Genomic DNA, 72089 nt, shown 5'->3' with positions numbered 1-72089 from the left:
GCACTAAGGAAAAAGGGGCAATTACATCAGGTATTTATTTGTCTGGAGAAAAAGAGGAAAAAAATGAACAGCACAATGTTAGCGTTACAAATCAAAGATCAGAAGAGGATCAAGAACGTGAAGTAGAAAAATACAATGGAGGAGAAAGAAAAGGAAATGCAAGAACATCGTCCCCATTTTTAAATGTTGAAAAAAGAATACCAGGAAATAAAGTTGGATGTGGCATAGGAAGCAGCTGCATTAACAGAACTGAGGATGAAAATCCTTTTCATCCAAACGAAGGAATTCAATATGATGAGACGAATGAGGCAAAGGATATAGAAAGAATCATAGAAGGTGAATTAAAATTTTATGATTTCTTTAACAGATTAAACAAATTTAATGAAAACATGGTGGCCCCAAATATTTATTATGATAATAATAGGGATGAAAAATTAAAATATATTGAATATTTAAAAAAATCTTTAGATAAGGAAAAATTAAACACAGAAAAGAGATATAAAGAGGATTTACTCATCCCAATAAAAGATTTGTTGATAGAAAAGAAAAAAGAAACAGAAAAAAAGTTAAGTACAGAATTGAAAAAAAAAGTTTTTTTTTTAAATAATGAATTGTGTGAATGGATTGAATTAAGTCATTTGCTAAATGTAGACATTGATTATAACGATATAAGAGGATTAAATAAAAATAAAATTCTAAACAATTATAGTAAAATTCCAATTACAAAACTTATTTTGTACTTTTATGAAATTATTACGAGAAAGTTTTTATTTCTCAACAATTCAGATTCTTTGATTGAAAATTGTGTATTATCACTCCTAGGATTGTCATTTGTTCCATCCAAACAAAACGAAAAAAAAAATCTCCTCATGTTGATAGATGAAGGAATGGAATTAGAACAACAGTGCTTTTTGAATACCATGATAAATTGTGTCATTGTAGACTTTTCCACGTTCGACAGCATACGGGATTTGATACATGTGGATTACGACCCTATGGAAAATTTCACGAACGAAGAGGAGGAAGAACATGTCAATCACAACCGTGTCGATTACAGACGTGCTGAGTACACAAATACTAGTGGCATTACCCATGTTACTCGTGCGTTAGGGCCAAATTTTCACACACATGAACATAACAAACACGTGAAATTTTTCTCTATGAAGGAAAAAAGCAAAGATTACTACAGAAATAATATCCATTTGAATCGGCTAAACAATTGGAAGCAATACAACATATTCGAAAAAAATTCTTATTTTGCAAAAAGTTTGAACATTATATATATGATTTCAAAGAACAAGAAAATGAAAGATTACATAATCAGCCTAATAAACAATATGTGGGTCAACAAATTTAACGTGTTTTATTATATAACACAATATATAAACGTAGAAAAATTAAAAGATACAGAAAAAATTCTTTTTTTAAAAATCTCGTTTCATATTTTAAATATATTTGTTCCCATCATTGATAATATATTAAATAATATAGATAAACACGTCGACTGTTTTATGAACATTAATTTTATTATGAATGACCAGGATGATGATGATGATCTAGATGAAAAAAGAAAGGGGAAAAAAACATTTTCTCAGAATCCTGCACTAGAAAAAACAGAAACACAAATAAATACTTCAATAAATGATGTGTCAGAAAAAAAGGGTATCAAAAGGGAGACTCAAAATTATAGCTATTTTAAAAATGTGAATCCATTTGACAATATTATCAATAAAGAAAATTTTAATGAAAAGAAAAATCTTTTTGAATTCTTAAATCCAATTTTTAATCATGATAATTTAAAAAATTTCATAAATCATTATATACATATTATAAAAAATTACAATGACAGTTATTTAAAACATTACATTTATCACTATTATCTGTTCAATTATGATTTCCATTTTCAAAACATGTATAACTTTACAAACACAGAATTTGTGCATTATATAAAAAATGATAATCTTATTCGTCAAGATGGAATTAATACAAGTTCTCACTTCACAAGTGATAAAAGTGTTAATATTTTGTATACTAGCATAATAAACACCTATGTGAACTTTTGCAAAATACTGAATAATACAAGTACTAGGAAGAGGAGAGATTGGCAAGAAGAATTTAGTGCAATGAACAATCAACTCTCATCTAAAGACATTTTCGAAGAATCTGCTAGAACACAAGAAGAAGGAATCATATCTGAAACTGCAGAAAATGGTACCAACCACCCCGTTGAACCTTTGAAAAATACCCACCTGAACAGTTCAGGTAAAAATTTCAACTTTGAGCACTTGAATGATATTATTGGAAATAAAACATACCTGCGAAGATTTTTCAACAAGTACTACCTCAACAGGGGTTGTTGCTTGCAGGGGTCAAGGAATGAAGAAGAAGATGAAGAGGAAGCCATTACACGAGTTCGAAACCGAAGTGCTGGAAGAGGTAGAAGTGGTAGAAGATTAACAAAGAGAATGATGTGCATCACAGCACGTGCGAAGGAACAGCAGTACCTAGAAAAGAACGTCTACATTTTCAACAGTTTGAATTACCTGAACATTAACTACAAAAATTGGCTTGTCGTGTATAAAACATATATTGAAAAAATTACTTACCTGGTAGACGTAGTTTTGAAAATTAAAAATAACACAATAAACAAAAAAATTCACTATTTGAAGAATTACTTTTACATAATTAATAATATTCAGAGGCATCTAAAAGGAATAACATACATAATAAAATCATCTCATTATATCAACTTTAATATACAGATTACTCCAATCCTGTTTATAGTATATCTATTTATTACAATTTTCTTCTTTTCTCATAATAATAAATTTGCACTTAGATATTTGACTCGAACAAATAGAGGATTCAACAATTTGTTTAGAAGCAATAAGAAGAAGAAGAAATCTGCTCTCATGGATGATTCTCAAGACACTGGAGAAGCTTGTGACATGGAGTATGATTCTGAGAATAATAACATCCATTTTGGAGGAACTTCACGTGAAATGAACAGACGAAGCATCTTAATGGATGACAACATGAGTTCTGAAAGGAGTAGAACTCATTCCATTCATGATGAAATAGAATCCATGAAAAGAAATAAATTAAGTTCAGGAATCAATTTGCACTCAGATAAATACAATCAATATACATATAATTTAAGTAACTATGAGGGAAATGATAAGAATGTTCAACGAGATGAAAAATTCAAAATAGATCATTTGAAATATCACAAGAAATTAAAAATGTGTAATAACTTTTCTAAACAAATTTTAAATAAAGAGTTTAAAAATAATGTGTTGAAATTTCCAAAAAATTTTGCTAATACAGATGAATATAATGGTGATATTGTTTCTTCCACTCGTTCATTTAGTTCGAATACAAGGAAGAAGAACCCTCTTTTCAGATTAAAAGAAAATCATAAGAATGGTTACAACAGTGATGCTCGTGTGTGCAATTACACGAGCCAGCACTTGTTTGGAGTAGGAAATACAGAAGATGATGAAGATGAAGAAGGTGAAGAAGGTGAAGAAGGTGAAGAAGGTGAAGAAGAAGATGAAGGAAGAAAAAGAAGGGACGGTTTAAACATCAAAATTGGGAAGAAGGAAATTTACTACAATGTGCATAACGAATATGCAAAATTGATTCTAAAGAGTAACGAATTTTTTGATGATTTATTAGAATTACTTATAATATTAATTACAAAAAAGCACCCCATATTGAATAAGTACACAATCATATACATTTACGAGTGTCTGTATACTCTTTTAAATATTTATCATTACAATTATGTGTATAGTGAAGAACATAAGCTGGGCCAAAGTAAAAATATGTTTCTATCCCTTATGAAAAGAATCGATCAAGATATACTTAACGATTTTATCAGCAATTTGTTTATAGATTCATATAAGAATTTCTTTATTAATAAAAATTCTGTTATTCCAATTTATTTTTACAACAACATTTACAAGTTTATTGATTACAACACGGAAGTATTTTTATACACAAACCAGAAGTGTGTCTCCAGGGACTACGAACTTATGGACGTGCACCCTGTGTATGCAGAAGGGAATACAAGCAGAAGCAAGGGTGATGAAGGAGAAAGACAAAAAAGTTATGGGGATAACGCAGCAATGATGGGAACCTCTTCTACAAGCTTGCGTGGAGGAAGGGGAGGTACATCGATGATGCACGAATTTTTTGAAGATACGGATGATTATGAAAATAAGAAACTAGTAAGTTTCCACTTCAAAGATCACTTTAAAAATAAAATACATTTAAATAATAAAAGTTTGAACTTTTATGAAGAAGTATATTGTTGTAATTTTTTGTATAATCGAAACGATCTAAATGTTCTGAGCATCAATTTGTTAATATTTCTACTTAACAAAATAGGTATATACGAAATAGATATAAAGATTGATGAGAATAATATCAAGAATTTAATTAAAGGAAATTTATTTTTATTTCATAAAAATGTGGAAGAAAAACAAAATGAAAATAAAATGTTACACACATGTTTTTTATTGAGTTCTTTATGTGACACAACGTATGTGAACGAATTTGTACAAAAGGAAAATTTATTTAATCTTTTTCTAAAGAGTAACATATTTGATAATATGTATGAATATAAATTTAATTATCTCTCTAGTAGTATACCCTTTTTAACATTTCCCACCAATTTCTTGAATAATAAAAATATCTATCTTCCACTTCCTATGCTTATTATTTCCTACATCACAGTTATATTAAAAACGGTTGATAAGAAGGGTTTACATTTGTTCAGATGGATTGGGAATTGGATTGTTAAAAATATTCATATTTTTGTTAACCATTTAATTGTAAATAATTACTTGATGAAATCCAATGAAATTACTCATGAGGTTAATAATTTTACTACATATAACCACGAGTTGATATACAAGTGCTTGTGCTATGCATCTACTTGCAATTTTTCCAAACAGAAAGGATCAGCAGGAGCAGGAGGAACGATTCAAGAAAATGCACAATTTGGTAGCTTTTCCAATGACAGAAATGAAGTACCTACATCTACAGATGCAGTTGGAAGCAATCCACTAAACCATTTGGATCATAGCAAAAAACAGATTCAAGGGGATTGGTTTGACAGTCGTCGTTCATATCTGAACAACAATAAGAAAGGGAACTCAGAAGAATGCATAAATCACGCTAACATTAGCTTAGTTAATTTGGACATCATATATTGTAGCACATATTACTTGCTTAGGTTGTACAAAAATTATCTCTTGTATATACACCAAAATTACTTGAGTTTAAAAAAACTGAAGATAATGAAAAAAACGTCCAGAAGCAAGAAACTGTTGGGTTCTAGAAGAAGTGCGAGAGCGAAACAGAAGAGAAGTAAAAATGTTGTTATGGCACATGGGTTCATGGAATCGGATGATGAAGATGTTGTTGGAGCTAATCACGAAAGCAAGGATGTCACCACTGCCCATGCTGCTGCTAATGAGGAGGAGGAGGAGGAGGAGGACTACAGTGATAGTAGTGATAGTAACAATAGTGTTGATACTAGCGATACTAGCGATAGTAACAATAGTAACGATAGTAGCGGAGATGGAAGAAGTGGAAACAATGGTTGGGGTGATAATATGAAAGGAGAATTACATGAACATATGAAAAGAAAAAGAAAAAAACAATCTGGTACAAATTTGACATATGGAGAAGATTATTTTGTACATGGGGACTACTACTACTACAATCATGGTGATCAAGAGGGTACGAGATTTACGCAAGGGGGAAAGAATAGCACAAGAATTGGTGATTTATTGAGTGAAAAGAAAATGCAGAATATGGCCGCAGCGTATGATTATTCACAAGGACAAGAATACATGCAACAAGCTTCCAATGATGAGGATTTTTTTGTGGATACATCCCTAAATTTCGAATTTAATGAAATATCTCTAAACATTTGTAACATAATTAAGGAACATAATTACATCCTTCAGTATATTAAAGACTTACTTAATATTTTATCCATTTTTGTAATTTATGACATAAGTTTGAAAGATGAAAATGATTTATTGAATAAGAATTTAAATAATAGCACTCTTGAAAAAAGAAGAAAAAATATTAGAACTCATAGGATTTTACAAAATATTATTCCAAAATATTCCATAAAATTTCATTGCATTAATTTATGTCTTGACATAATTGAATATGATATTGGACTATATGATGAATATGTGCAACAATCAAAAACAAAGTATTATGAATATATAAAAATTATTTTAAAAGTTTTTATGAATACTTGTTTTTATTTTATTAACATTATAAAGTTTGAAAATTATCACATGTTAAAAAGTGTTTCCTTAGCCTTGAAAAAATTGACAAATATTATTTACTTCCTATTGAATAATTTGACAATTAAAGAAAAATCATCTGAACAAAATTTTACTCTTCTAAATAAATTTATTTACGACACAAGTGCGATGGCCAAAAATCCACATGAAATAACCACAGAATTGTTTAACTCGGATGACAATATCTTTAGTGATATAAAAAAGGGAAATGTATCTTCAGTACCAGGAACGTACGAAGCATCATCATGTGGTGTATATAGTGGACAATATGCATCTGGATTCACCACAAGCACAGCAGTTGGAGAAGGAGCAAGAGGAGGAACAACAACAAGTGCAGGAGGAGGTGCATCAGACAATATTAAAAAATTCTTTGAAAATATTGAAATTGATATTCATGTATTGAAGAAAATACTCACATGTGTCATCTACTTTACCTATGCTATGTTAAGCAATCAGAAAGTCAACAAAATTAACATTGAAAATATTAATCTAAATCACATTAACAAAATAAACTTGAAGAAAATTGCGAATGCTTACCTTGAGAAAAACAACATCCTCAACGTATTTACTTTCATCCTACAAAGGTCTACGCAGATTTATTACCTCCTCTACAATTATGCGGTGGAAGCCATTTCTATGCGAAGATAGTTTTTTTTACCTCTGTTATATGCAAAATTGGAATGGTCGTAGATGAAAAAAAAAAAAAAGGGAGGGCATGTGTTTGTGTGGTTGGGTGTGTGTGTGTGGGGAGGATATGAGAGGAGATAAGTCTTTCTGTACAAATCCAAAATTTACTGTGAGACAGACACATTATGACCATACATCCTTGTCAATGCAATCCATGCTACGCACACAGACCAACAGGCAGATATTTTTTCTGATACAGCACTCAATGAGTATACTTTTTTTTTTTTTTTTTTATTTTCTATAACATATTTTTACACGTCCATGTTTTATGCATAAATATATTATGTCTCAAAAAAAGTGGGCATATATAATTAAAAAAAAAAAAAAAAAGAACGAAAACAAATGCTTAAAAATTGTTGAAAACGTGAAAGCGCGAAAGCGCGAAAATGTTGAACTTAATAAACTTGTATGAATTTTAAAAATTTTTAAAAAAATTAAAAAAAAAAAAAAAAAAAAAAAAAAAAAAAAATCACACCAAGTAGCATGTATATATATAAAACAGGTGGTGTGTGTTGTATACGCGAAGGCCTAAAGTATAATTATACAATCCTCCACCATTTTCTATTTTTATGAGCGTAAATGTTATTTTTTCTATTTTTTTTTTTTTTTTTTTAAACTATTTTAAAACAATTGCTAAAAAAACATCTTCATGCATACATGGGGCAAGGGAGGGAGGGAAGAGGGGGTCTTGCTTGCTTGGTAAAACTTCTAGACCTTAATCCATATGGACTCAGATGATCAGAGTGCTACAGTTCTTCAGACTTAATGTGCGTGATCATGATGATGATCGTGGATTTGTGCATGTTCATGTCCGTGGGTATGCGGAGCCAAACGTTGAGTTACCATAATTAGGATAAATGCAATTATGCAAGAAGAACAAAAGCTCATCCATTTTGCAAACCGAATTTTTCTGCTGAACTTTTGCTTTATTTCGTTCAGTAAAATCTGAAAGTGGGGTAGGGGGCCGATAGGGGTGTAATAAATCTGGAAACTAATAACAGGCAATGACAGGCAACAATGTCAAGCAACAATGGCAGCGATCAATTTTTTTTTTTTTTTTTTTTTTTTTTTTTTTGCGCACATGTTCAATGTGCAAAAGGACAAGCAGATATATGGATAGATGGGGAGGAAGATGATATAGATATGCAAATAGGAATACGGGAATTGATGGATAGATAAATAAAAAAAAAAAAAAAAAAAAATGGCACATTTGTTAATCACATGCTTTTTAATCATGTTCTTGTTTGTTTGTTTGCTTGTTTATTTTCTTTCTAATTTGTCTCGTTCTGTGTGTAACCTCGCATCCGATGAAAAGTAGAGTTCCAATAGATATTGCATTGATTATGCAAGTCACCTTTTCACCTACATTGGGGAAGCAAAAGGGTGTGCGTGAATGAGCATAAGTAAGAAAGTACCTGCATGTACATAATTTTATGCACATTTATTTACACATTTTTATGAACACTTATTTACACATTTTTATGAACACTTATTTACACATTTTTATGAACACTTATTTACACATTTTTATGAACACTTATTTACACATTTTTATGAACACTTATTTACACATTTTTATGAACACTTTTGTACACATTTTTATGCACACTTTTGTACACATTTTTATGCACACTTTTGTACACATTTTTATGCACACTTTTGTACACATTTTTATGCACAATGATTCACTTGGGCAATTCACGCACCTGACGATTTTATAAGGTGACCAATAATTATTCCCAATGGTGATGAAAAAATAAAAATTATTAACAAGATCATCTTGAGGTTTTTGCTCTGAGAATAGGTGCATGGGAAAAAAGTGGTAGACGACATCGTTCAGAAATATTATATAAGACAATGAAAGAAATTCACGTATACATAACATGTGCATATAACATTATAACACACTAAAATAAGGCATTACTATGTTGTTCTGATTTAGAGAAAGGGCTACGGTTACTCCTGCTATCCATTTGTGCGACAAAATACAAAAGGTGTTTATAAAAACGAAATTAACATCATCTGATGTTCCTACGATCATTCCTGGGGAAGTAGGAGAAAAAAAAAAAAAAAAAAAAAAATTGAAATGAAGTGGAATGTATGGAAGTGGAAAGAAATGAAGTGGAATAAAATGAGCATGGGGCATAATGTACACACCTAGGTATAAGCGTAAATACAAAACATAAGCACATGAATAAACATATGTTTATATGTATTCTTAAAGCCAAATAGAAAACGAAAGAGCACACATTGAAGAGAGGGTGTTCAGGGGAGAGAACCCTGTGTTGGAGACATGCAAAATGATTTCCCCCTCGCCCCACGTCCCCTCCATAGATCTTTCGTGCATTCACACATGGATAATATTTGCTATTCAAGTGTGTCTATTAGAGAGGCGTATAATCATGCAGAAAAGAAAGTCACTGCTCCGAGGGATATACACACACACACATGTATGTATGTATGGTTGGGTGGATGAATGGATATATAGCGCACAAACGCTTTATTCTGTGCCATTCTACCTTCAATGCACGAATGCACGGCAAGGGATATTGTTAAAAAAAAGGATTGCAAAGTTAAGACATGTAAAAACTTCACAATGTTCTGCTGCTTCTTGAAATCCTTGCTATCACATGCGTGGTGGTACTGATGTTCGTTCACGGTCTTTCAAGAAAACGAAAAAAAAAAAAAAAATGGGGAAAAAAGGAAGAAAAGTGGAGGGAAAATATGTGTGTCGATCCATGCAGTGTTATGCACAACTAGGAAAAATTAATTCACGACACAGTTAAGTTATATCTACGCTACAGTTACTTAAGCCCTACCACACTGTGCATCTCGATATTAACAGAATCTTCTTTTTCTCCTTTAGCCTTGTTTCTGAAATGGAAAAATGTGTACGGTTATGTGATGCAGTGTGATGCGATGTGATGCGGTGTAATGGAGCGTAGTTCGTCATAATGTGATGTGGCATTTTCTTCACTCTTGTTGCAAATTTGTTGCAGATTTTTTTTGTGCCACAGTATGCGTGCACAGGGCCCCCCTAATAAATAGGTACATCTGTGAGTGTATGGAAGGTCGATGGGAAAGGGGGTCCGAATATTGTTTTTCTTTTCTTGTTGTTTTTCTTTTCTTGTTGTTTTTCTTTTCTTGTTGTTTTTCTTTTCTTGTTGTTTTTCTTTTCTTGTTGTTTTTCCTTTCTTGTTGTTTTTCCTTTCTTGTTGTTTTTCTTTCCTTGTTGTTTTTCCTTTCTTGTTGTTTTTCTTTCCTTGTTGTTTTTCTTTCCTTGTTGGTTCTCAAGTTTTAATTCATCTTTACTTGGAAAAATTATCGTCGAGCATCGATTTGACATTGTCATTTACAACGCAGCACATGTTAGTGTCCACGGGTAGCACATATTCTAATGCCAGTTGCATGCAGAATCCAACAAAAACGAAAAAAAATATATACAGAGTTTTTATTTCAGGATCAGAGGAGTTAAATATTACTATATGTCTATGCGAACTGACAATTGTAATGGTTTCTGGTAGCAGGTGAAACATAACAATTGAAAATATAAACCCTGAACCGAAACAGTTCAAATTCGACAGTATGCCTTTTATTTTTTTCTCATGTTCTGCATTTTTTTTATTTCCTAGTAGGCCTATTAAGTATGGTATTGAACATCCAAACGTCGCCACGCACAGAAATGTGAATATGCAAATTGCCTTGGCCAAAAGTAGGTCCATTTTTGTCACAGCAAGGGGGAGGGGATCGGGAACGAGGCAGACGATGAGGACTAATCAAAAGGGGTGAAACAAACAGGAGTGGTCAAAAAACAACAAAAAAGGAAGCAGCAGAAGCAGCAGCAACAACAACAAAAACAAAAACAAGAACAAAAAAAAACAACGACAAAAACGGCAAAAAAAAAAAAAAAAATGTGAAGGATTCCTCTTGAGTCAGGTTTAAGAACGTGTTGAGGCGTACTTAGACATACTTCGAACTGAGTATGCTTCTTTTGATCGGGTTTATATATTTACACATTCGTCTGAACGTTTCGACTTGTGCATTTGTGTTATTCCTGCTGCATATTATATATATATATATATCCCCAGCCCTTTTTTTAACCTAGCTAGCCCCGAAACAGTTTTTTTTTTTTTTTTTTTTTTTTTTTTTCCCCCCCTACGGTACTATTTAGCTGCAAAAATCTGAACTGGTCATACAATTTATGAACTATAAAAAGGGGAAATAATGGAACAAAGTGTGCATAATATGTGCGAAAATGCAACATAAAACGGTATATCAATCGTGTCAATCGTGCCAATCGTGTCAATCGTGCCAATCGTGTCAATCGTGTCAATCACGTCAATCACGTCTGTCACGTGGGTAAAAAATTAAAACATACGGATGCACTATGGAAAACACTGAAGTAGAAGATGTTGGAGAGAACATCAAAGTATAGGTAAACGCACGTACAACATGCAATTCAGGGTGTCCTGCTTGTGCATATTTACATATACACAATGTGTATGTAAATATGTATTAATATATATATATATATATATATATATATATATATATATATATATATATATACACATGTATAGATATGTATATAAATATGCACAACATGAACATGCAGAAAAAGCATCATTACATTCACTTTGAAAATGCAAAGAAGCTTTATCTTCCTAACACACCAATTAAAATGGAATTTAATAATTGTGTATGGCTTTGTTATGCACTAAATTAAAAAATGTATATACACATGCTATACATATATATACACATGCTATACATATATATACACATGCTATACATATATATACATATGCATACTATATACATTCCTATTTGTCGCATTGCTAAAGTTTTTATAGTAATTATGATACTACTACCAACACTGGACTGTTGCCATTGCAGTGCAGTTTAAAAAAAAAAAAAAAAAAAAAAAAAAGGCGTAAAGGATTTTCTCTTTTACTACATTTTCTTTTAAAAATAGAAAATTATCAATATTATAAAATTACAAAAAAAAAAAAGGAAGAAAGAAAAAAAAATATATTAAAACTAAAACAAAAGGGTTAAAAAATAGGTGAACACATTTTCAGAGAGGGGGGAAAGGTGGGAACCGGGGAAAAAAAAAAAAAAAAAAAAAAAAAAAAAAAAAAAATTATCGTCCACCCAAGGGAGATGTTCTTTTTAATTAATCAAATTTATTTTTTCGAATATATATATATATATATATATATTCTACTTTGCATATGCATTCGTTGGTCCCCTTTTTTTTTTTTTTTTTAAAATATTTGTTTTCACATCCTAAAAACATTATATTGAGAATTGTTTAATCTTACTACCACTACAAATGACAAAAGTGGTATTATTATATATATGTAGTAGAGAGGAAAGTAATTTAGTCGACACAACCCATCTAAGTCGCGTTCCATTTAATTAAGAAGGGGTAGGAGAATATCACAGCTAAAATAGTTAAAGGTGAGAGTGAATTCAAATAAAAACAGTTATTGTGCTAATGTATGCATAAAAATATATGTGCATATATGAACATGCGAATGCATGCATGTAGATGTGCTCTCACCCCTCGCTGTGTATCCACCAGTTGGGTAGTTAAAATTTCTTCTTAATGCAGTAGCTTGGGAGATGAACGTAAATTATGTGTATATTTTATTACATACACTATACACGTACACTATACCATACATTATATTTGTGCGTTATGTCTGCAGCATGCGTAGGGTTAAAAATTTCTTATCTCTAAAGTTAGGCAACAGGGTTAGAAAAATATCTTAAATCAGATAGATATGCATTTTTAAGCGTTCCATACAAATACTTAAATAGCGGGTCATTCACTTTATGATAATTTTTTTTTTTTTTTTTTTTTTTTTTGTTCATCGTTGGAAGAGGTTTTAATTTCTACACCAAAAATAGGAGATGAAAAATAACATTTTGTAGTAAGCAATACATGAAATGTTATTTCCAATAGAAGGTGTCCTTTAAAAAAAAAAAAATAAAATAAAATAAATAATAAAATAAAAAATTCGATTAGAAAACAACAGTTTTTGCTGCATAACGAAGGATGTGCATCAAGCATAAATAACAGACCCCCCCCCCCCCCCGTACATTAGCCATAATGCAACAAATTTAAGATTAGAACTTTTGCACAGCGTGAAAAAAAGGAGAAAAAAAAAAAAATTTGGAACAGTGTTTTATATGTATATATGTTCACGTGTGCATATATTCGTGTGTGGATGTGTGGATGTGTGTATATGTGCACATGTTCTAGTATATATATGTACATATCACAGCGCACCATTGTGCTAGTTGAAAAGAAAGGGGAGCTTGTCAATCTTCTCGAACCACGCTCCCCAAACGTGCTTAATGATAACGCGTTAAGTGAACATGATAAACGAGAAATATATGAAGCAATGTAGAAATGAAGAGACAATTATTCTGTTTTTGGCATATTCATTAGTGTGTTCTTCCATGCATGTGTAAAAGATGATACATTTTTTTTCTAGTACGCCTTATTCTGGCAGAATGCACAAATCAGAAGTAGTTATTATGCATTGATCAGACTTTCCTTTCCACTGTGAAATCAAAAAAAAAAAAAAAAAAAAAAGTTTGCTATATGATTGTCACCACAAGGAGAAAATAATGAATCTCTACATCTTATAAGCCAAACGCCGTTGTACATTTTTTTTGTATGAAACGAGTCATATTTTTTTTTTTTTTTTTTTTTTTTTTTTTTTTTTTTTTGGGGTGGGGAGGGTACATCAAGATGCATATCCTTAAAAGAGCACATTCAACCGTAAAGGTTAATAATTTATTTTTTAAAAAATTTTGTTTTCTAGTTAAAAGGTATTTTGCTTATGTCGATAAAAAAGGAATAGATATGAAGGGGTACTCGGGCTATTCGCTTCCTCATATTATGTTAGAGTCTGAAATTTTCCTGGAATTCAAGGGTGAGTCTAAGGAGGGATTCATGGCGCATCACGAGATGAGCAATGAACTTCGAGATGCATTTTTTTAAGAAGTTTCGCAATGGATTATAAGTGCGTAGGGGTACCACGAGAAGGATGCCCTCCCCCACAGCTACGGCCATGCACACACCAACACATCCCTACATCCACACATGAAAACATTCGTGTATATATGTATGCATGAAAACATTCGTGTGTATATGTATGCATGAAAACATTCGTGTGTATATGTATGCATGAAAACATTCGTGTGTATATGTATGCATGAAAACATTCGTGTGTATATGTATGCATGAAAACATTCGTATATATATGTATGCATGAAAACATTCGTGTGTATATGTATGCATGAAAACATTCGTGTGTATATGTATGCATGAAAACATTCGTATATATATGTACACATGCACGGCAGATACCACTTGTTCATGATCCCAAAACCTTGGCTAGAGCACTTTTATAGAGGAGCGAACGTTCGGGATCTATGCAAAGATGTGACATTCGATCATGTCATTTTACTTCTATTACAGAAAGGGTTACCTAGCGCAAAGGAATTGATTCAAAAAAATCTTTACATTCAAAATGAATTAAAAACATTTAATGAAAAGAATATTTTACAAATGAGCAGAATTTTGCAAATTTCTCATCCATTAGAACTGATTCGCATATCTTTACTTCAATTTGCACAACATGAAAAGGATAACAATGATTCCATTTCGAGCTATCTTAAAATATTAGCTGCATCTATAAAAATGCTTCCTTATTTTCATGGTTCACAATGCTTTTCTCCACACACACCCCAGAAGGAGTACACAGATTTAAGTTCTTTTATAATAGAAAATTACACCATCAAAGGATTCCAGACTGAATTCTCAGGTAAAACATATGAACCTAACGAGATAATCCAAAAAGAAGAAGATGGAAAAGAAAGAGAAAAAAGGACAATTTTATGGAAAAAGGAAAAAATCAAATTACTGAATACATTTTTAATATTAATGTGTGAACATGGCATCAATGAAAACACGTTTTTTGTACGAATGTTAAGTACTGTGCATGGCTACAATTATTTTAATATATGCCTCTCAGCTGTCACATTCTATATAGATATATTCAGGAATATTGATTTATACCATTCCATGAGGGGGTTCCTTCAGTTCAATGTTGAACACACCCCGTCTGATACCAGTTGTAGTAGTTATGAAAAAACAAAGAAATCAATGGAGATGATACCAAGTGTGAATTTTTTCTTTCACAAAAGCAACTGTTATAGAAAAAAAAATACTATTTTTAAAGAATACCTTACTGATTATTGCAAAAATACTTGTCAAGAAAATGTAGACTTACTAACTCATTTCAAACAAATAGAAACATTTTTTTTAAAAAATAAAAATAAATATCCCTCCTGCTATTATTATACCCTTTTAACATTTCACCTCATAAATTTACCATTGCAAATTCTACCTCCTCTATATTTTTTGATAAGATTACTCTCCTTCACAGCCCACATAAATGAACAAGTTGGAAATAACAAATTTGTGAAATATTCTGGTGTATACATAGGAAATCCACCTAAATTAGCATAACTATATGCATATGCATATATATATCAAAAATTTTAATATTTTCTAATACACACATAAAGGAAAGTAAGGTCAGATGGATATAGAATTTGGGATAAGGTATTTTTTCAATTGATTGCTATTTGCAGTGCTGTCTTTTCTTTCCTTTTCATGATTCTTTTTATTGTGTATTTCTATTTATTTTTCTTTCTAGTTACCCTTTTTTTTTTTTTTTTTTTTTTTTTTTTTTTTTTTTTTTAATCATCTTCCAATATTGTTTTGTCATTTTTTTTTTTTCTTTTTCACATAAAAAGTACAAAAATTGCAACTCAGTAATGGCTCTCATCTGATTTGTCTCTTTAACTAAAGGGGTAATAAAATAATTTCCTCCCCCCCACCTCAGAATAAATTACATCTTAAACATCCATCCTATGTGAGTCTAAAAAAAATTATCACTGTGTTTCATACATATGAAATAATATAAGTCTTCCCGTCTTTATATGTGTTGCTAAGTTTATGTATATTTTATACACCTTTATGTAGATATTTTTTTTTTGGTTTTTTTTTTTTTTCTTTTTTTTTACCCTAACGCGCGTGAAAATGAAATGAATGAATCAAACATGTTGGCAAGGAAAAAAGGCACGCTGAAAAATCTGGGCTGCACAAAATTACGTGATGCTAAGGTTTTTTTAAAATCTCTCTCTCTTTCTATATATATATATATATATATATATATACATATCTACACGCACGCAAGCTTCAATTAGAAGTGAAATAGACCAAGAGAAAAAAAAAACAATGTGCATATTTTGAGATTTTTTTTTTATTACCCTTAAAGTCTCAGTTCTGTTTACTCACTGAACTGACGTTTATCATCCAAAAATATAAGGACTATTTTTATTTGAACCTATTTCATCCTTAATGGTAAAAGGTGGAAAGGAAATACCTTATAGCATGAATGTAAAGGATGTGTAAATCCATGTGAAATGCACACATACAAAAAAAAATAAATTATGACATAAGATCTCCCAATCCTACCAACACACGAGAAAGCAGGCACAGGTGCACATTGCAAATGGTTTCCTCTCTCAAACACAACGTTTTTTTTTGCGTGTGCATATATTTTTCTGTATGCTTTATTGTTGTTAAAGCTAAAATCCGGAAGGTATTTTTCTTTCTCCCTCCTCTCCTACCCTTATACCAGTTCATTCAAAATGGTTAGAAAAATAGGGCTGAAATTGCTCCAACAGGGTCGCGAATGCCACAGCATTTTCTTCCCTTCACAGTTTAGAATTTAAAAACAGGTGCGTGTTGTCGGACGCACGCAAATGTACATATATACATGTGTTAAATTTTATGTTTTATTTTATTTTTTTTTACTTTTTAATTTTTATTATTATTATTTTATTTTATTTTCCTATGCGGTGTACTCCTGTTTAGGATATTCTGATGCAGGCTCTTCGCCTAATTACTTGCGAATTTGCATGAGATGATAAAATTTCATCCAGCTCCCCAAGCTTACCATTATGTATGCACATTTGCACAAACGTGTAAAAATATGAAAAAACATGAACAAACATGTAAAAATATGAAAAAACATGAACAAACGCGCAAAAATATGAAAAAACATGAACAAACGTGCAAATTTTTGAACATACATGAAAAAAATATGTGCATGTGTGCAAATATTTACGTGTACATTTTTGACTTGAGAGGGCTGGTAGCTATTTTGTCCCACTTACAAAGACTGATCACATGAACAGTCAGCTAACACCTTAGTTAAGGCACCAGCGCCATATAATAATTAAGTGTACAACACCTTGCCGTGCAGGTGAAACGTGTCTTCAAGTGCGCATACGCGTGCATGTGCATGCGAATGTTCATACGTATGTGCATATTAGTATATATTCATATATGTAAGTATACATATATTCATATATGTAAGTGTATATATATACATATATGTAAGTGTATATATATACATATATATATGTTAATGCATATATATTTACCCTATGTACACCTTTTTGCGTTGCTCCATGTATGAGCACGTGCAGCAGCACCACCCATTCCCTACAACCACAATCATCACTTCTAGCAAGAGCTGTGCAGAATATAACATGCTTAAATTCCTGCAGGATATAGATGTAGCCAAGAAGAAAATCCTGAATACTATTAATAACAAATTTACATTATCGAGTAAAAACCATGATTCTCTGTTTCCAGATGAACAGGAAGAAAATATGAACCACATATTTGAACCGGATGTATGTTTGTCTCATGTGAAAGATTCAGTTCAAAATGATACTGATGCATGTCGCAAGATTTCCAGCAAAAAGAGTGAAGGAACACATCGAAAATTTCTCATCCAGTGCAACGATAGAAAGTGCAGTGGTGACCAATCCATTCAATGTAATGATGAATCAAGAACAAGTTTGATTCATTGCAATGAATCTAACCATTCATGTGGTAAAAATGAAAAAAGGGAAGATGAATCTGCGAATGCACATCTAAAATGGAGAATATGGAGGAGAGAATTTGCACCTGCATGCCAAACTCAATATGGGCAAAGCGACGAGGAGGGAAAGGATTATAAAGATGATAAGAATTTAGATGAAGAGGTGGATGATGACGTGGGTGAGCGGACCCATCACTGTAGCGTCGAACCGAACGGTCAGATCGAGGAGAAGTATAAAATAAGAATCCGTGGGAAAAGAGGATCAAATTTGAAAAACAATCCAAATGTTGGAGGAAAGAGAAGAAGCGGTGGAATGGAAAGCAGAAAAGAAAGAGAGGAAGAAGAGAAAGTAGAGGAAGAAGAGAAAGAAGAGAAAGTAGAGGAAGAAGAGAAAGAAGAGAACGAAGAGGAAGAAGAGAAAGAAGAGTACAAAGAGAAAGTAGAGGAAGAAGAGAAAGAAGAGAACGAAGAGGAAGAAGAGAAAGAAGAGAACAAAGAGAACGAAGAGGAAGAAGAGAAAGAAGAGAACAAAGAGAACGAAGAGGAAAAAGAGGAAGAAGAGAAAGAAGAGAACAAAGAGAACGAAGAGGAAAAAGAGGAAGAAGAGAACAAAGAGAACGAAGAGAAAGAAGAGAAAGAAGAGAAAGTAGAGAACGAAGATGAACTCAGGAATGACCACAGAAGCCACACGCCCACGAAGATGGATAGACATATTCGAGATGAAAGTGAGAATAGATGCAACCAAGTCAAAATGATTCCACAGGGGCTGTGTAATAAGTCTTCTTCAAATGTAAGTTGTGTAAAAGCTTGTAGTGAATCTGAAAGAGAATTTTCTGTGGAAAGCAGAATAATGCTTACCAGTACAAAGGGATTTCATAAAGAGATGGAAAGAGCTCCGACTGATAAATTTGAAATGGAAGGGAGAAAAGATAACGGAATCGAGACAAAGACAGAAATACAGGAGAGAAGAAACAAAAAAGACATTGCAGTTGCTACGAATATTTTTGTAGAATCAACATTTTATAATAATTTCAAGAAAGAAATTGCCAATAACCTGATTTATAATTTTTACCATGAAGAGTATGAAGCTATAATGAATCAACTGCCCTTGGAGAAGAAGCAACCATGTGAATTTCAAATTCTATTGAAATGTGGTGAGAAAGGTGAAATCACAGATGGGAGTCAGAAGCGTGAATTACAATTGCAATTGCAAAGAGAAAAAAAGATGAACGTTCAAGATTGGGCTAGCAAAGTGTGCGAGCTTGTTGTTCGAGACACAAAGGGCTTATTTGATAGTCTCATCCTCTGTAATGAAGATATAGAACATTTAAGAAACATGAGTAGGGACAAAAAAATATATTTAGATGAAATTTCCGAGCTGAAAAAGAAAAATAAAATGCTTAATGATATAAATGAAAGGCAAACGAACCAGTTGTTACAATTATCTTGCCAGATATCATCAAACATAAAGAATGATTTTGAAGTGAATGAACAAAATTTTTTACATGAGAAAATTGATTATATGGAAAAGGAAATCAAACAACTACAAGGAGAAAAAGTTACTTTAGAATCTTTAGCAAATGATAAACTTGCATGCATTAAAAAAAATTATGAATTAAAATGTTTTTTAAAAACTTTAGAAAATGTTGTTCATAAAAAATCACAAGCTTGTATTTCTCTAAAGCGAGAAAAACAAGAATTGCAAGAAAAGTTAAAACTTTATTTTGAAAATTTGCAACTCGCAAAGGAGGATTTAAATATGTATAAATTGGCTTTCTTGGAAAACCAGCGAGCGCAGAAACATCTTGCTTATCAATTTAAGAACCTCCTTAGAACCCATTCCAAAACGGCTAGGTGTGCACACATTGGAAGTGGCACATCGATAGCTCACTCGAAGATGCAGAAGATAAAGGGGTTGAAGAAGACAAAGAAATTGAAGAAGATGAATCACCTAAAGATACTACGCCAATATGTGCTTGGAGAAGAACACCCAATTGTGCACAGCATGAAGATCTGTAATGTTAGATGTAATGTTAGATGTAATTTTGGCTGTAATGTTAGATGTAATTTTGGCTGCAATTTTGACTGCAATTTTGGTTGCAATTTTGGCTGTAGCTGTAGTGGCCGCTGTAGTCGTGACCCACGTGGAACCCACAATGCCACAGCTCATTCTGAATCTGCATGTGGGCAAAGGATAGATGTACACGAAGGAATAGCCAAAAGGAGAAGCGTAAGCGACACACCTAAGGAGAATATTTCAAACTATGATTCTCTCACGAAGGAGGAACTTGCACACAAAGTAAGGATGTACGAACTTGTGTTAGATGAATGGAAATCTGTGTCAATTAAAAACAAAAGTAAAAATGACACGGAATTGAAAGAAACAAAAAAGTTATTATCACAAGAAAGAGCAAAAAATGCACTGATTGAAAAGAAGTATCAGTCTGTTTTAAAAGAAATTACAATAGTAAGCGAAGAGACGGAGCGGCAAATGGAGCTGCAAATGGAGAGGCAAATGGAGCGGCAAACGGGAAGGCAGGTGGAGTGGCAGACGAAGCAACAGACAGAGTTACAAACGAGTGGGAAGGAAGAACTGTTGAAGTATGAAGGCAGCTATGAATATCGAACTTGCTTAAAAATACAAGCACTTTTAAACGAAATAAATTTCCTAACAAAAGAAATCGAAAGATTACGAGAGGATCAGCTCCTGCTTCAAGAGGGTGTCAAAAACAAAAGTGAAATAATATCTCATCTTATAAAGCGACATGCCCTTAGTGAGGAACACTTCAGGTATACATTTCCAGTCATTAGGAATTTTTTACATACGCATGCATAAAACACGTGTGCAGTGCTATGTCTCCATGCGTGCAGTGGTGTGTGCTTTTTTTTTTTTTTTCACATCCACACGTAAATACATGAATAGGAAAACATGCATAGGAAAACATGCATAGGAAAACATGCATAGGTAAACACGAATAGGTAAACACGAATAGGTAAACACTTGCACATGTCAACACTTTGATTCCTCTCGTCCGTAGGCTAGACACCAATCTTTCCATCTCCAAAGACAAGCTGACGTACGAAGAAATGTGGAAAATAATGGAAGAAACTCTCATCGAAAATATTCGCTTGCGTTCCGATTTGTTAACCTTGGCCAAATCGGTTCAATATTAAAGTTCCACTTCATGAACTTTTTCTCCTAGGACCCCAGTAAAAGGGGAGTTGTTGGTGGTGGTGCCTGACTTGGCAATTTCTCCAGCCCACTTTTGTTCAAACCACCCCTACTTACACCGTCATTGTGTACTGCTAATAGTGTGAATAAAATATGCAGTTTTTTTTTTTTTTTTTTTTTTTTTTTTTTTCTTCTCCCTTTTTATTTCTCTTTTCTTCTTCTTCGCATACTTTGAGCTCACTGGGCATTTCCACTTCTTTATTTTTTTGTCCTTTTTTGTCGCCAAAAGAGCAGCTTTTTTTTTTTTTTTCTCTCTCTCTCTCTCTCCCCTAGACACCCCACATCATGTTAAGTGATATATTTTGAACACAGTTTTCTGACAAATACTTATTTATAATGGCCTTCCTAAGAACAGTCTTCTTACTATCATTTGACAATCCATCAAAAATGTTTTTCCCTGATAACCTTCCCAAGTGATAAGCAGAATAACTTAGAAATGCCTGAAATAAATTTCTGTTAACAAGATTTGAAAGAGTAACCTGTTTTGAATTATTTTTAATTTTGTTTTTATGTTCTTGAATAAATTCATCACATATTCTTTTATTAAAAATGGAAATCATAACTTCTAAATTTCTCCTGGAAGAAAATCGATCCCAATTATAAGAACCAACAGCGCACCATAAATTATCTACAACTAAATTTTTTGCATGACAATGCTTATTCTGAAAAAAATAAAATTTACTATTCCCTTTTTTCTGTTTTTTTCGAAAATTATCTCCTAGTTTCAATTCTGCACGTTTTCTCAAATTTTGCAGATATATATTGTTCTTTATTTGTATCCTTATTGGAATTACTCTAGATTCTCTGGGAGAAACCAATGAATCAAGATTAATGTCATTCCTAGAGCCACAATCATTAGTAACATGCATGGTATTCTCATCCCTTTCCAATTTAACTTTCTCTTTTTGAAATTTCCTTAAAAATTTTTTCACGATGTAATATGTTGCTGGTACATCTCCCATAATATCTGAGTTTCCAGAAAAAAGAAATGTAATATTTACTCCATTGTTCAGGGCTGAAAACAAAGCTCTTCTTAAGAACCCGGGTGGCATAAAATAGCTAGTCGTTATATGAATATTCTGTGTAGCTCCGTTTTTAATAATCCATTCAAAAGTAGACTGAATGGATTTAACTTTTCGAAGAACATTCGACTCAAGCACTTGTACAAAACATGAATTACCACTATTATCCATATATTTTTTCTGATTTTCAATTGGTTCTCTCTTTATTGAGCTTCTCGTCATCTTGAGAGAATCAATAAATACATCTGCGAGATCTTTTACAGCTGGTCCTTTCATCTTTATGTGTAAATCATAGTACTGCAACGGGCTACTTCTGCTCTTTTTTTCTGTCGTTTCCAATTTTTTTTGCTTCCCTCTGGTTTTCCCACGCGTAAAGGGAACAATCCCCTCCTCCCAATCATTTGTGCGCTCGCCATCTGGCCCTACTTCTCCCAGTCTTTCCTCTCCCAATTCTGCATCTAGCAATCTAGTATCTGAATCAGCCCCTCCCAGTTTTTCCTCTCTCTCGTGGATACTCCAGCTTGTCCCACTTGGAACAACATTCTCAGAAACATTCATAGAACCACAGTAAGCGGTATTATCTAGTATGATAATTTTTCTATGATCTCGAAAGAAAAAGGGCAGCATGTTCAGAAAAGAATTCAAAAATGTGTTAAAAAAAAGAACATGCACATGATTCTCTCGGAGCCTGGTCACCCATTTATTTTTCATTTTTAAACTACCAATATAGTCAATTAACAAAATAACATCACACCCTCTTTTCCCTGCATTACATAAACTATCAACCACTTTTTCAGCTAATTCGGAGTCATCAAAAATGTAGGATTCAAACCATACCCTTTTTTTGCTCTTATCTATTGATTTGAGAATATGTCTAAATGCTACATTTCCATCATTGTATATTTTTATTTTATTTCCTTCAGATGATTTTCCATATTTTTGTGTATTTCTTTTTAAAATATAATTCCATTTTTTTTTAATCCTTTCTTTTTCATTTTGATCAACATTTAGTTGTTTCACGTTTTCCTCAACCAACTTCTCGATGTTAATTCGGTTTTCTCCACTTTGCTGATTTTCTCCACTTTGCTGATTTTCTCCACTCAGCTGGTTTTCTCCACTCAGCTGGTTTTCTCCACTCAGCTGGTTTTCTCCACTCAGCTGGTTTTCTCCACTCAGCTGGTTTTCTCCACTCAGCTGGTTTTCTCCACTCAGCTGGTTTTCTCCACTCAGCTGGTTTTCCTCGTCCTCTTCATATCCTTTCCTCCCACGGAATAAGCTCTTTTTCCAAACATTCCAATAAGCATCTTTCACGTCCTTCTGCTGCATTTTCATGAATGAATCCTTGGGATGTACCCACTTCCACTCGTTCCTTCATGTGTGGTACTCCTCTCCCACTCTGTCTCTCATAAGTGTGTATTTTTTCTCTAATGTATCCTCTTCTTCTGCTTCTTCTTCTTCTTCTTCTTCTGTATAATATCAAAACAATCACAAAAATTCATCCCTCCCTAGTACCACCCTTTGGGGGAAGAAAACTGTGCAGGCAGGTACTTGCAGAAGGGCGGCATGTTCGCGAGCAGCGAAAAAAAAAAAAAAAATTCAAAAACGGTTCAAAAATTATTGGAAAATGGATGGGAAACGATTGGAAAATGGATGGGAAATGGTTGGAAAATGGATGGGAAACGATTGGAAAATGGTTGGGAAATGGTTGGAAAGCAAAAATAAGCTTGAAACACGAGCAAAGACCGAGCAAAAAAGTTCGACGCGATGCCTCTCGAATGATACAGAAAAAGGGCATGTGCCCCCAGCCCCCACTCTCAGGTGGCATAAAAATGTGGAGAAAAAACACTAACTTCTGTTTTTTTTTTTTTTTTTTTCTTTTTTCCTCGACTGTGTCACACCAGGCTGTGCAAGTTCTGAGTCCATTCCTTTCCTCCAACTATCGTGAAATGTAAAAGCAAAAGCAAAAGCAGAAGTAGATGCAGATGCAAAAATGAAAACAAAAGTGAAAGCAAAAATTGAAGCCGCAAAAGGAAAATCTCAAATTGAAGAAGTGAAAAAATTAAAAACAAAAAAAAAAAAAAAAAAAGAGAAAAAAATTTACTGAAAGGAATGCGTTCGTCAACACATCATGTAGAGCCCTAGGCACACTTTCACTTTTTTGCAAAACGCATGCAAAGTTGGGTTCATTGAAAAGAATAAAAAAAAAAAGCTAGTCAACTAGACGGATATTATGTTTTCCTTTTCAAAGGGGCACTGAACAAAAAAGTAAAGAATGGAAAAGCACAAAAAATGAATAAATGAATGAATAAGAAATAAAGTAAATAAAGGTGTAGGAGTAAGACCATCAGGGGAGAAGCGCTAAAGTGAGAATGGAGGATATTGTATTTGTATTTTTCTTTTTTTTCTTTCTTTTCTTTTTTTCGAAAAAGTGCAAAAAGGAAAGCAAAATGCATAAACACGCAAGTGTGCACGCTCACTATGATGTTATGGAAAGTGTGAAATTTCACTTACAATTTTGGAACATATCGAAATATTAAAAATAACATCAGCGAAATGTGTAAATTATTTTATTATGATATGTAATTTTGGGTAACGTTTGAGAGATTCCCTTTTTTTTTTCTTTTTTTATAGTATTGTAAGAAAAAAAAAAGGGAAAAAAAAAGGGAAAAAAAAAAGAGAAAAAAAAAAGAAGAAAAAAAAAAAAAAAAAAAAAAAAAAAAAAAAAAAAAAAAAAAAAAAAAAAAAAAAAAAAAAAAAAAAAAAAAAAAAAAAAAAAAAAAAAAAAAAAAGAGAAAAAAAAAAGAGAAAAAAAAAAGAGAAAAAAAAAGAGAAAAAAAAAGAGAAAAAATGATTCCACTTCAGTCGAACCCGTGAAAAGTGGAATGCAACTCTTTAGGCATATTTTTAATTTGCATATAAAATAGATGTAGAAATATATTACGCTTTGTTCATATAATAATGTAGGGGGTTTCCCCACTTACGTAGATTCAAATGATAACTCACACGCAGCAGACAAGAGCATCCACTGTTCTTCTAGTTGGCACTTGTAATCTCACACAGACTAAGTGTATAATTGCTGTAATTCAGAAAAGAGTAAAGAAAAAGTAAAAATAAAACAAATTATAACAAAATATAGCAAAATATAGCAAAATATAACAAAATATAGCAAAATATAGCAAAATATAACAAAATATAGCAAAATATAGCAAAATATAACAAAATATAACAAAATAAAACGGACAAGTGGGTAAATATTTCCCTAGAATGAGGTTCCTATTTTTTTACCCGATTCTCTGTTCTGCTTTTGTAAAGAATGTCGGCTCCATCTTCCACCACAATTTCTCTTTCACATTCAAAGAAGTGAAACAAGTAATGGTCTAATGAGTGAAAACAGCTAGTGCATATGGAGGCATTTTGTCACCACAATGCAACCAATCCTCAAGGAAAGTGCTTCAAGAGAAGAATAAAATAAAAATAACTAAAATAAATGTCCAAAAAAAAGTGACAAAAATATGTGTCCAAAAAAAAGTGACAAAAATATGTGTCCAAAAAAAAGTGACAAAAATATGTGTCCAAAAAAAAGTGACAAAAATATGTGTCCAAAAAAAAGTGACAAAAATATGTGTCCAAAAAAAAGTGACAAAAATTTGTGTCCAAAAAAAAGTGACAAAAATTTGTGTCCAAAAAAAAGTGACGAAAATATGTGTGAACGAACCCTCCTTTTTAAGGTCAGCACGAGCAAAAGCGACATCAACAAATTCGAAATGGAACTCATGTTATCATTCAACAAGCAAATGACTTCAAAGGAATTCTTCTTGACATCTTTCATACCTGCGAGTAAGTTTGAAACCATCTTCTCCTCCGCGCCCTTTACGTAGATTCGTCTGTTGATTGCTTTTTCTTCTACCGACCTGTGTTTTTTTTTTTTTTTTTTTTTTTTTTTTTGCATTTTCTCTACTTATACTCTACCCTAAACCCTGCCTCGACAGAAGGAGATATTTTGCGTCCCCTCAAAATGTCAACTTCTTATATTCACTTATTGCTTTTTTCTACCCTTAAGAAAACTTGCATGTATTGTCCTTCAAAAGAGATAACAACAGTGGCGAGCAAGAAAATGTAGAAATTCGTCTTAATAAAGAAGAAGTTAAAGAAAAGGGTAGATGCAGCTTCAAACAGGAAAAATAAATAAAAAATAAACAAATAAATGAAAAAAAAAAAAAAAAAATAAAATAATAATAATAATAATAATAATAATAATAGACAAGTGAAAGGATAAAATATAGCAACACGACACGTTCATGTACGTATGGACAAATCCACACACAGAAGTGCATACCCATTCAGTCTTTCCTACAGTGTGCATAATCACACATTTCCCCACCACACCCCATCGTAGATCCATGCGATTATCAGATAACATCCAAAATGTACCTACTGAAGTTACACACTGAAGAATTAAAAAAATTTAAAATTTATCGATATCCTTTTACAAATAAACAGAACCCTCCAGAAGTCCCGTCCCAATATGAATACTCTGAAAAATCTCTAAGTAATTATTACACACACATATGGAGAGACAAATATGGAGATGCATATGAATATATGTGATAAAATATATTCCAAAAAAAAAAAAAAAAAAAAAAAAAAAAAAAAAAAACACACATTAAAAATTAACATAATTATTCATATACCTACACATATGCATGTATACAAAAAATATTCCTTCATAACCATATCACAATCATATGCATTAATATTAATGTAACAATTTTTTTATGTTTTTCCTCTTTTTTTTTTTTTTTTCTTTCTTCTTCTTCTTCTTCTTCTTCTTTGGTTCCTCCATTTTCCTACCTGGATAGAAAACTTCTTTCCGAGTGAAGGAATAATATACGCTTCTAATTATTATTTAAAATTTTCTGTGGAAATTAACAAGAACCAATTTAACTCGGATGATATATGGTAAGTTTACTTGTAAAATGATACGAATGAGACAAGAGGAACTTTAGGGAAAATGGGGAGAGACGTACACCCGGTTGAACTATACTGGTACACTTAACAGGATAAGATAATATTTATGATGTATACCCACCCCGTTGTGCTGTTAGTGAGACATGAAAATGATGTATTAACACTTGTAAAAAAAAAAAAAAATAATAATAATGAAGCGGTGAAACGATGAAGCGACGAAACGATGAAGCGACGAAACGATGAAGCGACGAAACGATGAAGCGACGAAACGATGAAACGATGAAATAGTAAAAAATTAAAATACTTTTTTTTGTAGGATATTTTCCATTTCTGAAAAGAATAAATTTAACACGGGAAATCAAGAGTGTGTAATTTACTCTGGCCAATTGGCCGAAGTCTTTTTGCCACGGGCGACCCACAACGACACTTTCCTCCTGTACTGCAACAGTACCACAAATGCAGAAGTATAAAACATGTGCATGTCTGATGGGGACACACACACGCCTTTAACTCCCACGCGTGACATGATGATATATATGTCTGCTTTGAAAACCTTGATTGTGATACGCACCTGCTCTCGCTGCTGTCCCGATCGAGAACCTCTCACATAAATTTGCATCCATTACAAACCCTTTGAAGCTACTAAACTTAGTCCCTGAATTAAGAAGAAAATTTGATGTTCAGATAAAAGCCACTAAAATGTTTTATGGAGCACAGGATGCGATATACATTGTCCAAATGGATTTGGAAAAAATTGCTTCTCCATTGAAGTTGAGTAAGAACGTGAGAAAAAAATTGAGAAAAAAGTTGAGGGTACCCCCATAGAAAATCTTATTTAGCACAATGGGTGAGGGGAAAAAAAAAAAAAAAAAAAAGAAAAAAAAAAGCGTTCTTACACTTCATCTCTGTGTGCAGATATATGCATCTTTTCACTCACATAACCGTTTTCACGTGTCACCCTGCATCCCCACTCCACCCTATCTTCTTTCGATTCTAAGACCAAGTGATGATCAGGATGAAACTGCCTTTGGACCTCTGCTATGCCAACTCTTGCTTTAGCAAAAACCGGGAGAACCCATGCTCCAACATAAAATCAAATCCATTTGACGAGTGCACTTACATATTTAGAAATTATGAATTTATTTTCAAATCAAAGGAGAGTAAGGTACGCCCTGGAATGTCCCCGACAGTATAGCCACCACACCCCACTGTCAACAGAAACAGACAGAAAACAGAATAATAAGCAAAGCATCTTTCACTGTCAATAAGAACAATAACGAAAGATGCAACACATCTCCTACTCAACGTTAGAAATGTTTCCCCACTTTGCTTCTCTCCTCCCCCGTGTGCAGGATATTAAGGGTAAAATAGAAATTGTCATAGAAAATATGAACAACCCACTCTTAAATTTAGAAAGTGATAAAAATTGGAAGATAAACTTGTTTACTATCGACAATTCAAGTTTTGTAATTACTATGGAACATAAAGAAATATTAGAAAAGGTTTCCCATGACATATGTTCCAAAAAATTTATAAAGAAATTTGTAAATATATATGAAGACACTACAATGTGGAAAAATTCCCACCTTGTGTTAGTACAAACTCCGCAGTTGATCCCTCTCTTAGTGGAAGTAAGAAACTCATCTTGAAAAAAAAAAAAAAAAAAAAAAAAAATCGAAAGTGGAAGAATAAATAGAATAAAATGGCACAAATGGAGACACAAAGGCATAGACCACACCAAACCTTGCCTTAAAGAAGGTCTTTCATCCATATTATAAGCAGTACCACAGGAAAGCTATCACAACTATTGATTCTTCATGTCATTACTTCACCATGTCACCACCTCACCATGTCACCACTTTGCAGCCTATCAACCAGCAGGGGCTCCTTGAAGATCCTCTCATAATTCAACTAAGAGTCCGATTCCCAGATACCAACGCATTCAACAAATGCATCATAGAACTGAAATCCATCCACAGATTCACGTCAGCTGGTAGCAGAAGTGAGCATAGGTTTAACATGTACAATCACAAATTGGTTTTACCCAATTCTGTATTCAAACCAGTTGAAAGGGATGAAACCATTTTGCAAATAGAAAAGGAATCTATCAAAAATAATGACATTATACAATTCGCTATTAATGTAAATAAGTATAATAATAAAGAATATTGGAAATTTACACTTATCTGCTTAAATAATCAAGACAAATATGTGAGGGAGGCACAAACGCTGTTTACTTATCCCATAGAAAATAAAAAAATATTCATAAGTGATTTATACCTTAGAGAAAAAGTTGGACCCAATACATACCGTTTTTACTTGAATATATTTGTATTCGATGAGAAGGAGGTAGAAATTAAGTTGTCACTTAAAAATAACGCGACGAATGGTTTAACAGGTTCTAATAACGCAATAGTAACAAATTTCAAAACACATCTGACCGATGCATGTGAAGCATATGTACATACGTCTTGCTACAACTTAGTGTTTCATGAATGCTCCAAATCGGAACAAGCCATATTGTATCAAATAAATTCATACAAATCTACAAACAAACATTTCACTGCACTATTTCCTCTCGTAATTCCAGAGGGAGAAAAACAATTCCATTTACAAGTTAATGTAGAAACAAAAAAACATGAAATACATGTCCAAAAAGATATCCAAGTACGTGTTGATGACATACTTATACATAATGCAAAAGCACCTTGTGTAAATAATCTAATTTCAGTATTAAAGAAGTATAAAACACATGAAGAATCTCATTTGTTTCTTCTATTTAAAACTGTGAATTGTCACAAAATTTATGAACCTTTCCTAATTAATCATCAAAATAATGAAACCTTTTATGCAAAAGTGGATTCATCAGAAAATAATGACAAATTTACATTTCAAAAAATGTATAGACAAACATATCCAACCAATTATCAATCCATATCACAAAATATATTTGACTCTCATGTAATTAGCATCATTACTATTGTTCTAATTGATGATTCACTTTTTTTAAATACACACATGAGAAATGGGAAGGAAGAATTTCTACAATTTTTGAAAAACAAAAAATTTCCCTTCCGATTCAACAAATATTACGTAGTTAACTATTCCAATCAAAATGTACTCATAAATCTGTACAAATATATCGATGCTGGGAATGTTAAAATTGATATTGTGCAAAAATCTTCAGACATACAAAATGTCGCAGCAGCATTAGACAAAGTCATTGCATTTGCTGAAAATGCCAAGCAAACAGAAAATTATTACATGCATAGTGAATACAGCATTTTGCTATTAACCGATATCAAAGGAATGGAAAATGTAAAAACAGTTACAGATAAATATGTAAAAAGTGAAAATGATATAAATAAAAATTTTTCAAGAATATATGTTATATCTTTTGAAAATGGACATTATTCTAACAGTGATATGTTTAACGAGTCTATTCAAAGTGTGCGAGATATGTATACATATAATAAAAAAATGAAAGACGATATTTTATTCATTTCTTTTCATAAATATACTATTGATGAAAGACTAATGTTGCATTATGCAAAAGCTGTAATACAAGATTATATCCTTTTGCACATACATATTTATAAAACAGCATGGTATTTAATAGGAATATGTAGGTACAACATCATAAAAAATAGCCCAACAACAAGAAAGTTGCATTTGTATTACGTTGATAAAAATGTTAAAACTGTTACTTATACAATATCTTCAGACGAGGCTAAAAAAGTTCTCGACAATTCTTCCCCTTCTTCCTTTCAAGACATGTGCAACATTTTTACACAGACTCAGTTATTGGGACACACTTAGTGTTCATCCTTCAACGCTTTGGTGGTTTATTCCTTTTTTCAGTTAGAAAAAAAAAAAAAAAAAAAAAAAAAAAACGTATTCCACAATGGAATATTTTTTACATCATAATTAGGAGTCTCTTTCGTGCACAAAATTTTATTTTGGATCATATACCTATTTTCGTAACGAACAACTGGGTTCTGTGGCTTGCCATATATTAGGGCTTAATCCAAACAATCAACAACTAGCCTTTTTAAAAAACAAAACGGGGAAAAAAAATATGACTTATTCATACAAATTTACATACTTTTTTAAAAAAAAAAAAAAAAAAAACGGAAAAATAACGGCTAGCTGAATTATTTCACATATATATATATATATATATATATATATATATATATATATATATATATATATATATATGAATGAGCACTTATACACACTTGTGCGTGCTTTTTTTTCGAAATAAATTTCATTATACACATCATGTATCATCCTGTTTCTTGTAACACTAACGAACATGCTACATCAAATGAAACTTAATTTTTTTTTTTTTTTTTTTTTAATGTAAGTGTTTCTTTTAATTTTGGACTTTTTTTTTCAATTTGGCTGATTTTACGAAAAATATTCAAAGTTATGTCTTTTTTACACTACCCCAAGAAAAATGCTCATTTAGATTTGTGTCTTCTAAAAAAAACTAATCTTGTGTGTCTTAAGTTTTTTTTTTTTTTTTTTTTTTTTGTTTACTCTGGGGTTTTACTTAAAAAACCATTCTCAATTTAATATCCATCCTTCTTCAGTAAACAAAAATAGTAGTGCCTAATTTTGACAACCTCAAATTATTAAAAATTTAAGAGGGTAAGTAAAATGTAATACGAGAAATGGTGCTAATTTTAAATTAATGAGGAACAGTTGGGGGAAAAAAAAAAAAAAAAAAACATACCACATTGTATATTCAAAACACACCCCTGCAAATGTGTGCTTTTTTTTTTTTTTTTTTTTTCATTCAACTTTCAGTAATATTTCCTTTTACTTTGCAACTATGTTGTAACAGATTAGTGTTGAGACTGCTCTGTAACATTTCCTTAATGTTTCACTAAATTGTAAAAGAATGTAGGGGAAACGCAATTTAGAAACTAAAAAAAAAAAAAATATGTACATTTTTAGATACAATTGAGTGTTAGTGTTGTTGTTGTTGGGGGTGGGTGGGCTCCTGTATTATTCACGAGTCCATTGAAATATGAAAAAAATGAGGAAAAAAAAAAAAGATGAACATAGAACCATGGGAGTAGCAAATTTTTCTTTTCATTTTTTTTCACACTATTAGTAAAAGTGATGTAATATATATAGTCTCGCAAAGTGCGACTTTTAAAAATTCGTATATATATATATATATATATATTGTTCTATATTTTTGAGTGATTTTATGTTCACTTTTAATGTGCTACAAGTTAGTGCATCTTCGAGCGTACATTCTTTAACGTGTGTCCCCCCGACTTATAGAAAATGTGTATATGTTCATACGTAAATATATATATGCGTATGTGCACTTATGAACTTTCACTTTTTATATTTTCCTTTTCTCCTAATTTAAATACAGGGAGAAATGTGTTTCCATGTAAAAAATGCTTATACCGTTCATGTACTATGCAACTGTGTTATTTATGTACGTGCATGAGAGTGCATTTTTTTTTTTTTTTTTTTTCCCTCCCCCGTCTTGAATTACATTTTTTTTTCAATCTACATTTGTGTCATCTTCGCTAATTGTTGTTTATTGTTAACCTCTTCGTTTCTTTTTTTCTCGAAAATAAAAGCATAGGGGGGGGGGGGGAGTTCATACAAATGACGTGTGCATATATTCGTCCCTTCCGCAGCGCCTGTGCATATATACATACATATGCATATATACTTATGTACATGTTAAACGCACAGGAATGTTCAGGGGATGGAAAATGTCAAATACGTGTGCACCCATTTATCACACGTGTTAAATCTTTTGTGTAATTTTTTTTTTCAAATATGCCTTTTTTTGCAAGATTAACTTTCTATGAAAGACTTCGTAGAGACAAAAGTACTAGCTGGCTTATGTAGTAAGACTTAGTGAGACTTGAAACTTTTACATTCATGGAGAGGGGTTAGAACAATTATATAAATAATATAGAAAGTGTAAATAATTTGTATGAACGTGTACATATTTTTTGTTATATTGTCAACCTATTTTGATAAGTCTCGTGGAAATACATAAAATTGTGTGGGGTATAAAAAGCATAAGAGGTAAGGGAAACAATAAAGAAAAAAAAAAAAAAAAAAAAAAAAAAAAGTACACTTATTTTTAAAATATTTCCCCAACGTTTTTTTTCTGAATATAAATTTACTGTGCAAAAAAAAAATTCACCCCTATTATCTTAACATCTCTTTTTCATATTACTATGTCCTGTGGGGTTAAAAAAGCATTGCTGCGTATAATACATGGGCATGTCCACGTGTATGTCTACGTCTATGTCAACATATATGTATATATAAACGAGCTTATGTACACCTTTTCCTTACCTTGAGAGGGGCAATCAATTCTTTACATTCTAAACGTGTATGCTTTTTTGCTAGTATAAAATGACGTAGTGACATGCGAAATGGCTTTTTTTTTTTTTTTTTTTTTTTCCCCTTTGTTCTGTATATTTACTCAACTTAACAATTACACTTTTGTTATGATTTCTATGGGGTAAACGTTCATACGGGGATTGTATATATATATATATATATATATATATGAATATATACATAACGTATGTAAACATGCATTTAGGGAAAGTTGTATATGGATGTATTATTTGTAACCTTACCGATAAGGAACAAGTTTTTTTTTTTTTTTTTTCTTCTTTCAAAAAAAGAAAATTTATTCTAAATTTGTTTATTTCTTCGTATTCATTATTGATTTGTGAATTTATCTCCCACGATAATTACGTGCTGGTAATTTTTAAGTTTACCCATTTGCAAAAAAAAAAAAAAAAAAAAAAAAAAAAAAACCTACGCTACACTACACTACTACTTTTTTTAATTTAATTTTTTTTTTTTTTTATATTTTTTTTTCTCAGATTTGTGCTTTTTGGTTTTTATTTCGCTTTTAACTTTTATGAAAAATTTACTAGACTATTTTTCACATGACCGATTGTTTATCCATTTTGTATTATTTCATCCTTAAGTTATTTCTCTTTTTTTTTTTTTTGTGCTCTTTCATTCTTACATTTTTTCTCTTTTTTTCGTATTTTTTTATTTTCCCCTGATATGAGAATATACCCAATTGTTGAAAAGGCATGTACAAGAAAAGCAATGCCAGAAGGGGGGAAACAAAATGTTTATTCGAGAATAGAAGTAGGAAAAAAAAAAAAAAAAAGATATAAACAGAAAGTACACGTATGGAGTACAAAAGTGGACGTACAAACATAGAAGCACATGCATAGCTAAATAAATACATACATGTACCTAAACATAGATAAACATACATAAACGTAGATAAACGTAGATAAACGTAGATAAACGTAGATAAACGTAGATAAACGTAGATAAGAATAGATAAACAACACGGATAACTTTCCGTCTCTGTTTGCACTTCCCTCTCCCCAAAGCACAACTTTGGGCAGCTAAATTTCTGTGCGTGGAAAAACTGTTTTTCCATGCGAAGGGGGAACTCAAAAAGTAAAATATAAATAATACAAAAAAAAAAAAAAAAAACTGGAGAGTTTTGTTGTATGGACATACGAAAGAGGCTATAAGAAAAAGGATTTACAAACAAAATGGAGAAAAAAAAAAAAAAAAAAAGATTTTCATTCCAAGGGTATTTTAAAAAATCAGAAAATTCACTGAACCGTGAAAAGAATGGTGACACGAATAGCAGCAATGCCACGAACTGCAGCAATGACAACTTTGATAAGAACCACGGAACATATCATAACGAATCAGAAGGAAATCTGAATAACAAATTAAGAAAACAGTTTTGTAGTTATCCCCTTGGGTTAGTAGCTTATTACAGATGCTTGGAGGGGAAACACACAGCTCTGAGGGATTCGTCTGGATGTAACAGAACAGCTTTCATAAGGAACTATGAGGAGAACGATGATGCAGGTACAAAGTTTAAGCAAAAAAGTGGAATGTAAATGTTTAGTGTAAACAATAAAAAACGATGCATTGGTATATGTAAACATGTGCTTATGTAAAAATGTGCTTATGTAAAAATGTGCTTATGTAAAAATGTGATTATGTAAAAATGTGATTATGTAAAAATGTGCATATGTAGAAATGTGCATATGTAGAAATGTGCATATGTAAAAATGTGCATATGTGTATATGTATACCCAAAACTTCGTGTGTCTCTCCCTTTTCTTCACTCGTTAGTGAAAACGAGTTAAAAGGCATATATCGTGTGCCCACGTCATCACATTGATATTGTCATCTGTATCACATTGATATTTTTATCTGCATCACATTGATATTTTCATGTGTATCACATTGATAATTTCATGTGCACCACCTTGATATTTTCATGTGCATCACAGGAGACGAAGGCTCGCCGTGGATGTTCAAACTGAAACACAAGAGGCTATTGGACTATGAGGACAAATGGGGGAATAAGAACAAGTCTAATTATTGCATAAAGTTGAGTGGAAAATCCAAGTTTTATATCCAAGTGGAATCAGATAATTGCATGGAACTGCTGGGAGGAAATTATTGCACGAACGAAAAGAGTATTCAAATAAAGAAAGAAATTTCGAAGAATTTATTGAATGATTATAATGAAGGATTTACATTTGAAATGTGGATTGGGATAAAAGAAACGAATTTGGAATTCAAAAGAGAAGATAAAAAGGAAGAAAAGAAAAAAAAACTAAAAAAAAAAACTTATATATATCTAATTCAAAAAGGAAAAGAAGAAGAATATCAATGGAGTATATACCTAGTTATTTTGAAAGATGAATGTTATTTTGTAATAGATTTCAAAAATCGTAAATTTAAATTTGATTCTTTTCCTGTTGAACATTTAAAAACTGTAAAATTAAATAATTATTATTGGGTTCATATATCTGTTATATTTAACCTATCTATTGATCTCATATATGTCATATTATCAGGAAATGATGATTATTTCTTAAAAATGTGTAAAAATGTGTATGCTATTTTTTATAGCAGTATGCTATATCCAACGAATTTTTTTCTAGACACTCAATCTATGCTACCAATATACATTGGTTCCAAACCATATAATGAATTTTATGGTTCAGATATTAGTTATGAGGAACAGGAAGAGAATAATAATAAACTCGAAAAAGGAGTTCTTAACAAAAAAAAGAAATCATCCAAATCGAATAGTAATTATAAGGGAGAAGAGGAAAACAATGAATTTATTTCATTTCTAATAACAGAAATAAGATTATTTGCAACAAGCAGATCTGCAGATTTGGTAGCTAAGGAATGTAAATCCTTATTGGATATTGCTCCTGTAGATGCTAATGGTAGTGACATGGTGTGTAGTTTAAGAGATGAAGAAAATATACGAGAGAAGAAATTGGAAGCGAGTAATGAAATGGAGGAACATCATCCAATCGGGTTATATTCTGAAGGAATCCACAAATCCAGTTGCCAAAATGGGTATTCTGGTCGAAGCAATAGAATAGATTCACTTCATCAGAGAGATGTTGAGGGGATGCACTTTTCCAACAATGCCGTAGATCAAACGGGCTTCCAACAATGTAGTGAAAGTAGCAGCACGGGTAGAAACTCTAGTAGGAAAAAGAAAAACAACATGGAGTATATGAAGAAGCATGCAAAGTTGCATGAGAAGCAGCATGAGATGGAGAAGACTGGGAAGGAAATGGAGCTCAAAAGTTCAAAGAGTGAAAAAAGGAAACATTTGTGGAATACTAAATGTGAGAAGGAGAAATCGAATATGAACAAAATGGAAGCTTATAACAAAGATGAGATGGAAATGCACGAGAGCGATGAATTCTTCCATCAACTGGGCACTGACAAGGAGAATGAAAAGAACAAAGATGACATCGCGATTAAGTGCAGTGAGTTCAACAACGAGATTGAAGAGATGAGGAAAAAATTCAGCAGTTTCGGAAGTTTTTCCAATTTGGGCAATCTCAGCAATTCCAAAAAAGTAGAAGGTGACATGGTGAAAATCCATGGGGATGGGAAGTTCAGGCGAGACTCCAACAGAGGCAATGGCAATGGAAGTGGAAGTGGCAATGACCATGGCAGTGGAAATGGTAAAGATAGCGATGGTCGTCGAAGGGGAAGATCAAACCAGACAGAGACGGAGAAACACGTAAAGCCACCATATGAAAAGGAGGAGAAAGAGGCAAAAGATGCAAATGAGGAAGACTTTTTCAAATTCGAGTCTGAAGACGAGCAGCTGGAGCAGGAAGATTCTGTAAAGGATGTTGGTTTTTCCAAAGGGAAAACACGCAATGACAATTTTTCGAATCCATCATCATCCAATTTTGATCATATTTCAGATAGAAATAAAAATAGAAACAGACACCATGATTATAGGAATGGAAAAAAAAAAAAGAAAGAAAAAAAGAAAAAAAAAAAAAAAGCTACACAAGAAGGAGGATCATCGAATTGTGATGATGATTTTTTTGAAAGGAAGAATAAGACAGGAATGCACTTTTCATCTCCTAATGATGGAATCAGGAAAAAACGAAACGAACTAAATTCTGAAAAATTAGCTAGCTATTATCCTAATAAGGCCCAATCGAGCAAGTCAAGAAAGAATGAGAATTCTTCATTTTATTTCAACTTTTCAGATGCAAGTGTTGAGAACAATAAAGAATTCGAATGGGGTGACAATCAGATGCATGTGACGGAACTGAGTGGAGAAGAAGAGGAACAGAAACAGAAGAATTCGCACATTGAAGACACTGCATCTACAAGGAAATATCTCATCAATTTCAATGCAGATGAAAAAATCCAACGAGGTGATAGTAGCAGTGATGGTGCAAGTAGTGTCGAAATGGATGGTAGTAGAACCCACAGTGGTGATGGTGGTAGTAGTACTGTTCATGCAAGTAAGGTCAACAAGGGAAGCACAGAAAAAGAATCCATGAAAAAATATCTAAGAAAAATCGTGAAAGAAACAAAAGGAGAAGAATTTAAAAAGTCCAAAGGAGAAAATGAACTGAGTAAGAAGGAATACAAACAGGCAATAGATGTGAATATAATTCTCGATGAATTCAAAGAAAAGTTTGAACATGAATTTATTGATAATTTTGTAGAGAATTTAGGACACAAATTTCGCCTTAGCGAAAAGGAAAAGAAGGATATTATCGATAGCTTTAAAAAAAATGACAAGGAAAAAATTGGTTCAGATTATATAAAAGAAAAATACAACGAGTTAATAAAAAAAAAGAAAGATCGCGAGGAAAACAAAATATATGAAGAAATTAAAGAAGAGTTAAAAAAGGTAAAAGAACATTCACCAGTTGAAATGGATTTAAAAAATTACATAAAGGAAAATAAACTAATGAATGATTACTATATAAAGAAGTATAATTATGAAGACATGAGTGAAAGTCATGCTGAGGATTCTTCACACAATGGGGATGATGACATAGACAGAAACAATGCATCAAATGAAGAACAAAACTTTATAAATTTTGCTTGGGACAAAAATAAAAAGATAGAGAAAAATAATTCTTCTTCGAAAAGTGAAAAAAAAGAAAATTTTATTAATTACAATTCTTGTAGAATGGACGATTCATATACATCTAATAAAAGTCACTCCATTGTAAATTTTGGACACGGTGATGACAGTAACATCTTTTTGCAAAGGGAAAACATTAGTGTATGCAGTGCACATAGTATGCAAAGAGGAATGAATGAAGAGTATAAGGAGATGCAAAAAAGGGAACCATGTTATTCTCAAAATGATAATTCTGGTGAAAGAATTGAATTAGAGGAAAAAAAGTCAGACATTAGCGATTTTACATTTGTAAAGTGTAAACAGAAAAAGGAAACAAAAACATTTTGGGATTTCAATGATAGAGGAAATGATGGCCTTGAGCTATTTATGTATGATAAGAATGGTGACAATGTGGAATTGAGGAAGAGTAAATTGTTTTCTGATGAACATTACGGTGCTGCGCTCCTTGGAGAGCCTTCAGAGAAGAAGTTCCACTTTGAAAAAAGAAATAGTTTATTAGCAGTGAATAGAAGTAAGGACAAACCAAATGGGACTGATTTGTCATACAAAGGAGAGGAACAGCGTGTCAATGGAAGTTGCAATGGAAATGATCGTGGCAGTGAAAGTGATCGTGGCATTGAAAGTGATCGTGACAATCGAAGTGATCGTGACAATCGAAGTGATCGTGACAATCGAAGTGATCGTGGCAGTGAAAGTGATCGAGGCAGTGAAAGTGACCGTGGAGCTGGTAGACAAGCGTGCTCGTACCTAGTTATGAAGGGAGAAGAGGAGCTGACGACAAGTCCAGCAGAATTGAACGATGTTATAGAGAGGGGAAAGAGGTACTACAGATTTATAGTTCCTTTGACACCATATGAGTTATTTGTAGTATGTAATTTTTACAAGAATGGAATTAACAAAGAGTTGAAAGAATTTCGAAACAAAAAGTATATATCACGTGAGAAGCATGATGTCATTGGGAGAGGAATGGCCAGAACCCCAGTTAACTTGACATACATAAAATATAAAATATCAGTTATGAAAGCTTTACTTAAGAGTAGTTTAAAAAATATTCAAGAAAAGAAATATAAGAGGGGATTAAAAGCATGTATAAGGAATAGAGAATATATGAAGAATTTTATAACAAGTTATTGCATTTTAAAAACAAAAAAATTAAAAATGGATCAATCGAATCAATATCAATTTACAGATATGTACTTGAATATAAGCAGTTCGTATATAACTATGGATGAATTAAAAAACATTTTAAAAACAAATGTAAGAAATATTATTATTTGTAAAATATACATACTAATGAAAGAATATAAGCGTTACAAGTATATTGAAAATTCTTCCATCAATCTAATCCTGTACTCAGTTTTATGTCGGATTGTAACCAACTACAAGCTCTTAAGAAACATTTTGAAAAAGTTTATTTTATATTTATTTCTAAGGGGTTGTCTAAGCTACGCAGAAACAATGTGCAATTTTCTTTTCCTTTTATATCCATATGAAAAAAATCATCCAATAGTAGCAGAAATTTACAAACTCACGAAAAACACATTTTTAAAATATTCAACATGTTACAAGAGTAATAAATTTACCTTGATAAATAATTACCATTTAAATTTTGAAAATTCTATTCAGTTCTTTTCTCCTGAATGGGGTTATTACATCTATACCACGAGCAATTTCAACATATTTTCTTCAACTATTAAGTTTAATGGATTCTTAAAAAAAAGAGTCGACTTTTCGACAATTTCGCAGGAAAAGTATAAGTCTCTACTAAGTGGTGCCACACAACCTTTGGCTATTTGTTGTGAAGCTGAAGACGGAGCTAAAAATGGTGCAAAAAATGGAACTGAAGATGGATCCAATCGTGGTGGGCATAATCAGGACGCCTTGCCCATCTCGACAAACAATATGGAAGGAGAGTCTACGAAAGGAGAGTCAAATGACTCAGAAGCAGGAGGAGTGAGATGCATACCACCTGTCCCAGTTGTGCCAATTGTGCCGGTAGATTTGGCTGAAAAATATGAAAACGAAACAAGCAAGAGAAATGAAGAGCTCCTACCTACTGAAAAGACAGATGATGGTAATGTGTCGTCAGTGCATATGAACATAGTTCCATTTGAACCAGATGCAGATGCAAGAAAGGGAAGAAGAAGCACCAGGAAGATAGAAAACAAGAAGAAAGAAGAATCATTTGGTTCGTCTTCCCCAAATGACTTATATACCTATTTAACAAATTATGAAAAAAAAAAACGAAATTATTACATAATTGATGACAATTTGAAACATATCCAATTTAGTAGAAAACAAACCAATTACAACTTAGAAACTTGTTTCCAAATTGGAACAACAAATGAGAATTCTACGTCGAAACAAAAGAATTATCACGACATAAATCGAATTATGAAAAAAGGGAATCATGATGTCTATTTAAATTCTTCTAAATACACTTGCAAAAATGAATCCTTCTTAGGAACATGTCCACATTGTACTCATCCCTTTAACTTCTTTACACGCTCGTGTAACATTTGCCAACGACACGTCCATGTGTGTTACTACTTCCTTATCTACTGCACCTACAAATACCATTGCGAGTTGTGTGATGCCACGTACTCAGAGAAGGTATAGCCCCTTCACGCAGCAGCATATTTGCATGTTTACATGAGAAGTTGTAGTTGCATCCGCCCATCTTCGTGAACATTCGCCCATTTTCGTGAACATTCGCCCATTTTCGTGAACATTCGCCCATTTTCGTGAACATTTGCACATCTTCGTGAACATTCGCACATCTTCGTGAACATTCGCCCATTTTCGTGAACATTCGCACACATAAGCACCTCCCTTTCCCACCTCCCTCCTCTCTCGAAGTGTTTGAAAAAGTTCAACAAAGGATTCACCTGTTTCTACTGCGGACTCTTTTTCATCCGGAAGTGAATATATAAAGTCTAACAGAATGGACTGAGACACCACCCCACCCCTTCCCCGCAATCTGGAGAGATCAACGTTTCACCATCCCCTTTTCCCCCCCATTTGTGATTTCAAGATTGATATCTTAAAACTTGCATGACGGTTTGATGTGTGCATTTATAAGGGTTCCATGCACATACCCTGTAATGTCACGCCTTCGCATTTCTTTTCATTTCATACCTTTTTTCATTTCATACCTTTTTTCATTTCATACCTTTTCATTTCATACCTTTTCATTTCATACCTTTTCATTTCATACCTTTTGTTTGTACCCTCCCTAGTTTAAGCCCTTTTTTAATTCACCCACCATGGGCAGCACCCATTTTGTTGCTTTCAATATTGATTAATTTTCATGTTCGCTCTATACCAACATTTTTTTTGTAATTTTTAAAAAACAAAACGTGTGCAAATACGTTACTTGCATTATTCCCTTATGCAATGTTTTTTTTTTTTTCATTTTTGTCGTGGCTTGGGGCTTGGTTTGTTATATATGTCTTTTTTTTTTTTTTTTTTTTTTTTTTTATTGAGAAAATTTTAATGAAAGTTTTTTAATGTACCCTTTTTACAAATACACGAAGAAACGAAAAAGATAATGAAATCGAAAGGTGAATATAAAATGAAAATCTAAAAAAAAACACCAAAAATGGTGTACCAAAATGGTGTACCAAAATGGTGTACCAAAATGGGGTACCAAAATGGAGTACCAAAAAATGAGAAACAAAAAAAAGGCTAAAATCTTAATTTAAAATCATACACCCTAAACATGATTACACGTACAATAACGTGCACTCTTTATGTAAAAAAAAAAAAAAAAAAAAAAAAAAGTATGCATAGATGGATGAAAACTTAATTTTACAAAAAAATAAATTGAAAAACTGTATCACGTAAAAATAGACTTTTCATATTTTAAATATGAAGCACAGTCGTGCGTGTGGAAAAGCATATGTATACATATATATATATATATATATATATATATTGCAACACCATAACAGCTTAACCGTGTAACAAGGGAATCTCCATGTGTCCATCGATATATATATATATATATGGACAGAGAGAGTGAGAGACATTGTCGACTCGTGCACATACAAGTGGATTTTTATGTAGACACACAGTCACATACATATAACACATTTCGAATGTAGAAAATGTTTAAAAAAGAAAAAAAAATTAGATGCCTGTTTCTCCAAAATATAAATATGTACATTTTTGATCAAAGCGGAACGGGGAAAGAGGAGCATACAAGCACGCGTGCTACTCACACACGAAAAAAAAAAAAATATAATAAAATGAATAAATAAAATAAAACACGGGGGGATAATTAAAAAAAAAAAAAAAAAAAAAAAAGCACCCCCTACCCACACATGCACAATCGTATATGCACGGTGAGGACAGGTCAATAGAACAGAAAATGTGATGCAGACAAATGTTGAGATACGTAAAAAATTCACAAAAATGTCCGGATAACTTTTTCCCAATTTTCTATTTAAATGAGTGTATTTTCTTCGTGCATTAAAAACATCATCTCTTATGTGTTGTTAAGCATATTTTAAATTAAAAAAAAAATAAAATAAAATAAATGTGCATGTATAAAAGCGTGTTGTCATATAGGTGTTCTTTGTGTATACATTATGGAAACATTCGTTACGTTCGCTTAGCTCATGTCGATCGCATCTCTAATTTCCTTCTCTTGGCTCATTTTGACAACTTCCCCCCATTTTCATTTCTCTGTTCCCTTCTTTTATAGTTTCTCAAATCATATTATCATGTAACACACTAACTCTCCACCTGACACCGTCTCCTGCGGGTCGATTAGAAACACAATGGAATGGACACATCCAACACAATATGTTATTACCAAATACCTGAAAAAAAAAAAAAAAAAAAAAAAGTGAGAATAGAGAACATAGAGGAGAATTTTTCGTGATTCTTTGTTGAATGCAGCAAAAATATCGATATAAAAACTTAAAGTCGTGATTCTACATGTACACAACACAAAGATGGATTCAAAGGACAGAAAGGGGTATCCCAACCTGCTTCGCGTTGTCTTCACAGCCCACATTATACATATTGTAATCTTGGTTATATATGTCCATATTCTCAATAGTTGTGGAATTTTTTGAAATTAATTTTAAATGAAATTTAGTAAATGGAACTAAAGCGAAAATTAAAACGAACGTTAAAAATAAAACAATAGAAGCATACGTATACTCAAGAGCTACAAAGGAAGATTTTTCGTGAAAACCATCATCAATATATGCGTTTGCATTATCAATAAAAATATAATGAAATGTTTGAACAGCAACAATGAAGAGACAAATTAACCCATAGAATAATAACTGAATAAAAAATCTTCGATTAAAAAAGCCAACACAATTATTAATCCAGGGACAATGATGATCCATATTTAATACACATCTATTACAAGCTGAACAATGATGTGTTCTATCTGGTTTCCAGACGTTACAAATTTTGCAATATCTTCTTCTCTTTACATCATCACCAACATAGAATCCCCAATTTCGAGGAACCTTTCCAGGATCCGTTGATGCGCACTGCATTAAGGGGGTAGAGAAAAAACGGAGAAAAATACAAAAAATGAGGCTTGCATCTGTGGTGAGCAAGTGCATGCACGCTGGTTGGAGAAACAAACACAGAGAGGGAGAGAGAGAGAGAGAGAGAGAGAGAGAGACACACAGACAGACAGATATGTATATATACATACACACATACAGAGATGTATTTACATTCACGAATGCACCTTTCCGTGAGTTTGTGTAATATTACTTTTATAAAACTTAGCAAAAACAAAAAAAAAAAAACATGAAACAAGGCAGCTATTGTGAAAGAGCCACTCCTGTAAGGTATAAACCAAGACCGCAAGACAATTCCTGTATACCCTATGTATATAAATGCTGAAAAAAATTAGGGAGGGAAAGAAAAAAAAAAAAAAAAAAAAAAAAAAAGAAAATGTTAAGATATGGATACAGATAGAGATGTAGGGTATACATTGTGCATAGCTGATTTATCACAATAAAAAAAATAAAAAGCAAATAGAGGGAAACTCACGCAGAAGCACTTTACATGTCTCATCGTCCTCTGCGTATAAAATGTTCCTTTGTTTCTATTTCTGCATTTTTACACTTTTACATTCTTACCTAGTATGAAGAACACAATAAATATGAATATAGAACCGCCCTTCTTTTTTTCTTTTTGTCCTTGCGAAGACTGCATATATTTAGGTCTCATTTTTTATTGAGATTATTTATATTCTTAACTGTGTACATGTATACATATGCATGTACATATATGTACATGCACATATACACATGTATGTGAAAACATTAAACTGTATGTTTGCTTTATCCTTTTTCCTCTAAATGTTACTAATTATTCTTGTATTATTCTCCTCATTTGATATCGGCTTTAAGTGGAAATATTTCAATCCTTCATTTGAAATTGAATAAGTATATGTATATATATGTGCACATATATATGTACATAAATCTAAGACATACGGCATATACATGCAGATACATGTACAAAATATGTACACATACATATATATCTGTACTCCTTTATATCTTAAATGACAAATTTAGTTTTCACATTCTCGTATTTGTCGTTCTAAACAAAAACTATATAAACAAAAAAAATAAATAAACAAAAAAATAAATAAACAAAAAAATAGATAAACAAAAATATAAATAAATATATAAAATAAAATATTTATTATTGGCCCTATTCCTGTCACTACAACTGTTACTACTATTATTACTATTGGGAAAAAAGTAAATACGTTTACCTCTGCTTATTTTATCGCACTTTCCTAACTTTTCATTAGCATATTTAATGAGATGAAACGAACATGAGCTGAAAAATGTGTTCCATTTTCATTTATGCATGTGCACACGTGCATACACATGTACGCATACATATGCTATATATATTATACTGCACTATGCACTGTTATATGTTATATGTTATATGCTACACACATGTACATATACATATCTATATGAACAGCGGTGCACTCGAATTTCCACTGCATGTACAAATGTCTAAAATTAACGTTTAAAGTATTTGTCAACAATGGAAGCGATATGTTTTAATGGAATTACACAAGTTATGCATGCGCAGACACTTTGTGCACACGTATGCGCGTAATATATTTAAATGATGTAAATTGTAAAATGTACTATACTATGCAATAATAAATAAATATTCTAGTATCCAATCAAATGAAGGATATAATTTAAAAGAGTTCAAAAATAACATTCCAAAACGTTTATGCTATAAGATGTAAATAAAAAACAGTGAAGTCTTTTTTTTTTTTTTTTTTTTTTATGTACTTTCTCTTAGTCATTTGAATTTTTTTATTTTTCCCATAATATATTTAAAACACTTGATACTAACTCCTTTATATTATAATTACGACAATCACTAAAAAATAAAGTAATAAAAAAAGAATATAAAAAAAAAAATAAAATAAAATAATAAAATAAATAAATAATAAATAAATTATCAGCATACTACTTCGAACAAGTTGAATATAAAACACTTTTTGTATTTTTTGTTCGATTCGCTAAAGGTTTCTACACTAGCTAGGTGTGTGCATATCTATCAGATGTGTGTGTGACATTCATTTGTATATTCGTACTTAACCCTGTACGCCTACATGTGTGTGTAATACATACGTTGATATATTGACGAAATGGTATAATGACGAACTGATATATTCGCGAATTCATGTATTGACGAACTCATTACATTGACAAATTGGTACATTCACGCACTGACATATTCACACATGCATACATATATGCGCACACGGATAGATACTCACATACACTTGTGCACACGCACGCAACACTCGCTGTTTTTTCTTTTGTGTTTTACATTACCTAGGATGCCAGAGGTAAGTGCTATAGTATCATCGGATAAAATCGCTTTAAAAAAATTATGAACAGTTCATACAAAAAAAAATAAAATAAAAATAAAAAAATGAATAAATTACCTGTCTTATCATAACATTAGTATAGTTTTAAGAAACAAAAAAAAAAAAAAATAAAAAAAAAAAAAAATTGAATTCATTCTATGTGCCAAAAGGATATGTTATATAATATTACATTGTTCTTTCCATGTATTTTCATTCCAGAATTGCACTTAATTTATTTAATTTTTTTTTTTTTTATATGCTCATGTGTTATTGAGAAATAAACGTTTTGTCACAATTTTATGTAAAATAATTAAGTCTAATTGTGTATATCACCAACATACTCAATTCTGGAAAACACAAAAATGTTGGCAAAACCTACTAACAAAAATTACTAGCAAAAATTGCGAACAAAAATTATTAATAAAAAAAAAAAGCTGCTCTGCATTTTGTGTATGTGCACATGTACACACACAAATCAGCTGGCAAAAGGTAAAAATACAAATTATGTAAAAATGTGTAAACTTGGAAGGTGTGGGGAAATCGTTTCATATATTAAATTGAGCCTTCCCTCTAATTGAAAGAAAAAAAAAAAAAAAAAAAAACGCATTCTTTTTTAATGCTACAAATGGTTAATTAAACATGATAAAATGAATAAAAATGAAAGGAAAAATAAAAAAAAAAAAAAACAAAAAAAGCGAAAAGGGAATGAAGGGAATGAAGGGAATGAAGGGAATGAAGGGAATGAAGGGAATGAAGGGAATGAAGGGAATGAAGGGAATGAAGGGAATGAAGGGAATGAAGGGAATGAAGGGAATGAAGGGAATGAAGGGAATGAAGGGAATGAAGGGAATGAAGGGAATGAAGGGAATGAAGGGAATGAAGGGAAAGGAAAATCAATATGCAGTAATAAATAAGCAAAAAGAAAAAGTGAAAAAAGAAAAAAACATTGTTTATCCTTTGAAGACATTTTGAAGTCACGTCAAGTATATCATTGATGATAACAAAAGTGAAACCAGTTTTAAGTAACGTTTAAGTTTTGCACCTGTCCCTCCTTTTTTCTTTTTTTTTTTTTTTTTTTTTTTTATTCAAATGACGTCGTAAAATTCGAAAGTTGTGTGGAATTATGAACTTCCACTGTTGCGAAGTTGTAAAAAGGACAACACAAAATTATACTGATCTATTTTCATTTAACCCTAACTTGAGACCTTGGCACAGTTTATGCTTTTTTGTCGTTTCCCAAAACTGTAAGAGTATGCCAAGCGGGGTGCACCTCTTTTTTTTTTTTTTTTTTTTTTTTATAATTCAGGTATAGCCCTTTTAGCGCTACCATTTAAGGGCAACTGTTTAAAAGCACTCGCTTGAAAAAGGTTGTTACTTTTTAATAACTCAAACATGCTGTATTATGAACAAAACATTCTTTATTAACAAGAAGGTGACCCCAGGGGAGGGGTAACTGTTAAACAGAATAATCTCATGGTCTGATGAGGAGGAATACACTTATAACATGCTCTTAATATACGCCTTACAATATTGTTGCATATGCATGATGAGCGATATTGTAGCGTTTTTTCAGAGGAAAAGAACCTTTTCACATCACCGTGAATCGGGTACATATAGAAACATATTTGTACTTATCTATGCATGCATGTATATGTGTGTGTGCATTCACACCGCCCTCAGCCGGAAAGCACCATTTTGTCCATTTGTCCCACCTAGCTTATTTGGCCAAATTTAAACAGATCGTCCTCCAATCAAGCGAAATTACGTCCATAAGCCCTAGCCGGACAATGTGTATGCATAAACAAAAAAAAAAAAAAAAAAAAAAAAAAAAGAAAAAAAAAGGTGTTTATGTGAATACATATTTTTACACATATGTACGTTCATATAGCCTTCCACGAATTTCATTTAATAGCTATAAAATGACTCCGAGTTTTTGTTGAAGTTGCCATAATTTAGATTCTCAGAATTGAGATATTTGACACACATGACAAGTTCTATTTTTCTAACAATTTTATAAGTTCTTTTAACACAACTTCATACATCCGAAACTATATTGTTGTTCTCTTTTTTTTTTTTTTTTTTTTTTTTTTTTCCATATATTCATACATTAAAGTAGCAAAAAATTTCAAATCAATCAGATATCTTATAAAAAAGAAAAGAAAATAAAAAGTTGCACAAAGCAGATACTTAACCCGATTGATGGATGTGATAGTTATATAATAGTGAAATTCATTTTTTCACATTTTCCAAAATTTCGTGCTCATCAGGTATGGTATGTGGTTACATATGCACAGGGCTTACAAGTAAAAAAAAAAAAAAAAAAAAAAAAAAAAAAGGAGGGGGGAGAGGGAAAAGCAAATATATAAGACTGGATATATATATATATATATATATGTGTAGAAGTTCAAACGAACTACTCTGGCATATTCTTTCGTGAATCCATTTGAACACATCGACATCTCTGTATGGAATACACAAAAGCCAATCATATATACCATATGTATGAACACAAAGTAGTACTTTGCATGTGTGAATATATAAATTCCTTTTCCCTGATTTGCACAAACAAATGAATACAAAGGCGGATAGCAAATATGAAAAGAACAAAAACATAACAAGATCTTTTCATAAGAAAAATGTAAATGAAGATAGCGAATATAATAGTGATTCTTTCATAGAACATTTATTTAACGTGAATAAAATAAACAATATTCAGGAAACGAATCATTCATATGATCACCCTCAGTTTAAAAATGACAAATGGTATAATAACCGATATAATGTAGATGCAAGAAATGATACGGAAAATAATTCAAATCCCTTTTTTGAAGTTGGAGTGCAGGAGCTTCATGGGTTAAATTGTAATGGAAATTTTCAAAATGGAGATCGTTACTCTCATGGTGAGAGTGGTGGACGAAGCTGCTTTTATGAAAAGAAAGGAGCACGAAAAGAAAGGGCCATTGCTGGGTTAGTCCATCGGGAAGAAGTGGAAGAAAGAGAAGAAGATGATGAAGTGGAGGAAAACGAAGATGAGGAAGACAAAGATGAGGAAGACGAAGATGAGGAAGACGAAGATGAGGAAGTGGAAGATGAGGAAGTGGAAGAAAACGAAGAGGATGTGATGAAATACTACTCAGTTGTGAAGAGTAACAAAATGAATGATGAAAATTTGGAGAAGAAAATTGATAAACTGTTAAATTTTAATAAAAAAATTGAAACGTATGAAGAAAAAAAAAAGAAATTGATACTAGGATCAATGAATGATGATGAAATTGATCATTGTTTATATGATCAACATGAAGAGGGGAATTTTTTTATGGAATTTTTGGAAGATCTAAGTCATGTGAAAAACAATTCCATAACAGAATCTGCAGATTACGTGTGTCCAAATTATGATAAAAATAAAAGGAATGAATATAATGAAGAAAAATCCAAAATGTGTAATAGTATTGAAATGTGTCAGAATAAAATAGTCCTCTCAGTTAAGAATAGACATGTTATTTTTAATGAAAAGAGGCTATTAGATATTAAGAACATAAATTTGAAAAATATTATGTATTTTTATTTTTGCTCCAATGAAGAATATGTTTTTTCCTGTATCCAAGATGGAGCAAAACATTTGTACACGTACGACTCATACATCTTTGAGAATTATGATGATATGAGCAATGTCACAAGCAATTCCTTGTCAGATGGAAATTCCAAATCTGATTCCATAACTGACGAGGAGCTACTCCTTCTCACATATAACAACACAGATGAGGAAATTTACAATTACGACGATCCTGGATATTATTACAATGATGAATATGGTGAGGAATTTGGAAGGAAGGACGAGTTTGGAAGTAGAGACAAATTTTGCGATATTGAAGACTCTAACTTCTCCTACATGCGTACGAGAAAAAATCGCAGGAAAAATAAAAAAGTGTGGAGAAAAAAAAAATTCAGAAAAGGGAAAAATCAGAATGAGAAAAGCATCACGTCCACCTGCGTTGAACCAACAAAAATGAATAGAGAAGTAGAACAGTTGATGAATAAAGCTAACAGTTATTACATTAACAAGAATTTTGAGGAATGCATACTCATTCTGGAGAAAGTGATTAAATTATCCCCAAATTTGCAGGACCCATTTCATCTTCTTGGTTTAATATATGAAAGAGAATATAAGAACATGAAAAAAGCAATTAATTATTATCTAATTGCAGCTCATTTATCACATAATGATTATCTAGCATGGTATACTATTATAGACTTGTGTAAAATTGAGAAACAGTATAATATAATTCTTTATTGTCTTTATAAAGTTTTGAAAATATATAAGAAAAAAAGAGCAAATCAGAAAAAGAAAAATATGAAGAAGAACCTACATGTTGATAATGATATAGATTATATAGAGAAAAAACACTACTCCAGTGTCATCATGAGAGAACATGATGATGCAATACATTTTGATAATAATATAAGAGAGGAAGAAAAGGAACATGTGAAAAATGAAAATAAAATGGAAGAAATGGATGATTTTATGAAACATTTATATTTTAACTTGGCTTTTACATACATATTATTGGGGGATTACAAAAATGGATTAAAATTTTTACTACAGTTACGAGATAATTGTGAAGGTTCCCTTGATATAATCATTGATTTATACATTTGTATATGCTTGGTCTTAGTTAGGTCTCCAGAGGAATGCTATAACTTTTTGAAAAATATGTACCTAAGAGTCATGAAAAAGAAACAAAAGTTAAGGAAAATAATAGCAGATTCGACCAATGCCAACTCGATTGAAACACAAACTACTAGTGCCAATTGGTCATACGTAGATAAATCCATTATTTGTTTTTTCATGCAATCACAGATATTAAACAACAAATATGACGAATGCATCTTTCTGTACATAACTCTTGCAAAAATGTGCAATGAAAAAATACATATTGATATTTTTATGCAGTTTATAAAATCTCTTGTGATGATTGGAAATGTAGATTATCGTTATTTAAATAAGTGCTACTTCTTGAATGCCATTCGTGACAATCATACTTTCTATGAAGATCTTATTTTTCATCTAGCGGAAGCTTATTACATACGATCCATGTATAAAAATGCTATATATTTTTACAATTTGTTATACATTCAAAGGAAAGGTGTCTTTTTGCAAGAAAGTAAACCAATAAAAGATGAGGAGGATCAGTTGGTTTTCCATGATTCAGTGAATGGCATGTCTGCACAGGGAGGTCACTTCATCTGGGCAGCACCCGCTGTGGAAGAGGTGGAACAAATGGAAAAAGTGGAAAAAGTAGGAACCAAGAAGCCAAAGCAGACCCAGGAGGGAAGGCGTGAGGAAATGGTACCCACAAACAATGCTAGAGAGAGCAGGGAGATAGAAGCGAAAAATCTTGTGAAGTATGACAACAAAGTTCCTTTTTTGTCAATGATGTATAAACTAGTAAAGTGCTACTACTACGTGGATAATTTCACAAAGGCAGAAAAGATGATTGTAAACATTTTAAGAGACAAGAATATAGAAAAAAACCACATAGAGATAGACATCAAAACGTTATATGTTGATATACTTTATAAATTGAAGAAGTATAATAGATCGATAAACATATTACTAAGCATAAAGGAAAAGAAACTAAGATTTATGTGTTCCATTCCAAACCCTCTTAGCAACAAAGAAAGAGAAATTTTGCTTCTTAAAATTTTAAATAAAAAAAATAAATTACTATTGTACATATCTCATAATAAGTACATTTTGCATATGTTTTATATATATCAGAAAAAGAACAAGGTTTTTTACAAATATGACAATTACATTTCAAACAGAAATATAAATGACATTATTCAGGTTAAGGTGAATATTTGTTTTTGCTACTTTTGTGTGAAGTACAATTTTTCAATTCTAAATTATTTGTACCTCTACAATGTTTTAAATTACCTTAACAGAAAGAACCCGAACGGACGAATGGGTAGCGGTGGTAGAGTCGATAGAGGTAGTAGCAGTGGTAGAGGTGACAGAAGAAGAAACAGACAGAGGATTCTGAACCTGTACGCATACAGGGAGTACTTGCTATTTTTGGCATCATCCTTCCAGGTTTTTAAAAAGAGAAAGAAGTTGGAAGATTTTGACATCCATTACAAGAATATGAAGTTAATTGGAACGCGACTCTTCTATAAGGATGTGTTCATCTTCGATGTTAATTCTTTAGCAGACTATGGGGAGAATGGGTTTGGCAAGAAAGAGCCAAATGGGTTTGACAAGGAGGAGCCAAATGGGTTTGACAAGGAGGAGCCAAATAGGTTTGACAAGGAGGAGCCAAATAGGTTTGACAAGGAGGAGCCAAATAGGTTTGACATTGAAAAACCGAATGAACCTGCTAGGGAAGAACCGAACGAACCTGATAGGGAAGAACCGAATGAACCTGATAGGGAAGAACCGAATGAACATTCTAAATGGATAAGCTCTTTGGAAAGGGCGCGAGTGAGGGAAAAGTTCCACAAGCAGGTGCACAAGTACACAGAGGGCGTGGAATCTGAAATATTCAAAAGCAAAATAATGATAAAGTTCTACAAGTTCAGCTATAATTTCTTTTACTTTTTATATGAGATAGAACACGATTTTAGAAGAATACGTGCTGTTATGGAAAAGGACATTCTGAATTTTAAAAAAAAAAAAAAAAATGGAAAAGCAGATGAAGAGAAAGAGGTAGAAAGAGAATCTTTGTTTATTAATTCAAGGATTAACAACCATGTCTTAGAAAACAATGAAATGGTGAGTTGCACTCCCAAAGAGAATTCACATTCGGTCAAATTGGTTGCTGGGTATAGTGGCACTAAAGGGAGTAATGAAGGAAATGGAATAATGACCTCTGATATTAGACATGTGAAGAAGGATGATTATGATGATGAGCTTGATTTTTTTAAAGTAGAAGAAGAGGAGGAGGATGTTCATCACAGAATTAGGAAGGGAAAATTTCCAAATCGAAGCAAGAGATTTTCCTTCCTTGTTACAAAGAAAAAGATGAACTTTTTTACGTTTGAAAATTATTTGGGTTTATATTTCAGTCTACTTTTTATTGAAGAGTGTTTCTTCATAGTGAGTATAATGAATATGTATGAAGATGCCATTCATATTTTGAATATTTACATAAGAAATAGAAAATCGAGTAAAATGAAATTTTTAACATATATCAAAGCAGTTAAAAATGAATTTAAAAGAAATAGGAATGATAAGAACTTAATTAATTTGAATTATTACTTTTTTGATAATGTCTACACAAAGAGTATAAAGAATGAAATGAAGAATGAATATTATAATTTTTTAAAAATGAATAAATATATTGATTGTAAATATTTTCTTTTTCGTATTAATTTACTCCTAAATAAATTGTATATTTCCAGTGGTGATTATGAGAAACAAGTAAAATGTTTAAATGATGCATACATATTTAATAAGAAAGAAAAAGATGAATATAGAATCTTAAAATATTATAGCGACATTGTACTCACAGGAACTTTTTGTCAAAATTTTTTAACATCTATTTCAAAATCAAAGAATAAAAATATTTTAATTATATTTCGCCTTTTTCTAGTTAAATCTATACATTATAAAAATACAAACCCCTTTTTAATCTACCTCATTGGTAATGTGTGCAACTTATCTTGCATGATCATCAATGCTGTTCATGAGTACACACGTGCTTATACATTTTTACTCAAAAGTAGAAGGAAGAACCAGCAGGAAAAGTTGCGATTCAGCTATGCCACGCGTAAGCCAATCGTGAAGGCGGTTAAGAGGTGCAACCAGGATGGCCTCGTGGGTGATGAAGAGGAAGAAGTGAGAGAAGTGGGTGAAGAGGAAGAAGTGAGAGAAGTGGGTGAAGAGGAAGAAGTGAGAGAAGTGGGTGAAGAGGAAGAAGTGGGTGAAGAGACCGAAGAGGAAGAAGTGAGCAAAATGGGTGAAGAGACCGAGGTGGATGAAGAAAACTTGCTATTCACGAAACTGAAACTGTGCAACCATGGGAAGAAAAAAAATGAAATAGAAGATAATTTTGAAAATATTTCTGACAATCTCAACTTCTTATTCAGCCTGATGACTTCATACTTCAATTACGCGAGTGGCTATCGTGTCACTAATAGAGAATCAGTAATGATGACGTCATTCTGTTTACTAAATGAGTATATTACAAAAAGATATGAACAGAAAATAACAAGAAAAAAAAAAAAGTATATGAAACGTTCGCAATTTTATAAAACGTATAAATATATATACCTCGCAGAGATTTTATATAATTTGGGAAGAGCACTGCATCATTTATCTTATTTCAATGAATGCATGAAATTATATTTAAATGTCATTCAATTGATACGAAAGGCAAATAAAGAAATAAAAAAAATTTGTACCCTAAATAATTTAAATATTAATGAAAAGTTTATATTAAATCATGTAATAAATATGAAAAAATGTATGTGTTACACTTGTTTAAATTTTGCTACACATTACCAAGAAAATACTCATTTAAATAATATAATTAATTATTACCACAATTTAAATTCCAAATATTTCAATTTGTTTCTCCTCTTCTATGACAAGAGACATCTTTTGTTTTCTGCTTCCTACAACTTGAGTATAATTTTTAGGAGGCAAAACCGTTTCGAGCAAGCCAAGTATATACTTAGAAATATTATATGGGACTGATCATTCGGTTCCACTGGGCTCTGGTGCTGCCCCACTCCTTCGCCTCTGCACATGGGTGTGCATACATGTGCATACATGTGTATACATAGGTGTACATACATGTGTATATATAGGTGTACATACATGTGTATACATAGGTGTACATACATGTGTATATATAGGTGTACATACATGTGTATATATAGGTGTGCATATGTGGAAGTGCCTTCCGCACGAAGTCGCTCTCTGCTCAAGGGACTCACAAAAGAGAAGCCGGTTCTACATCTATCACACAGTTACTCATTTGACCAACACATTGTTGTATTATTCCCCTTTTTTTATGCCCATGTTCATATTTATGTTTTTTTCTTTTTTCTCTTTTTTTTTTTGTCACATCAATTGTGGCCATCCCAGACCCCACATTTTCAACCTCCTACAAAAGATACGTTGGGATGAGGCTCATTCAGCACACACTGTTCTAAGTATTTCCATCTTAATTTTGAAGAATGCACCACATTTGGGAGCAGTGGGGAGAGATGCATTCACATCTAGCACTTTTTGTTTACTTTTTTTCAACGTCAAAATGATGACTAATAAAACAGTATAAAAAGGGGAAAAAAAAAAAAAAAATATACCACGCTTTTAAATTTATAAAAAATTCCACTTTTTAAAACATTTTACATCTTTACCCCATTTTTATTATCAATCTAACATGGGTTCCATATTCCTTGTCAGGTAAAATTTTTTTTTTTTTTTTTTTTTTTTTTTTTTTTGCCTAACCAAACTAACGTATTGTTTTTTCATTATTTCGTCCCTCCATTTTATCACTCCATTTTATCACTCCTTTTGGTCACTCCATTTTGTCACTCCATTTTGTCACTCCATTTCCTTTTGATGATGACACAAGAACAGTGAAAATGGTGGTTGGGCCCATATGCAACGTTTCCCATGCAAGAGAAAGGACACACATTTTTTCTCTTTTTTTTTCTTAAATTTTTACCATTTAACGAAGAAGAGAAAAAAAAAAAAAAAAAAACAAAAGACAAAATTGTGACAAAATTGTGACAAAATTGAGACGAAATAGAATGAATGTAAAGTCTTAGGAAAAGAATACCCTTCTCTCATACCCTCCACAGTCCACGAGAATACTATGGTGCGTTTCTCTTCTTTTTGCATCAAACGAGAGTGATGACACGTCCTGAACAAGAGTGTGAGTCGAAGTGGAGAGATAGAGTACTAGAATCACCAGGAAAAAAAAAAAAAAAAAAAAAAAAAAAGCAACAGTAGAGAAAACAAAATATACCATATCCCAACCATATCACATGTTTTAACCTTTACCACTCATACAGATAAAGAGATATATACGTACAAAAATTATCACGAGTCTTAGCAAATACAAATGCTACAATATTGAGAATGAAAAGACGTCAAAATGCTGGCCCAATCTAGATTGTATCGATAGGGAAGAAGAAAATATAAATGAAAAAACCAAGGAAGAAAAAGAGAAAAAAAAAACTATACCATATTATAAGAATTACATGCATGACTTTTACAGCAGACAACTAATGCATAATTTGCATCTAATCGAAATGAAGAAAATGGAAAAATTAAGAAATTTCAAAATGCCAAAGATTCATACCGGGGATCTAGTGGAAGTTAAATATGAGTTATCTAGATCACAGCAAACCTTTGCCATCTTTCAAGGTCAGCTCTCATTTGATCACGGTTACTATGCAGTGCAATTGGTGTCGCTGAAGAGAAGGCCTAGTCTCGACACTGCATCGTTATTCCATTACACCACCACTCCATTACACCACCACTCGATTGCACTACCACTCGATTACATTGCCACTCCATCACACCTCTACTGAGTATCCCACTTCCCTCCTCCCTCTGCATAGGTTACTGCATAGAAATAAGAAAAAAAAGACTTGACTCATCATTCATCGTGAAGAACATATTTGATGGCGTTGGGGTAGAACAACTTATCCCGTTCTACTCACCAAGAATATTATATGTTAAAATTGTAAAAAGTTTACACAATATAAATGAAGAAAATATGAAAAAATATTACAAAATTAACAAACCAATTACGAGAGATTATCGCTACATGTGGCAGTATAATTTTAGAGGAAAGTACGAGAGACCAAGGGGACAACACAAACCTGGTATTAGATCAATAGAACCAAAAATTAGAAGACGGTTAGCCAAATTAAAAAAAAAATATATGAGAAGAAGAATCGAGAGTAACCTCTCTTCTTACATTTTTGGAGGTGTCTATGCACAATACACAAGAAAAAGAACTAGACTAGTACGTGCAGAAATTTATAGACGGATGCTCATTTATGCATTAGATGAAGAAAACAGAAGAAAACAAAAATTAAATAAAAGGAGAGAAAAAGAAAGTTGGAACACCTTTAAAATTAATAGAAATAAAGGAGATAACGCTTTCATGGCTTTGCCTTCCAATCATCCACTTGTTAATAAAGACAAAACAAAGGGGACGCTTTAATTCAGACACCCTACTGAAAATCACACACACGCAGGTGCATACATACATACTTATATACATACATACATATATATATATATATGTATACACTTTCGTCTAATGACAAAAATCGTCCTTTAGATTCCCCATATAATTCGACCAGTTAAAGGTATATCTCATGAACAGTTCTTTTTGCGACTCAAGGATTAGAAAATAACTGAAATAACAGAAATGAAAGAAATGCACTTACAACATTAGATCAAAAAAAAAAAAAAAAAAAAAAAAATCATTGTTAACAAATCGACGTGCTTTGTAAAAACATCTTTTATCTCATTATATGTTATAATTGGTGAAATGGCCACTTCAAATATATTTATGCATTATGTTTATTACTGGAAAAGACACCTATAAAAATGGATTCCCTCCTAAAAGGTAAATACACCTTTTTATATGAAATGAACGGTTGGAAAAATTAGCTGACAAAAAAAAAAGAAAACTACCTCGAGAGGGTTGCAAAAAAAAGAAAACTACCTCGAGATGGTTGCAAAAAAAAGAAAACTACCTCGAGATGGTTGCAAAAAAAAGAAAACTACCTCGAGATGGTTGCAAAAAAAAGAAAACTACCTCGAGATGGTTGCAAAAAAAAGAAAACTACCTCGAGAGGGTTGCAAAAAAAAAGAAAAAAAAAGGTTAATTCGGATCGTACAAAATGAAACAATATTTGGGTGTTAAGAATTATGTACGTGTTCTGTACAACTGCTTAAACAGAAGGAACAAGCACAACCACCACCACTCCTCCCTTTTTGTGCACACTTTGCCAATCATGTGTGAAAACATTTCTCAAACTTATTGGTGGACAAACAACATTTGTAACCCCATTTTTTTTTCTCCTTGTCATAATAACTCCCAAAAATAGAAGAATGATCAAAAATATGTATATCTTCTTCGTACTTACTTAATACTTTAATTTTTTTTGTTTTTGTGTCAATCTGATCTATTGGTTTATATTCAGTGTAAATTTCTGAATGTATAAGTTCCTCCTCCTCGTTCTCGTGATTTTTTAATCCAGTAGACATATTTTCACACTTGTATGTTTTTAATATATCTTCTTCTTTTTTTTTTATAAGTTTTTTTTTTTTTTCTAAAAATTCTTTATATAACAATTCCAGCTGTGTTGGTTGTGCATTAAAATGAACATTTTCTCCTCTCTTATAAGTTTCCCAAGCAAAAATTTCTAGCTTCTTCGATTCAATTGCCTCATCTGTATTATTATAATAATTTTCTCCTTTATAGTAATTTTCATCTTCACCAAGGTTCTTACGTATATTTGCAAATGGATCTTCTCGCATACTTCTACTTTTGGGATCATAAAAGGCAGAATTTAAACTTAGGTTATATAGATATTTTGCTGTGTCTTCGCGAATTCTTAAATTTCTTGCTACGTTTCTATTCTTTTCATTTTTATTCATATTATTATTCGAACTACCGTTATTTTTTACACCATCTTCTTTCAACTCATCTGCTGTTTCTTTTCCTTCATCGTCCTGCATTCCATCCTCCTCCTCCTCCTCTTCCTCTTCCCCTTCTTCGTCTTCCTCTATATCGCTTTCAGAATTATCTTCTTCATTCTTATTATCCATGTTATGGTTTGTTCCCTCTGTGTTATTATTCTTTCTATTTCCATCCCTCTTATCAGCATCTTCTGCATCGTCTATACCCCCACCACCTTGTCTTTCTTTATCAACATTTCTTTTTTTCTTTTTTATGGATTTCTTCTCATATTTCTTTTTTAATTCCTCTGCTTTCCTTTTTTTTTTCTCCTCTGCTATTTTTTCATATTCTTTGTATATATACTCAAAATTGTTTGGGTTATATCCTACCCATCGATCTCTATTTCCATCATACCCTAAATCTTGTGTAACGCAAAGAAAATCATTATCATTATCTTTGTTTACAAAATTTATTTTTTTTTTTCTTGTTCTTTCCAAGCAGTTCTTTTCCTTATGTGCTAGGCTTCCACAGTTCTTGCAAAAATCGGTGTTATTCTTTACATTTTTTTTTATGTATATCTTTTTATTTCTTTCTTCTTCTATTTTCACCTTGTCTGTCCCTTTGTACCTTTGGTGCTTAAGTCCTACATGGGCAGGGGGCAAAAAATGGGCAAAAAATAAGGGAAAAAAATAAGGGCAAAAAATGGGCAAAAAATAAGGGCAAAAAATAAGGGCAAAAAATAAGGGCAAAAAATAAGGGCAAAAAATAAGGGCAAAAAATGGGCAAAAAATAAGGGCAAAAAATAAGGGCAAAAAATAAGGGCAAAAAATGGGCAAAAAATTCGGACATAAAAAGGACAAAAAATGGACAAAATCCGAATAGTAACAGTTCCATGGGAATGCGAAAATTTTTGTTTGTCCTTTTATGTTGCTTCCATTCTTCCTATTTAATAGATTCAATACATTTTCAGAATTGCTCTAACTTCTTTCATTTTTACACTTATGCTGTCATTTTCTTCACTTACCTGGCTTCGTCTGGTTCAGATACCATGGAGCCTTAATAATGTACTGAGGCATATGAGGATTTATGTCGTTTCCCTCCTCATCTTTCAGCGCTTCAATTTTTCCTATTGATGGTGATAAGAAAAGCCGGTGTGCGAGGGTGTATATATATAAGTACACATATATGTATAAGCATAAGTGTCAGTGTTAGTGTTAGTGTCAGTGCGAGTGTTAGTGTCAGTGCGAGTGCATAGGTGTGAAGGCATGTGTTCATGTACACAAAGAATATTTATGCATTCCTCCCCATTATGCAGCAAACGGGAGTAATATATGTTGTATCTCTTGAAGTTATCAAAAAAGGTTTAATTAACTTGGTTCAAAATGTCTCCATATGGTATATATAGGACATATGGAATTGATCTATTTTTTGATAGCTACACTTTACCTGCCTTCCTAGCCTCATTTAGCTCCTTTTCTTTCTTTTTATCTTCTCTAGTGACATTTTTGGTATTCATTTTTCCATTCACACTCACATGGCATATCTCTCACACGTCCGTCCGGGGGGTAAAAAAATGGCACAAAAAAATGGCACAAAAAAATGAGCACAAAAAAAAAAAAAAAGCACCCTTTTTTTTCTACTGAACACAAAAATGCATTCACTTCTGTTTGTTCGTTCATATAGGAAGGAAAAAATCCCTAAAAATCCCCATTTTTTTCTGACAAAAGTTGGGATTCTTTTTATCGTTTTCCTTTGTAAAGAAAAAAAAAAAAAAAAAAAAAAAAAAAGGGGGGGAAAAGTGGTGGAAGGAGAAACTGCATGTAGTAAATTTTACGCATATATTTTCACTTGTATCTGATGGGTATCATTTTTTTATGTATTTATTCCATTTACACGTGAATGCAAAATAATTTTACCTTTTCTCTACATGCTACAATTTTTCTCATATTTTCACGCCAACATTTTTTTTTTGCTGCTTAAAGGGAGATAGATAAATAGATAAAATAGAGAGGTAGAAAGGTAGATAGGTTAGAGAAGTATAAACATGGGGGAAATAAAAAAAAAAAAAAAAAAATGTAGGAAAAAAGTAGCAAAAAAGTAGCAAAAAAGTAGGCAAAAAGGTTCCTCATGTTCACCTTGTTATCAGCTGTTACCTATAACACCATAAAGATACAAATGGAAACTTTCTTTTCTGAGGAAGGCGCAAAATTCTTTTTCTTCTCTTTTAACTTACGTCTATGATTAACTTTATACTATATCATGCATATACTGGAACGTGACGCAAATTTATATAATTCCTCCTTTTCCTTTTAGTTACTTCTCGTTTCTTGCATAAACTTCTATAAATCCAGGTATAATATATATATATATATATATCATCCTCGTGTTTTCTATGGCTAATCTAGTCCCTCCACATTTCATGGACTCAGAAAGGTTTCTTTTTTTTTTTTCTTTTTTTACTTCTAATCCACCGCACAATGTCATATTTCATACATTCATAATGGTATAAAAACTAGAACAGTTAGTACGACACACAAAAACTACACATGGTTTCGGCACAAAATCGACTAATTCTTTATTTTTATACATGTTTATAAATAACAACATGAGTTACAAGGGGTAGTAAAGAAGGGGGGAAAAAAGTATATAAGAACAAAACATAAAAATCGAATTATATGATTTAATCTGTTTTCATATATAAAAATAGGGAAAAAAAAAAAAAAAAAAAAAAATTAAAATGGGACAAGGCTATACCTTCTCTACATATTTTCATTAATGATAGGAGACACACACACACACACACAAAAAACAAAACTTGTTTAAGTTCATATTTTATTTTTCAAATGAAAATGTTTTATATACACATAAGTTTTTGAATAAAAAAAAAAAAAAAAACAGAGCGAGACATGTATCGCTAAAGATAGTACTTGGAGGTTGCAAAAAATGAAGAAATGAGCAAAGGGTCAAATGGGTACAAAAATGTAGCGCTTATCTTTGTCCAAAAAATTCGCAGAAGAAATGACAAAAAAGGGAGGGAAGTGCTAAAAATTGTGAAGAAAAGTACTTTTTTCAGGAGCACACATTATATGTCTGAAGGGACGCATTGTTGTGTTGGTTGTTTTATTTTACTTGAGAATTTTCACACACATACAACCTTTTTTTCTTTTTTTCTTTTTATCCCCTCTTTTGCACGTGATTTTTTTCTTCACAGATAAAGTTCGTCCATTTGTTCCCACACACACCCTCTTCTCCCAATATGAACAACGTAATTTCATTTTTCCTTGGGGATCAAACAAATTTTCATGCAGTGCTAGTGACCTTGATCTGCTCGAATATGATGAGCTTATACATGTTTAGAATAAATTTTTTTCCATCTGAGTCTAAAAACTTTTCAGCCTCTACCAACATATCTTTAGGAGAAGTTTCTTTCAAAATTTGCTGCACAAAATAATTACTTATTTCTTCTATTATTTCCTTTTCATCTGTCCCTATATATTCTGTGATTTTTTTATATATCCACGGTTTCAATTTGTTTCCTATATTATCTTTTAAATTTAGTACTTTCCAGTTTAAGGGGTAATTAAATATTTCTTCTTCGCTCGAAGGCACTTTTTCTAAAATTTTTTTCGAATTTTCTATTATATCTATTGTTTTCATCTTTTCTCCTTCTTCTCCTTCTCCTTCTTCTTCTCCACCGCCTTTTTCTTCTCCCTCTGCTTGATTTTTTTTATCTACATCATTATCCAATCTTGTGCCTTCCACGTTCTTTTTTGTAAAAAGTTCATCTTCATTATTTGTGCTAAATACATTGTGTAAGGCTTTCCTCGTGGACATTTTATTTACTCCTTCTTCTGAATCTGTAATTTTGCTTTTTTTATTTTTGTCATTTACCTTAATGTTAATATGTTCTGTGGCGTTGGTTTTTCTTTTTCTTCCCCTCAATTTTTTCTTGTTCACCTCTCCCTGCCCATTTGGTTCGTTTGCATCTGATTCGTTTGCATCTGATTCGTTTGCATCTGCTCCGCTTGTATCTGCTCCGCTTGCATCTGCTCCGCTTGTATCTGCTCCGCTTGCATCTGCTCCGTTTTCCTCTATCCTGTTTGTATCCGAATGTTCTGGATTCATTTCCTCTGAATTGGGTGCATTGGCCTTGTGGAAAGCTTTATGTCCACTCTTCATCTGGTTCAATGCACATTCCACATTTTCGTTAGGGTTTCTATGACTCTTCCCTGTTACATCACTAGATGATTTTTCTTCTTTTATCTGCTCCATTTTATTATCACTATTCCTATCAAAAACAAAAGATAATGCATTCATAAAAAAGTTGCTCTTTAACTTTGCTTCATTTGCATAATCCTTACTGGATTTGTTACTTTCCTCTGTTGCACGTTCAGAAAAGTTGTTTGACTGTTTCTGGTCTTGATTTTCGAAATGTTTTATGGCTTTACTTTGGCACGTTTTATCGTCTTCCTCGACCGGATGGGTCGTCTCTCCTTCTTCTTCTTCTTCTTCCACTTTATCTCGCTCCTCCTGCTCCTTTTTCTTTTGCATCTCTTCCATTTCTTTGATTTCTTCCATCTCGTTTAAACGGTCCAAATCATCAAGCTCCTTTTCTTTTTTTCTTTTAGAATTTCTAATTTCTCTCTTTTTCGAAGACGACATGTTTGCATTTTCTTGTTCCCCCTTTAAATCCAATTCAATCATTTTTGCAATATCTTTTTTTTTTATTTGAAGAAATTTATTCCATTCTTTGTATGTATCATTTTTAATTTGATCTTCTAATTCTATCCATTCTTTTTCTCTTTTGTAAAAGTCTTTTTCAAGTTCTTTTTCTTTATTAATTACTTTTTGTATCCTTTCTCTTTCCCTCCAGTGAACTTTATACTCTTTACTTATATACTTTGGATACTTTTCATTAGTTCCATTCACCTCCGCTTTCTCTATTCTTTTTCGAATTTCCCTTTCCAAGTTATTTCCATTGTTTCTCTGAAACTTATCATTTCCCTCCAAACTCTCACCACTATTACTTTTCTCATTTATAGACTCCTCGACATGCTTCTCCATTTTCTTCTCTTTGTGTATAATTTCATAATTTTCGGATGGGTATCCATTCTCCCTTGGATATCCGTTTAGGTTTCCTTCACCCATGGCTAGGTCCATGTGGTCTGGCCAGCGAATTTGCACTTTTATGGCCAACCAGATTTATGGCCAACCAGATTTATGGCCAACCAGTTTTATAGCCAACCAGTTTTCTGCTCTTCTGTTTTGTTTCCCGCTTAACCGCTATGGTCAATTTTTATATTATCAATTATATTTTATCAGTTGATTTTCTCCCCCATCTCCCTATACAGGTAACGAATAATTCCTTTTTTTTTTTTTTTTCTTGATATAATATTTGACAATGTGACTCTATTTTATTTCTTATACAATATCGACAATGTGGTGCTATTTTTTTTTTTTTTTTTTTGATACAATATCGACAATGTGACGCTATTTTTTTTTTTTATTTTTTTTTTTTTAAATGCAATTACAACTTGGTTATAAATTTCAACCTTCTCATTTTCATGTTTTTTGTTACACTTTTTGAGTGAATAAAGCATCTCATACATTTGCCTATACATTATGCATGTCGTTAATGCTAATTATGGCAAAAACAAAATTAAAAAAAAAAAAAAAAAGAGATACAGTACGATGCAGTACTATGCAATACAAATAAAAAAAAGAAGAAAAAAAAAAAAAAAATGACATTAACTCCTTCGTTTATGTATCATGTTCACTTAACTAAATATTTCTACAGCATTTATGGTCTTATAGGAACATATATACTTTAACAGTATTTCCTACGAACACAGCGTGTGGTGTGAACTTTCTTCCCTCTTCTGTCCCGTGTGTACCTTTTTCTCTTTTTTTTTTTTTTTTTTTTTTTTTCCTCCTTCTTCCCTTCTACTGATAACTGCCCGCTTTACATTTCTGTAAATGTGGACATTTCGTGCCCACTACCTATATATATAAGCGTGTTTATTTTTCCCTTTGTAGTTTTTTTTTTTTTTAACCTAATTGGTAGTGACTACAATATCTAGGAAATTTCTTTTAGCTACCTCTGCTTACTCTCAAGTGGATAAGCAGTATGGCGATAATCCAATCACCTCTCAATAATCAGCACTTACTAATTATCTCTCACGAGTCACCTCTCACGAATCACTAATTATACACTCGTGTGATGGAGCGTAACCAACGTGCGATTCATTCCAGGCAAATTGTGTTGCTCTGCACAAATATCGAAAATAGCATGTACATTTCACATCTAACCAATGTTATTTATTTAATCACTCTTCTCGTTTGTGTGCAGAGAAATGAGGAATGTAGACTGTATATTTTTTTTTTTTTTTTTTTTCAAATGAGTGATGAGTCTATGATGTTTTTTTAATTTTTCATAAATTTCTGAACAATTCACTTTGACGAAAAATAATCACAAAGTTGTTATGGAATTGAAACGCTATAAAAAAAAGGGAGAAAAAAAAAACACGGAGGATATAGTAAAAATGGGAAAAGTAGTAAAAATAGGAAAAGTAGTAAAAATAGGAAAAGTAGTAAAAATGGGAAAAGTAGTAAAAATAGGAAAAGTAGTAAAAATGGGAAAAGTAATAAAAATAGGAAAAGTAGTAAAAATCGTTAAAAGCAAAAATAGCAAAAAGCATAAAAATCGCTAAACAGGTAAAAAGATAATTGCTTTTTCCATTCTTCCTCCATTTCGCATAAATGTATTTATAAATATGCATATATGTACACATATATACATTTTCCTGCGTCCCATTCGATTTATTTTTGAATTTAAAATTTTACGACAGACAGTGAGTATCTTTTTCCTTGGTGAACTATCAAAAATGCAAGCGAAGTACTTACTCTTTGTATACATTCACAAAACTTCTATTTGTATATTTTCACTTCAAGCAATCAGAAGGGGAATCCAAGTCCCCCAGCAGCATTGCCCACACACAGTAGTATCATTCTGTGTATAGCAATTGTATGTTCTCTTTTTATATATATCATAATGTCCAGGACTTTTCTACTGTTTGTCGTCTTGCTTTTTTTTTTTTTTTTTTTTTCCTTTTTCCATGACAGTTTTTTTTAAAATGTCTCAGGAAATTTTGTCGCCTCTATATAATTTGCATGTTCCTCCTTAGCACTCGCTTATTTATTTATTTTGTTTGTTTATTTTTTTCATTTTCTAAACATTTTATAAAATTTATTTGGGAAAACCAACAAAAACTAAACCTCACAAATATGAAGAATTTACTATATTCCCATATCTTCTATTTTTTATGGCTTTATAAAGACTGATCCAAAATCAGCATAATGACATAAGTACTATCTCAAAGGAATAACATTAATTAGGAACATAACTAAATATTTATGCATATCATCACTCTACACTTTTTTTTTTTTTTTTTTTTTTTTTTTTCCCCCTTCATTATAATTAACCTTTTTTCTGTATTACAAATACCAAACACATATCATTATACAACGGTTCATGATGTTCTGGAATTTTACCTATATAGTACATATAAAATAATATGCTACATTATGCCAATCCCCATAAGATGTAGAGAAAAAACTATGAATTCGATAAAAGACCATATTTATACTCATTTTTCCCTTAATATGTGCGTTTATTTGTTTACAAGCTTTACATGTCCATTTTTTTTTTTTTTTTTTTTTATCTTCAAATGTACCATATTAGAATAATGAACGAATACAATGTCTCAGGAAAGAGCCAATTCGTTATAGATCCACAGTGCATGTCGATCTGTGCTTGTTGTTGTGAAATGTTGATGTGCACATATGCATATATATATATACATATACTGGAAACCCTCTTTGTTGAAACCGTATAGAGAAATATGCACATTCATATATATGCATGTAAATCCTTTTTTTTTTTTTTTTAAGCTCCCAATTTTCCTAAAATGTGTTTTCACGTGACATTCTACAAATATTGGGACTATCACATAGGAATTAAAACTGCTAACATTTATAATTTAACCTATTATAACTTCATTTATTTATATAGCGTATAAATAATTGTGAAAAAAAAAAAGATGGGAAATATTTCCTAATTAACCTTTTCAAGCAAGTTCAGGTCTCCCAATTATGAAATGAGCCGTATATATGTGCATATATAAAATACCTTAACTATTCATAAACTGTTACCCATTCTGTTATTCCTTTTAAAACACAACAGCGTGTACATATAAGTTCTTATCACAGCCAATGTACAACACACACATAAAAAAAAAAAAAAAAAAAAAAAAAAAAAAAAAAAAAAAAAAAAAAAAAAAAAAAAAAAAAAAAAAAAAAAAAAAAAAAACACATACATAAATGCATACATACATATATAGATGGATAAACCAATGCTTTCTCCTCTATCCATTAAAAATTTACATGTGTGTAAACGTAGGCATTAAGAATCTAGCGTCTTTTTTAATTAAATTTAAACAATGTAATTTTCTCCCCCCCTGTTTCAACCAACCATTCAGTAAATGGGTAATAAAAAATATATGCTAAACGGTTGGGACGAGTGAGCTTAAGAGACATGCTCCTATTATAAGCAAACAGTAATGATCATATTCCCTATTTTTCATCCTTCATGAAAAAAAGTGCTAATGTATATTTTTGTTGTTTCATTAAGTCTTGACAATGAAAATAGCTTTTCCTTTTTTTCTTTATTTGCTCTCTCACCCCCCCTCCCCTTTTTTTTTTTTTTTTTTTTTTTGAGGGGGGTTTATATTTCCTGCTAATGAAATTTTCTCCAAAAATTGCAAACTTCTCATTTATATCATATCACAGTGCATGTGTAAGTACTTGTATGAAAATATCGATGTATATGATATCTTTCTGTAAATAATATCCGTTTGGCACATATGTGGGTAAGAATGATGAATATATATTAGAATGCATACATATATAAAGGCATATATACATATGCATACATATATATAAAGGCATGCACATACAAATGCACATATATATAAAGGCATATATTTATGAATACGTATAATTATATCTGTTTATATAAATACTTGAACATACAATGAGTACTGGATGCCACACTCAAAATAAATTCGTATGGGTCACATGCACGTTTGTCAAAATACTAAAAAGGGGAAAAAAAAAAAAAAAAAAAAAAAAATCAAGTTCCAGCAAGATGTGGAAAAAACACCATGAACCAATGGACATTTGCGTGCTGCATTGGTGTGATAAACAAAATTGCATAACATTTGAGTGTGTGCTCATTCGTGTATGCATTTACATTTATATATATAAATACATTCACATATATTTGCATGTGTTTGCATATTTATAATACGCGCGCAAACTTATATATAAAGCCAAAGAAACACTATTAATTAAGTTGACAGCTGCGTGCGATTTTATATCGTCTGCACAAGCGCTTAGCGCACTCGAATCGTCAAAGAAACTCCCCAAAATGTATGCATACATATAATGCATACATGAGCGTACAATTGCATACATATAATGCATACATCAGTGTAAAGTGCATACATCAGTGCACATATATGTTTTACATTTTCGGCGCGGTCGGTACGCGCATTGCACGGACGGTCCACGTGCCACACGATTAACGGAAAAATTTTGGAGCTATCTTTGTGAAAAACGCGAAATAAGCAAAGTTCACTGGACCAAAGCGGCTAGTCAGCGTGCATACATAATGTATAAATGCTCATGTAAATATATACATATAGCTGGTGCACATGTAATGTCCGCACACGTATGTCCCATTTTTGCACTTGAAAATTGCCATTTTCCACTGTGCATGATCATAATTTTTTTTTTTTTTTTTTTTTTTTACGCAAAATCGTGGCTTTCTGCCTTAACAGTTCAGAAAAAAAAAAAAAATATGACAAAGCATGCCAAAATATTTTGATTTGAACACTTGCATCATTATATTTATAAAAAAAAAAAAAAAAAAAAAAAGAGCACATATATAAAATATTTACAAATATTTTAAAAACTTGGTTAAAAATGTTCACCAAAAATTAAGATATGTAACATTTATATATATACATATATGTGCAATACATTTTTTTTATTTTTTATTTTATTGCAAAAAAAAAAAAAAAAATATATTTATTTATTTTTTTTTTTTTTTCTTATAATTTTTCATTATATTATTATCTACTTCATTTAACACACACATGTATTAAAACATTCAAAAGAAAAAAAAAAAAGAAAAAATTTTTTTTTTTTTTTCACAAATAAATAACACACACACATTTATATACATATTAGTATATTGCATAAATATCGAAACATTTTAAATTATTTATAAAAATGGCACGAACAAAACAAACAGCAAGAAAATCAACCGCCGGTAAGGCCCCAAGAAAGCAGTTAGCCTCCAAGGCAGCAAGAAAGTCAGCTCCAATTTCTGCTGGTATTAAAAAGCCACACAGATATAGACCAGGAACTGTGGCATTAAGAGAAATTAGAAGATATCAAAAATCTACCGACTTGTTAATTAGAAAATTGCCATTTCAGAGATTAGTAAGAGAAATTGCACAGGACTATAAAACTGATTTAAGATTTCAATCATCAGCAGTTATGGCTCTTCAAGAAGCAGCAGAAGCATATTTAGTAGGTCTTTTTGAAGATACTAACTTATGTGCCATTCACGCTAAGAGAGTTACCATTATGCCAAAGGACATACAATTAGCCAGACGTATTCGTGGAGAAAGATCATAAAAATAAACCGTTTAAAAATTATTAAATATAACATAGGAAGAATGGTAACAAAAGTAAAACGTTTTACCTATTGTTTTTTTTTTTTTTAAATGGTTGTATTTTTATGTCAGTAATAAGTGTGCCTGAGTGGATGTTTTTATGTGTGTGCACAAGTATGGGTTATGTATAATATATTATACATAATGCCCTATACACACACATATACATATACACCTTGTACATATGTTTCTTCCATCTTTTTTTTTATATTATAGCATTCGTTTTATACATGTACAATTTTAGTTTTTTTTTTTTTTTTTTTACAAAGTAAAATTTTTTAAGGCTTCACTAGAAGCCATTATTATTATAGCTAGAATGAAAAAAAAAAAATAAAAAATAATAATAAAATAACATTTCAAAATTACACAACTGCTGTTTTTTAGTTAATTTCTTTCATTTTAATTCAAAAAAGAGATATTTTTACACTCTTACAATATGTATGCACAAAATAGTACTTTACGTTTACGTAAGTTACACATGGAAATAATGTACACTTGAACAAAAATGTTCCTTTATCATGTAACACACTGGAAACGAAAAATGGTGCAGAAATTGTTCTAACGTTATAAACATATCTAGGTTGTGTCCTCACGAAATAAAAACTACTTATAAGTGCAGAAATTCATTACACGAGTATTTTCCCTTAGGGGTGTGTGTACTCCCCCACTGTACACAATCAGTGATATCCCAAACAAATGTGAAAAATATCATAGAGTATATGGGAACATAAATAATCTTTTAGATTTCTCATATTCAGAACTTCCTTAACAAGGGGTATTTTTTTAAATAATCTTTAATCGTATTTTTATAGTAAGGCTTCAATGCAACCGCTGATTGTATATTTTCTGGGTATTCTGTCCAAATTTTGTATTTTAAGCAATTTTTATCTAAAATGCTGGATAAGTTTTTTATTTCATTTGTGCTATCAATCCGTAGGATAACCTTGTGCATGTTGTTTATTTTTTCCACTGATACGTATTCCTTCACTTCTTGATCATCTTGGTTTTCTGCAATTACTGCGACGCTGTTGGTAGTAGCGGTTGGGAAAAAGATTCTAGTTGTGTGTCTATGTGTACAGTGTGCAAGCAAATGATTAATTTACAACCCGAAGATGCACAAAAAAGAAAAACTAACGTGGAAAAAGTTTATGCCAAAGAATAGGAACGCAAGGTTCCCTGAATAGAAAAAACCTATGTGCATGGTATCCCCTCGTTAGCATACACATTTAAAGAGTCACAACAAATATTTGACATTCCTGTGAATATGAACATATATAATTGCATCAACATGGAACAATAAATAAATAAAAAAAAAAAAAAAAAAAAAAAAAAAAAAAAAAAAAAAAAAAAAAAAAAAGGTATCTCTCCACTTATGTAAAATAGCTCACCAGGCGTGACAAGCTTGGGCTATAATAGATCCCAATGGCCATTTTTTATCTAAGATTTCCTTGTTAATTAAAATGTACTGAACGATTGGATTTTCTTGCATTGGATTTTTGGTGAATTTCAGTTTTTTTTTTTTTTCTTTTTGCTTCCTTTTTACAAATCCTTTTAAATCTCATGAACAGCCAATTCGATATATGATACCTAGGATGTAGGTACAAGTACAAATATATGTATTCTCTTTGGTAGGAGGATGAGGAAATGAGTGGAAGAATAGATAGAAAAATAAATAGGTTGAATAGATAGCAATTTTATAGGTGAATTATAAACAAATGGTGAAGTGATACTGATGGGGAGAAAAACTTTGAACATGGAATTAAGCAAGAAGAGCAATCAAGAGTATCCTTTGTTGTTGTTTTGTTTTGATTTGGTATACTTCTCTTTGGTTTGCTTTTCTTTGTCGCTTTTTTTTTTTTTTTTTTTTTTTCCTCGTCCCACTGCTCCGTTGTGTGCATGTAAGGAGGGGGGCTAATTTATAAACAAGTCAAACGATTTTGACCCCTGATAAAAATACATGTGTTCATAAAAATGGGCACATAAATTTTGGTTTAACATA

The 72089-nt window shown here is 31.7% G+C and overlaps 14 protein-coding genes across 14 annotated transcripts in view; 8 read left to right on the top strand and 6 right to left on the bottom strand.

Annotated features, from left to right (window-relative positions):
* PGO_113840 (hypothetical protein, conserved) overlaps positions 1–6983 on the top strand; it is a gene marked incomplete at both ends in the record, with an annotated part of 18270 nt that extends 11287 nt beyond the window's left edge. The window contains one exon of the mRNA XM_028688718.1: positions 1–6983. This exon is cut by the window's left edge and continues 11287 nt beyond it. Coding sequence (XP_028544519.1) covers positions 1–6983 — 6983 coding nt within the window.
* An 801-nt stretch (positions 6984–7784) lies between these two features.
* On the bottom strand, positions 7785–10744 carry PGO_113830 (transporter protein; the record flags this gene model as incomplete). The annotated part of the gene is made up of 7 exons (XM_028688717.1): positions 7785–7967; positions 8320–8384; positions 8729–8816; positions 8947–9065; positions 9542–9683; positions 9842–9896; positions 10335–10744. The coding sequence occupies 7 exons, from the start codon at positions 10742–10744 to the stop codon at positions 7785–7787; spliced, it is 1062 nt and encodes a 353-aa protein (XP_028544518.1).
* A 3044-nt stretch (positions 10745–13788) lies between these two features.
* On the top strand, positions 13789–15573 carry PGO_113820 (citrate synthase-like protein; the record flags this gene model as incomplete). Its single annotated transcript, XM_028688716.1, has 2 exons — positions 13789–13972; positions 14441–15573. 2 exons carry the CDS (start codon positions 13789–13791, stop codon positions 15571–15573), a joined length of 1317 nt encoding a protein of 438 aa, XP_028544517.1.
* A 2096-nt stretch (positions 15574–17669) lies between these two features.
* PGO_113810 (hypothetical protein, conserved) lies at positions 17670–21181 on the top strand (the record flags this gene model as incomplete). Its single annotated transcript, XM_028688715.1, has 2 exons — positions 17670–20797; positions 21046–21181. 2 exons carry the CDS (start codon positions 17670–17672, stop codon positions 21179–21181), a joined length of 3264 nt encoding a protein of 1087 aa, XP_028544516.1.
* Positions 21182–21508: 327 nt separating this feature from the next.
* On the bottom strand, positions 21509–23593 carry PGO_113800 (cardiolipin synthetase; the record flags this gene model as incomplete). The annotated part of the gene is made up of 1 exon (XM_028688714.1): positions 21509–23593. One exon carries the CDS (start codon positions 23591–23593, stop codon positions 21509–21511), a length of 2085 nt encoding a protein of 694 aa, XP_028544515.1.
* Positions 23594–25525: 1932 nt separating this feature from the next.
* Positions 25526–31048, top strand: PGO_113790 (hypothetical protein, conserved; the record flags this gene model as incomplete). The annotated part of the gene is made up of 10 exons (XM_028688713.1): positions 25526–25630; positions 25990–26098; positions 26322–26417; positions 26658–26810; positions 27121–27220; positions 27546–27693; positions 27869–28004; positions 28228–28394; positions 28582–28860; positions 29096–31048. 10 exons carry the CDS (start codon positions 25526–25528, stop codon positions 31046–31048), a joined length of 3246 nt encoding a protein of 1081 aa, XP_028544514.1.
* Positions 31049–34818: 3770 nt separating this feature from the next.
* On the top strand, positions 34819–41654 carry PGO_113780 (hypothetical protein, conserved; the record flags this gene model as incomplete). Its single annotated transcript, XM_028688712.1, has 3 exons — positions 34819–35146; positions 35587–41342; positions 41589–41654. The coding sequence occupies 3 exons, from the start codon at positions 34819–34821 to the stop codon at positions 41652–41654; spliced, it is 6150 nt and encodes a 2049-aa protein (XP_028544513.1).
* Positions 41655–43441: 1787 nt separating this feature from the next.
* On the bottom strand, positions 43442–44939 carry PGO_113770 (palmitoyltransferase; the record flags this gene model as incomplete). The annotated part of the gene is made up of 4 exons (XM_028688711.1): positions 43442–43555; positions 43724–44245; positions 44478–44605; positions 44849–44939. 4 exons carry the CDS (start codon positions 44937–44939, stop codon positions 43442–43444), a joined length of 855 nt encoding a protein of 284 aa, XP_028544512.1.
* A 4259-nt stretch (positions 44940–49198) lies between these two features.
* Positions 49199–55327, top strand: PGO_113760 (hypothetical protein, conserved; the record flags this gene model as incomplete). Its single annotated transcript, XM_028688710.1, has 1 exon — positions 49199–55327. One exon carries the CDS (start codon positions 49199–49201, stop codon positions 55325–55327), a length of 6129 nt encoding a protein of 2042 aa, XP_028544511.1.
* A 1129-nt stretch (positions 55328–56456) lies between these two features.
* On the top strand, positions 56457–57818 carry PGO_113750 (50S ribosomal protein L19; the record flags this gene model as incomplete). The annotated part of the gene is made up of 3 exons (XM_028688709.1): positions 56457–56459; positions 56656–57010; positions 57208–57818. 3 exons carry the CDS (start codon positions 56457–56459, stop codon positions 57816–57818), a joined length of 969 nt encoding a protein of 322 aa, XP_028544510.1.
* An 800-nt stretch (positions 57819–58618) lies between these two features.
* PGO_113740 (step II splicing factor) lies at positions 58619–60804 on the bottom strand (the record flags this gene model as incomplete). Its single annotated transcript, XM_028688708.1, has 3 exons — positions 58619–59931; positions 60313–60414; positions 60735–60804. The coding sequence occupies 3 exons, from the start codon at positions 60802–60804 to the stop codon at positions 58619–58621; spliced, it is 1485 nt and encodes a 494-aa protein (XP_028544509.1).
* Positions 60805–62588: 1784 nt separating this feature from the next.
* PGO_113730 (hypothetical protein, conserved) lies at positions 62589–64448 on the bottom strand (the record flags this gene model as incomplete). Its single annotated transcript, XM_028688707.1, has 1 exon — positions 62589–64448. One exon carries the CDS (start codon positions 64446–64448, stop codon positions 62589–62591), a length of 1860 nt encoding a protein of 619 aa, XP_028544508.1.
* A 5193-nt stretch (positions 64449–69641) lies between these two features.
* Positions 69642–70052, top strand: PGO_113720 (histone H3; the record flags this gene model as incomplete). Its single annotated transcript, XM_028688706.1, has 1 exon — positions 69642–70052. One exon carries the CDS (start codon positions 69642–69644, stop codon positions 70050–70052), a length of 411 nt encoding a protein of 136 aa, XP_028544507.1.
* A 792-nt stretch (positions 70053–70844) lies between these two features.
* PGO_113710 (hypothetical protein, conserved) lies at positions 70845–71579 on the bottom strand (the record flags this gene model as incomplete). The annotated part of the gene is made up of 2 exons (XM_028688705.1): positions 70845–71115; positions 71479–71579. The coding sequence occupies 2 exons, from the start codon at positions 71577–71579 to the stop codon at positions 70845–70847; spliced, it is 372 nt and encodes a 123-aa protein (XP_028544506.1).
* Between the last annotated feature and the right edge of the window lie 510 nt (positions 71580–72089).

This window comes from Plasmodium gonderi (assembly GCF_002157705.1).
Source record: "Plasmodium gonderi DNA, contig: Chr11, whole genome shotgun sequence".
NCBI lineage: Eukaryota > Apicomplexa > Aconoidasida > Haemosporida > Plasmodiidae > Plasmodium > Plasmodium gonderi.
Note: the sequence above shows the minus strand (reverse complement) of the source record. Positions and strands in the feature narration are given on the sequence as shown.